Raw genomic sequence first — 72,089 nt, forward strand, 5'->3', positions numbered from 1 at the left:
TGTTTAAAAGATTGTCGACCGAGTTCGAGCACCTATGCCAAAGAAATATAAATATACTATAAATGGTCAAATAGATAAGAGTCCTGGCTATCGAATGAGACGATGATAGTTTGAGTATCTTACGTACCCATAAGGGTCAAGGCAGGCCATTTAAGGTCACCGGGTAGTGTTTAAATTTAGAAAATATTTCATTTTTGACCATGTCTAAAAGGCTTTAAACCCGGTTCGAACCACCATGACCATGAGATATACATGTATCATACCTGGTCGTACAGGTATGTAGGGTCGAATAAGGACACAGTTTAGTCTTCTTACTTCGTATTTTGAACACGACTCAGAGATTTTCGACCGGATTCCAGCCTTTATGCCAAAGAAATATACATATATCATACATGGTTGTATAATGGTAAGTCCTGGCTATTGATTGAGACCATGTTTTAGTATCTTAGAGGTTTTATCCCTAGAGGCCAAGACCTATCATATATGGCTACAAGGTATGCCTACAACATAGAAAATACGGCTTTGCACCATGTCTGGAAGGCTTTGGACCCAGTTGAATCCCGTTTGGCCATAACGCGTACCAGTTTTATGCATCTTCGACTAGATATAGGTCCTGTCTACAAAGTAATACGATGTTCGAGTACAGGAGTTGGCTATGGTTTTCAGGAGGTTATGAAGATATGGCTCTTCCGACAAGGTCAATCCCTCAATTAAATATATGAAGTATGCATATTTTCACGAAAAATTGTACATTTTGAGACTGATCCCCGTCGAAACCGTCCGTGGTAAACATATACAAATTGCGTATCTTTCTAGACAATGTTTAGATATAAATTATTAATTTATAAATGTTATTTAATTAAAATATCTTGTGTTTGGAACATTCTGCAATAATTTGGAGGTAATGAAAAACACGGAATTTTTCCGTACGGAAATGTACGGAAATACAGCTTTTATTCTAAATTACGTACAGACGGACGAACATCTTTTTTACAACCTATCAGATATTATATTTTTTTTAAAATAAGTTTTTATTTGCAGTTATTGACGCATAATAAATAGCGCACGTTTTCCTTATTTTGCGGCGAATATTTTACAAGTCAAAAATGCCAAGGCTCATCAAATGTTCCCGACGGCGTTTCTGTCGCGGAAAAATTGATTTTCATGTTCGTTTAAATGATATATACCAAAAGTGTGTTACCTTAGTTGTTGTGTTTCTTTTTACGTTTGGACTAGTCGACCATTAAGATCGGGTTTAAACCTTGAGCTATCACTTAATGAAATAGTTATTGGAAAGTTCTACAAATTCATGTAACTTTTATTAAGATATCCGTAGTACTTTTGTCGTAAATTGATTGAAAATGACCATTTTTAAGAACTAATTTCAGGCCTGGGGCCCGGACCCCTCTAGTGACCGGTCTGATCCAACCAGCGGGTTCTGAATGTCTTTTATTGGGATGTATTAAATAATACGCAATATCTATATAAAAATGTCAAACCCTACGAGAAAAATACAGTTTTCGACACTTTAATTTCGATTTCAAATATTCGATATCAGGGACATATCCGACATCCGGACCCTAGAGGTGAGAAGAAAATGTTCGAATCTGACCTGAATCTTTTGCATATCGACTGCGTAACCCCTGCGGGATCTTGCCTCTGTGTGCTCATTTTTAAGCCCATTAGCAAAAAATACATGATTTTATTTGGTAGTCTAAGAGCTGAAAAAATGAGATGGTGAAAGTGAAAATCTAAAAAAGTGCATTATTCTGGGAACTTGGAATTTTCGATTTCCTCATTTTTTGCGGTTGATTTTTTTAAGGTCAGGGTTAGGGGTCGGGTCAAGTCCAACCGTTTGGTAGATCTACTTGAATACCAACCAAAGGCCATCGGAAAATCCCGACCGGGTTCACTTTCTAAGTCGTAAAAAAGACTTAGCTTTGACCCCTTTGAGCTTTGACTGTTTCTTTTGTTACTACAATGTATTATGAAACCGTGGTCATCATTTAAATGTTCAGAATTGCATAAGTTTTTTTTTTAATGGAACGGCTGCGGGCGGACTTATTTTCTTATTATTAAATATTTCCACACCGGCACGGGGAACGTTTATTATTTTTTACTGTTTTACCAGTTATTCCCCGTTACTTAAAAGGGCCCATTTTAGCGCAAAGAAATATAAAATTGAAATGACTAAAATCACATTCATATGACCAAAATAAAATAAAATTGAACATATGAATAAGAAGTTTATCAATGCCATTTCAAGCATACTTCAAATGACAAAGTTAGCAAAATAAATTCTTAATAATAATTAAAATAATTGCATATAAGGTTCTTTATGTAAGTTTTGACTCAACGGTTTTCATATTGTTGGCATAGTTAGTAAATTGAATACTTAATTATCATTAAGATATCTGCATATGAATTCTTATGACTGACTTTAATTTTCATTGGTTACAACATTAAAAATAGTGTTATAATTAACATATCACAAGTTTACATATAAATAGGGATAATGCACTTCTAAAAAGCAACATGGGAAATGAATAAGCCTATCGAAATTTTAACTATAATAATGTGTGAAGTGGCGGGTATCCCCTTCCATATGTTTACATATATTTTCTTGGGAAGTGGGATTGGCGAAAAATGCAAATCTTTACAGATAAGTAAACCACTAGGCCTTAAAATAATAATACTCAACCTCTTGTGGAATGTTTTGCCTTATCCACATGTCTGACGGCATGAAGGTGTCTAAATGCTCATTGGTTTTCAATAATCTTAGGGCAAATATCACCTTTGACCAACAATTATTTATCCTTCCGAATTGAATGTCAATGTATTTCAGATGTTCGTCTACCTCTCTTAGACACTCGTTACCGATATCGTAGTCATCTGTATAATAATGAAACATTGCGTCATAACTGCAGTTGTATATAAATGAACCTGTGTCAGATAAAACTATGTGTTTTATGATTAGAAAGCAGGCGTAATAAATAAGTACTTAAATATAGTAAAAAGCAAATGTGTTAAGAATCGCTTGTTAGTACTTAAAAATGCAGGAAAAACAGCTTAAATAAAGTTTTAAATTATGACTTTTGAATTTTACTTTTAACACACACGTACGGAACAAAGAATATTGTATTTTCATTTATTAATAAGGTGATTTTTTTCACATTACCACCACTAGAACCTTACATAAATTTTCACAGATGTATTACTGGTATGCACAGTGTATACTATTCAAAGACATATCACCGAGGCTTGTTGCGTTTAGTCTGCTTACTGAATTTATTCAGATATTGAGTGAGTTATAATTTAAGATAATACATCTTGTCTAAAACAAGCGTGTATAGATCTTATATAAAGGTTTCCCTAGGTCAAGGAGTTGTGGATTAAAACCCAACCCAGAGTAGAGTTACATGTACCTACAGAATACAAAAATAATGAAATGATGCTAAATCATAGATTAAAACTGTATATTTTCCGAAAATATTCAGTGGAAATGCTAAATGTTTTTTGCCTTACCAATCAGTACTTGTAATAATGTATTTGTTTTTACTAAATATACTTTATTCATTTTTTTGTAATATCTTGTATTAAATCACATGACATGCAGGGTTGCTGGACAAACCAGTGAATATGTCATAGGGTCGACTTAATTTAGAAAGGTGTTTAAAACAGATCAAACGTCAAATAGCAATAGGTCTAAATCAAACTAATTAAGGCAGACTTTTAGATAATTCATTGTTCCGAACTCCTTATTGTGCAATATAATGGAAAAAAAGGATATAATATTCCTGTAACAAACTGGAAACTGCAATGGTTATTTGCAGCAATTAATTCATTCGTCATTTTGTTGACTGTTTGTGTCAAATTGATTGAATATTCAACGACGTATATAATCTAGATATAATGTCTTGGGCTAGTAAAAAGCTAAAAAATGTCTATCGTAGTGGTAAATATTTTCTTTTTATGTTCAAAGGTTTATTGATAAATTAGCTCGATCACTGCAACTGTATTAATTAATTTTAACTTTAAGTTCTCATTTCATTTGTAGAGATACATATTCTACAGTTCCCTTTCATTCTCTGTGTATATATATCAACAACCTCTCAGCGAAATGAAAAAGAAATGTTCTGAAAATAACCAACATTTATTTTTCATGTAGAAAATCATGAACTTGAAAGCATTTGTTACATTGGCAAAATGACAAGATATATACTCTTAAAATTTGTTTTATACATGTGCCATACATATAAAATGAAAAGATCTCTGTCCAAGTGTTACACAAATGGTAGATAACCAGTAAAGAAATTTCTTTGATATGATTTCGTAATATCTCAATATTGAAAAATAAATCTCTCTCTCTCTCTCTCCTCTCTGTAAAATAACTATTTACCGGTTACCCACAGAATTAGAGAGTACATGTATGGGAACACATACTATTTTGACAGGGTTTTTCTGCAACATATAAAATTACCTGTGGTGAAATGCGGCAATCCAAAAGCAAGAAATGTATGTTTTCTCTGCAACTTTAAACTTAAAAAGTCCCAAATGATTGTTACTCTTAAGGTTTTTTGCTGTTTTACAACAATCTGGTAGGTTTTTTGATGAGTATTTAGGGAAGTACAAAACAATTACCACTGAACAACAGCCACATTTTTGTATGTTTTTGTTAGTATTCAATTCTTCCAAATTAAAACATTGCATGGTAATAATTTCCCAAGTTGATAGGTGTGGTGGCATTCACAAAATAATGGAAAAACGCATGTTTGATATTCATTTCAAGTTTCAAAAAATATATATTTACGAACTTAATGAATACTATCGCAAGTTCTTTATTCATACTCTTATTATCATATATCGAAATGATTTTAAATACAATTATTACAATTTATTGTTATATACTGCCAAACCCAATGCAAGAAATATGTATGCTCTATCACAAACATGTATAGACCATTATGTAATCTTGTTTATCTGCAAGTTGGTTTCTCACCGCCACAAAATGATGTATAGGTAGTTAATTTTGGTTATTAATGATGAATTGTTATAGGTTTACATAGTTCAAAAAGAGAGATGTTTCGGTCATCGACGAACCAGTGTATAAAATCACCTAAACTATGATCTTAAATTGACACTGACCTTTAAACTATGATTATTAATCTTGGAAATGTCTTGAGTGAATGTTTATGCAAAGTTATTTTACTATCAAAATATTTTTCAATAAGTCACCTAAAATTTTAGTTAGGAATCGGGGTCTTGCGTGAAACAACCTATTTGTATATCATGAATATTTGTGCATGCATAGATACGGAAATGACAAGAAAAGAAAAGATAAAAAAACATTTGACATCTTAGTATGACCTAGGCATTAGAACTAGATGTCAAGTTTAAGCAGACCGGACAAAATAAAATCACATTTATTTAGCGCTAGTCTTATAAACTCTACGCTCCGTGAAAATGAATAACCAACTCCTGACATTAAGTTGTAAATCTTTGACTCATTAGCGAGAGTTTAATTGTTTGTTTTGGTTTTAACGCCGTTTCTCAACAGAATTTCAGTTATGTAACGGCGAGCAGTTAACCTAACCAGTATACCTGGATTTTTTACCAGTACAAACTTGTTCTCGGCAAGAAACTGCCAACTTCTCCACATGAAACAACGGTGGAGGACGAGCGATTTGAGACACAATGTCTTTTATCAAATCGTGACGGAGAACATACGCCTCGCCCAGGGTTCGAACTCGTGTTCTCCCTATTGAGCTAAGCGGGTAGGCTCATTAACGGGGAAAGAAATACGAGTGTTTATGTTCCATCCGTTTTAATTATTTTACCAAATCCGAAGTATAGTTGCCCTAGTTTTTTTTTCTGAAATAATTACATTTTCTTTACGTCAAGTCTAACACCTTCCGATCTACCGTCTAATGACCACTACAGGCAGGTGATCACTTTACCCGGGTTTTCGATGTAGGGCATTCAATCTGTCTTAATCAGTATCATGCTGATAATGTACACGATGCCTATTACTTCAAATGATGTACAAATATTTTATTATGTTACTTTTAACTGATAAAAAGTTAAAAACTATTCAGTTATGTATACACGTTTTCAGAATAGGCTGGTGCAATTTCCGTTTCTAAATTATATGATGGCTTCTTCTACTTCTTCGGGAATGGGTAACTGTCACAAACTGACATACGGGCCTCATTGTATCTGTAGTGTAAATGCAGGTATTGCATCATCTTTTTGTAAATTTTTGAGTTATTGAGATAAATGTCGGATTTTACGCATAAAATACCTCTCATGTTTTCTGTATTTCATAACTACAATCCATGTAAATTTAATTAAATTCGGTTCAGTAATAGGAAAGTTGATATTTTATAAACTTCAGTAATTTATGTTTTTATCCCCCAAACCACTATAACGGGTCTTAAATTGTCAATTTCAATCCGCGTCAAAGTAGTCAGATTTCACGGCTATATCGTGAATCCCGTAAAAATAAAAATAGTCAGAGTACACGCATAAGCCGTGAGTCCCATGAAATTTAGTATTTGGCGGGACATTACCCTACAAATAGACTGGACTAGATATGCCTAGCGCACACCACTATCGACATTAGACGAATCTACGTCAAATTTATTTTTCTTGGTAGAAACTTATGCTCGATCGAGGTAAGAAGTTTATTTGTTAGATTTTTGTATAATTTTTAATTACGATTTTTATTTAGTAAATTCTTGGTCATTCTACAGAATTTTGTAACAGATTTACTTTTCGGCATGTGATTTTGGCTAGTTTCGGTATGTCAGGATAATTTAGTAAATATTTCAGACTTTTGTAAATTATTTCGAAAGAGGAGTCTAAAATGTTTCGTTTATATAAGCTGTAAGATTTGTACAAAAACATATGTCAAATATTTCGTTGTTACTGCATTGCATTGTAATGTCAAATCTATGTGGCAAGTCTAGTACCATGTATGTAATATGTTATTGTAATTTGAAATAATTGTGCGCTAGTCTATATACATAGAATGTCCGTTTTGTTGTACGGCATTTGATATTATATTGATACCAGCTATTATATAACGTTTATTTCGCATTGCATTGTGTTAATTTGTAGTTGTAAATAATAGCTGCAGTTTATCATTTCCTTATCTATAATTTTTCATCATAAACTTTTCATAATTTTTCATACTTTAACTTTAGACTTTTAAGTAATTTTAGAAATAATGGAAGTAATAAGTGACGTATTTTAATCACATGACGTATGAACTTAGTAGCACACATATTTTGTATAAGTAGCACGTATTATTTATAGGAGGTATGGTGTACCCAAAGGAGGTGTTTTATGCCCTGACTTATTTGTTTTGCTATGGTGCTTACCATATGTTATATATTTTAGCTTCTTCCACCAGACGACTTTGACCTGGTGATTATGTCACGACCCGGAAGTACAATACCCGCGGTTCAGTTGTCTTCACTCGCCTGGATGTAATTTTCCCAGCGCAAAGCTTTCGGCCCATGGTTGTGCCGTAAACCGCAAAGACGATGACTTTTGTGTTCCACTGAAGTCAGCACAGGGATCCAATCACCTACCATCATAGGGTGCCGAAACGGAGTCAACGTATTCACGGTTTAAAGGGACTTTACTTGAAGATATGTTGTAATTTTGTGCTACTTAAAGTTCAAAGTTAACGGAAACATCTGTGTCAACGAACAGTCAGTGCTAGAACTTTATACTTGATTAAAGAGTTACTGAGCTCAGATATTTTTTTCTTTCTGATAATAATTTTTTTTCACTTTTCATTTATTCATTGTAAATAATCATTTTATGTAAATAAATTTGTAAATATTGTGTTTGTTCTGATAGCTATTGTCCCCGGTACGTCCATCCTGTCACAGTAACTAACTTTAAATCCTCACAAAATGGTTTTATAATCATATTTTGCTTTAAATATGCATCCTGTAGATAAATAAAATCGATTTATTTGACCATTTTTTTTTGTCAAATTAAGCCTGTCGCTAGCAAAATATTTACTCAAACAAAAATTAAATCATTATTTCACAGATACTTTGTTGTGTTAGAATAATGTAGCATCTGAATGTTCGTTCTTTTTGTTACAATAAGAGGTAAAATGCTGTGATTTTATCAGTTTTTAGTGCTCGTTATGCTAGGTTATTCTGATGAATTTTCAACTAACCAATTTATATAGTGTCATGCTGTATAAAGGTTTGTTTTATAGAGAATTCCAAAGGTTAAACGTAAAGATGACTGTTTTTAGATAGATACTGTATATACAGGTGACTGCTAAATTAAATACAGATTAGACTGTGTAAGTAAACCTTTTTACCTCCTTTTATGATTGTCTCCAGCCTTTCCAGTGCGTCTTTACGTTGTACGTGCATTCTATGAAGAAAAAGCTCTCGCTCAATAGCCGCCCCCGTGTCTTCTTGAGACTGAGGATAAGCCTTTTCTAATATCTCTAACTTTAAAAGAATGTAAATATAATAAATATGTAAACTATGATCAAACATGAAAAACCAGATGATGAAAACATTTCTCTATTTCCTTGTATTAGTGGCGTAGAAAATTCTCTTTGTGACATGTCTGATTTTACAATCTATAATAAAACATTCGGAGTTATCAAGCTAAGCTAACAGACGTTAAAAGTAAATACTTGCTTTTGTATTAGAGAGTTTGAGATTTCAACCTTCGTCTTCCCCTTCAACGTCTCTTGCGAAGTTAACGTATGAAGTTGAAGTTCGATTAAAATTTCTTGAGATTTCAAACTTTAGAATGAACCTTACTTCTTTTAATCCGCTCATTCAATTTATCTGTAATTATGATCGTTTTTCTCGTGCATTTTGATATCAATTGTCCGAAATTGCAGGACTTTTACAAGAGGTTTAAAAAATGAAAATTAAATAAAAACATTCATACCCAGAAATCTAAGCCAATTTGCTGGCTTATTGGCGAAATTGTCTCCCATAATAACAGCTTTTCGAGTGTATCGATTAGCCGTTATCGGTCAATTTACGCCTATTGAAATATAGAAGAGAAAAAACTTTAACACATCAAATGACATCAAAAGCATTATCTGACAATATTTATTAAGTTATTGAAGTAATCTGCTATATTTACATTTTCTTTCAAGATTACTTTTAATAAAATAAAATATGATCTTCTTGCTTCCCTAAGCGTTTGAAATAAGTAACTAATTTTGATCCCGAGTCCTATTGATTTCTGTAGGAAATGACAGATTTTAAGCTTTACGTGGTCTTTTTAAATGATATATTTTCATATTTATACTCATCTCACAACATTTATTAAGTTATTGAAGTAAACTAGAAAATTTGATATTTCTTTCAATGAGTTTATTTATAAATTATTTTTATGTCTTCTTGCTTCCCTAAACGTTTAAATATTACTGATTTTACTAATCTGGTAATTTTTACCCGTCTTATTATGTACTGTTGACAGTGGATACTCTGGTACACGTCTCGGAATTAGATCAACAGGTGTGTCGATGTAATTTCGTGTTTAATTCCATTACTTTGTCAGATAAAATAAAAAAAAACGTTATTTTAGATTACATGTTTAAATAAAGTTACTCCATTTTTTAATTCATTTGATATAATTTTCACTACTAGAAGTATTTAGAGTAAAACTTGAATATTGTACATGTAAATAAAATACATAGACAATGAAAGTAATATTCAATTGAAAACATACATCTTCACTTTATTCTTTTTCACATACTTCACTTAAAAATAATGGGCAAATATGAAAACATATTATTCGGCTGCAATCGTTTGTATAATTATTGCATATCTGTACATGATAAACCCCAATGAAGCATCACTATCATATTGTCAAATAACGCGTTTAACAATAAGTTAACTGACTGCTGACAGATTTCTGTATATTATGGTAACTAATTGGATTAGTGTCTGTTTGTGACATACCCCGCGGCTTGGGACAATTATAACAGCTCTTGTCTAAACACTTTTAAGTAAAAATCTAAATTATGGATATGAAGTAATACATTTTGAAAATTCTTTTTACCGTTCAAAATCCAAATTCACATTATTGTAAAATAAAATGCATTTATAGGCCACCGATCCATAATATTTAAATACTTTTTAAATTGAAAAGACACTTTTTTCAAGGAGAACCGAGATATATATATGTGTTTTACCCTAGAAAAAATATTGAAAACATTAAAGCGACTGGTCTCTAGATCGTCCGACAACAAGCTTTTATTTCAGATATCTTGAAATAAATGCTATATTTCTTAAGAAGGCCTTAAGACTTAATTACTGACAAACTATATGAAAATATGTATTTTAGGGCACTGACCTCAAGATTAGGCTAAAAATAATCTTTCTCCCAAATTGAAGTTTGTTCATATTATGAACATCAGAATATGAGTTTTTGTTTCTAAAATATTATAAAAAAATCAAATAAAGAAAAAGAAAAGATGACCGCGTCAGAAACCGAACCAATGACCACATCGGCAATTAAGACAATTTTCCCGTTGTCGTAACCAAAAGCGCTATAGCGGGATAAGATTATTATGACTTCAAAATATATATATTTATAATCCAGTCAGTTAACCTTGAGTAAAGCGTTACAAACGCTTTTCAATTTTCGATTTTTATTTAAAAATACGCTGAGTAACAGGAATAACATGCTTCCCGACAATTTTTAAACAAATACCAGATTATCATCAAAATCACCAATTTGAAGAAATTACAATGTTATGTATATCAGATAATAAACATGTACGTCCATTTAATTGCGTCTTTGTCAAATTAAATAAAAAGTGTTATTTTAAATTACATGTCTGGATAAAAATATTTAAATTTTAAAAATGATATTTTTAGTTCATTGACTTTAAAGTTATTATTCATATATATATTTTTTCCTTAAAATACATAATCAAAAGATTAATTTCATATCTAAAATTTACACTGAGTAATCGAAATAACCTTCCCGGCTCTCAATTTTGAAACAAAAACCCGATTATCATTCAAAATCACCAATTTGATGAAATTACAATGTTATGCGTACTGCAAATAGCCTCGGGCAAGTTATAAACTCCACTTGTTTAAAAGGTTTCATTCCATGTCTTTACGATACCCCTAATGAACAAAACCAGCAGTGTAATGTCAGGATTATCAAGATAAGAGAGATTAATAAAAATCGATACTCGTGTGAAAATGGTATAAAGAGAAACAATCAAATTTAAACAATTTGGCTTAATAATCAAGGGACAATACTCTTCAAAACACGGTCTCATTTCTGGACATGTCAATTAACATAATCATCGCATGGATATTAGTGCGATTACAAAAAAAAAATAATTTTATATAAAATGATGTCAGTATACAATGCACGATTGTACATTATACATGAGAGGAAATAAAAATGATAATCATATCAACGTATTCTATTGTTGATGGTGTTCTTGAAATATATTACAGTTAATAGTTTTTAAACAAAAACATGAGGCAACAACTACTATAAATGCATTTCTCGATATACTTTGAAGTTAAGTTAAATATATGAGATAAAGCAAACACAAAAGGCTGTTGACTAGTATTTCATAGTTTTTCTTAAAGTTTTTTTTTTACTTCGAATTGGTACTTTGTACATCGAATTCCTTAAAAGACGCGTTTTACTTGTAGACTGTACTTGTTGAAAACCTAACCTTTTAAAGGTATGTTGATAACATGAGCCAATATACGCAATTTATGAATACATTTAACAGGCGATTTGAAACAAATGTAAGATACTCTCTTGATATCATACGTTTTGGCATCATGACACTCAGTTTGATTCTGTACAATGCCAAACTCTCAGACAACACAATATAATCGTGCCAAGTCACCATGTGTCTAGCGAAACAGTCAAGAACTGCTAGGTGGAGACGAAAATTGCAGCACAAAATAACATGTGGGCATATACACGTATTTGTTTGAATATACTATTTCATAAGTAAAGCATGTGCAGATAGGAATTTTGATTAGAGGGACACCAAATTTAAAGAGGGGTCACCCATTCATGGGGTGGGGGATGGGGTAGTCACACCGAGTTTCTTTGTAAAATGTAAGAATCAAAGGGGGATTGACCCACAGTGCTCCTCTGCAAGGGTCTGGGTCCGTGCATGTAAAGAAAGGAGTTATCCAATACGGGTAACAGGAAACTTCTCGCATCATGATATCATAGATCTGAAATTGTCTGATACTTCAGAAATGTTTTTTTCCGTATTACTAGTACCATTTTATGTTTATAATTAAAACGTAATTGTCTTATTAAGTGTCCGACAGAAACGGATTGATTTTATTTGGAAGTTAAAATAAAATGTTCCACCAAATGATAACCGCGCGTTATCATTCATTTTTCAAGTAAAATGACTGTCATGCCATGTGCCTCCATCCAGATTTCAGTCTTTGAAGCCGAGTATGTGGACAGAATAGATGTACAAAGACTGAAGTTTTGACTTTCGTGAAATCACATCTTCGGACGTTCAAAACTTCACTTCTTACGACAAAAAGGCCCATCTTGTATAATCAATACCGCCTGAGGACACAAATATGCCGTAGAAGTTAAAGTTTAAACAAAATCTCAAAGTTTTTCAAAATCAGTTGATAACTTCATACTTCCAGGTACAATTCAATGTATTTAGTTAAAATCATTAGCCAAACAAAACTTCATTATTCTTTTACTTATTGAAAGTGTTTCGCATCAAATTTAGTCCAATTATACATATGGATAATCGAATAACTTAATAAGCAGAAATCCTGAAACTAAGCTTTTTATTTCACATAGTAATAAAGCGAAGTCTTAGGCTTACTTGATATTACATGGAAAACTTTAGTAGCAACGTCTGATATAAATAAAATACACGCATATCGGTGACGTTTTATCACAAATATATATGAGAGACGTTGAAGGGGAAGGCGAAGGTTGAAATCTCAAACTCTCTATTATGTAGAAAGAAACACTCGTCATACTAATCAATACGCAAACTAAACGTGAATCCCCACTTTGTAATTTAAAGACGCAGAATGTATTTTGATAACCCAATAAGTACGATATTGGAAATAAAATATTGTTACAGCTTCAGGTAAAATAGGAAATAGACCAAGTTAATAGCCATCCGAGACCTTGACGTTTTCACTGGAGGCATGGTTCTTGCCCGTGACAAAACGTACTATTATAATGATCATTTGTACCAAGTTCTTTGGACATGCTACAAATAACATTTTCAGCTTAACACGATCTAATAAACAAGTAACATAATGAAATATTTGTGTAGCATTAGAAGTAATAAGCCTCGTGTACATTATATGCATTTTTTCAAATCTTAACTGAGATCTTTAGCTTCGAGTTTGAAATGCATGTTCTTTACGGAATATACTATAATATAACAACCGTTTGTGCTATTTAATATCAAAAAATGATTTGGACAGGACAAAAACTAAATAAAGCATTTGACCTCCGATTATGGCCATAACCAAAGAGATACGGATTTTGAGTTTGTACGTGATTCCTAGTCTTAATGTTTTGAACCTTTTGCCAAGTAATTTGAATATTTATCCATGCATAAATACGTTAAAGACAGAAAAAGGAATAATGCTGTAAAATTCGAACTTTATGCATTTACGCTTTACTCTTCTTATTATGAATATGTGTGTCTTTACTAAATAGAATTCTTTAAAAGTCTGAATGTACAGTAATCGAAACTAGACATATTTGTAAATGGAAATATGCTGATGTGGACAGTTGTTATGGTACAAAATCATGCAACGTCTTTCTTTAACAGGGTTTCTTAAGAAAGCTCGATATTCTTATGAAATTTAATACTACATTAACAAATTTAAATTTATATTATCTTGCCTCTTTTCCATAACGGACAGACAAAACTATTTCGTCAGGTTCGATAATTGCTCTCGAGCTTATCCCGCCAGTCAATGCTGGTCCTGGTCGAAGCATTGTCAATAAAGTTTTGATTTTGCGCCACCTTTTGCCTGTAAAATGTATGAAATAAACAAAACGTTAAAGAGGGTCATCGAACTTATATGTATGCAATCTAGAATAAACAAAAGTAAAATTGTTAATTTTCATAAAAGTTAGTGGACCCGTAATAGCAATGTTTAAAAGATTGCATTAACTTTATACGTTCTTAAAGTTAACATTGTTTTGCACTGTATTTTTAAACAAGTTTTATCTTTTCTTTCTTTTTTCTTTTTCTTTGTATAATTTATGATATTTTCTCCAGCTCAGATCGAGACAGATTTGACCCCTGTAAAAATAGTTTGCATATAATTCTTTTTACCAATAATTTTGATAACATAAATCTCAAAGTATTGTTAAACAAAATATAAAACACAAAATAAAACTCGCAAGAACATTTTTTCAAGGGAGTCTCAAGTAAAAGAATTTAATCGGACAGATTCTTAGCTCCAACACATAGACATAGTACTAGAAATCAGTCAATGACACAAATATTAATCCTATTCTGCATTTACCTGTACACCTGCATTAGACGAGTTAACGGGAATAACGAAGTTGATGTATAGTTAAAATCGTACTGATAAGTCATTGCATTTTAATGTCAATTTTCATGGTTTATACTGAAGAGTGTTTCTTGTTTTTTTGATGTATGATGTGTGATATAGTATAAAAAAGATTACATATATATCTAAATTTCAGCTTAAATAGTGGATCCGAACTTATTTTTTAGACTTAAATCATTTTCTGACGTCACACAATAATCATGTATTTGACGACTTTTTTGCATTGAGATAAGTTCTTCCCGCAATTATCCAGGTATAACTGGGAATGAAATATTTATCAATGACTTGATATAGGTAGGACTATCTGCAAGAGCATCTATATGGAAAATTTAAAAATGTGCTTAAAATTAATCAAATCAAGACTTAAGTTTTATATTCAATCTTAAATGTTACGTATCAGTAACCAATTGTTTTTCATCATCTAAAATTTTGGGTACTATCTCTTCAACACAAAATTATGGACGAGTCCTGTGAGACTGTTTTAAATTTTGCTCTATACATTCAAAAATAACCACGGGGCAGAAGTAAAACCTACTTACGTTTCTTCCACAATATATAAACTAAAGAGTAAAGGCACTATGTAGTAATTTTACCGTATGTAACTCAGTATTTTTAAAGATGTCTAACCCTTCACCATTCTGTATTGGAGGTGAAATTCACTTTAAACATCAAGAAATGGCTTATCAAATGAAAATATTTCACTTTTGTACAATATCAATCATAAGTCTTGAAAAACAGTTTAACTTTAAAATTTTAGAACCAAAAGATTCATGATGACTCTGGATCGCTCACCAACATAATATGAACTATATAAACATGTGTAAGAGGTACGGTGAGAAAGTCAAATATAAGTAAGCATTGAATATCTTCGCAGTTTTGTGAACATACTTTAATGGCAAACTGATGCTAAAATACACTGAAATCCCGAAAATAAGCCGCGGCTTATTTTGATTTTTGTAAGGATTTGGTGGCTTATAATCGAGACAGGCTTATTTTTGAGTCCGGCGAACTTTTGAATACATATATTCAGTAACGGTTTAAACACCGGCGTATTTTTAGTACTGAAATACTGGAGATATAGATGTCATATATTTTGGATTGTAGCAAAAACATCGACGTCGGTAAACACTTATACTTCTGACATAACAGTTTTGTTACAATTTGTTACAATTTCTTAATGAAAAAATCCGATGCTAACAGATAATTACCAGTTAAAAAGTTTTGTCTGGCCGAACAAACAAATATATCTATGATTTAATCGGCCAACGGGTAAGAAATAACTTACACAATACGTGATAAACACTGCATTGTGTTACAAACACCGGTCACGTTAATTAGTAGAACTGACGTGACGAGAAATGTTTGAGGCAGGAATTTTTAATTTTGCCGGGGTTTTGAAAATCAGCACAATACGCATTGTTTTAAGCGTTTTTATTCCAAAGTATGTTTTATTGCTATTACATTTGGAAATAAATCTGCTATGTACACGTTGGTAACTTTTGCTGTCTTAAAAGGGTGTCGTAACAAATTAATTGTTACTATTACTGAAAAAAAAATGGACGGCTTATTAATGAGTGCGGCTTGTTTATGAGCCGTTTTTGCCTGTATTTAAATGGTGGCTTATTTTCGAGACCGGCTTATTTTCAAAACCGGCTTATTTTCGGAATTCAGGGTATTAAGACAGTAGGTCAGTAGGTCAAATTCATCATCACTGAAAGTCATTTTTTTTTTGAGATCGGTGTGCAAAATTGTATATTATGTCAACCAAATTTCAAGGTTGTATCTTAAAAGAAAACAAGAAAGTAGGTCAGTAGGTCACTGTCAAGTGATTCCTAATTACATGGGCTCGTCAAATTTTTATGATTTAACAGTCTAGGAAAAATGGTCAGATATAAGTATTTTTTCTATGTAACTCGTATAACTAGTGAACCTCGAGGCGGGGCCTCTCTACACCCCAGGTTCATAACTGGAACAATTTTGGCAGAGGACCACTAAGCAATGAAAAATACCAAATATAAAAAGCCCAGGCCTTGCAGTTTCAGGGAAGAATATTTTTAGGTTTTTTCCTATATAAATCTATGTTTAACTTGGGACGTCCTGGGTGGGGCATCTTTTCACCTCAGTGGTTCAATTTGAACAATCTTTAGAACCACTAGATCATGTCATAAATCAAATACCAAAAGCCTAGGCCTTGAAATTTCAGACAAGAAGATTTTTTAAAGTTTCTGATATATTAGTCTATGTAAACATAAGGAACCCCTTAGGCGGGACCTCTTTTCAACCAAGGAGCATAATTTGAAAAGTCATGGTAAAGGACCACTAGAAAATGCTGCTTACAGAATATCAACACCCTAGGCCCTGTTACTTTTGCAAAGACGATTTTCAAAATTTTTCCCTATATAAGTCTGTATAAACTTGTATAAACCATTTGTCCCCCCAGGGCTGGACCATATTTGACCCTAGGGGGATAATTAGAATAATCTTGGTAGAGGACTACTAGATTCTGCTACATACCAAATATCAAAGCCGTAGGCCCAGTGCTTTTGGACAAGAAATTTTCCTTATGTAAGTCTATATACACCAAGGGCCATATTTGACCCTACAGGGATTATTTGAATAATCTTGGTAGAGGACCACTAGATGATGCTACATATCATATATCAAAGCCCTAAACCTGTGGTTTTGGACAAGAAGATATTTTTTTAAATCCTTTGGGTTTGGCATGGCAACCAAATGTCTGCGTGCATTTCAATTCTTTGAGCAAATTTGAAAGGGGGCACTCATTGATAATTTCTGTGAAGTTTGGTGTAAATCTACCCAGTAGTTTTGAAAGAAAAAGTTTTTTTTAATTGTTGACAAACAGCGCATGACGGACGACCGTTGACGGACATCGAGTGGTCACAAAAGCTGCCTCAAGTGAGCAAGAAAGAAATATAATAAAGAAAAAAAACAATTTTGGTCCTGCTATGACTTGAATCCACGCCCTTCTTAAAAATTAGTCAAAATATGTGTATGAGTAGGTTTATGGTAGGAACTGAATACTCTTCAAAAGGAGGCAACAACTTACAGGTCCATTACCTTAAAGTGTGTCTTTGAAAAGTACTTAATATGTAAAACAGTTGTTAATTTGATTGTTGAATTAGAATAGAAGTAAGTTAATTACAGAATTTTGAGGGTTTTCAAACCGGGAGAGACAACGTCTTTAGGTTTACCTTTAGCCCATTTGCTAGGCCAGTCCTCCTGCTTAAATATTTCCATTTCCGGTTTTCCTTTGTAATGTTTGCTGGAATACTTGGCTATTTCAGTGTGTTTATCTAGCACAAATGTATCTGCTTTTACGTCTTCTTTAGGAACGAACTTGTAGCTTCCGGAATAAATACTACTTGCATCCTTGTCAATCATCATCCTTCTTATGCCAGAAAGAGAATCGTCGTATATCATCTGTTTCTTTTTTTCTTCCTTTGTGAGATATTTTAAACGAAGACTGGTCTCAAGGTTAACCTTTGATTGAAGGTCATAAGATTCACGCATACTTTCTGTAGCTCGTTCTTCCTCTGAACGAATAGATTTTTTATCGCGTGCTTTTGCTTCCTTGTGTTTACGCAAACTTGTGGAATTTTCGCAACGTATTATGAGATTCCGGATAAGGTCTTGAAGTTCAATATGACTGAAAACATATTTTTACAGAAAAGGTTAACAAATAAAAGCTACCATTATAACAATGGTATTGATATATTTTAGTACGAAATTCGACAGAGCCTTTAAGTTCTTTAAAGTAAAATATCGCTTATCATGAAAAACAGACAGTATAATAATATTGACGATGTTTGTTCAGACTTTCTTTCTCAAATTCTATATATAATAAGTAAAATCAATATGAAATAAAATTAAATTTTAAGCTACATCTTTGCAGACCCTTAAACACAACATAAACCTTAAATACGATAAAGTCTTAATTGTATTTAAGGTAGTTCTGCACGTTTGATAAACCGGAAGTGATGGCGTAACGTCATTTATCCGGAAAATTTGGAATAAAGCCTAGAATCGGCGTACGGAAATGAAAATCATTTAATGAATAAATGTCAGCATGTGAGTAAATTTATTACGTTGGCACTGTTAATATCTTTATAAAGTTAAAATATGATATAAACAAATCTGACAAGCTAATTCATTTCAAAATAATGTCTTGAAATTAGCGTAAATGGTGCGGGTCACTTTAATCATGAGCAAATACTTCAAAAATAAGCAAATGGACCTGTAGAGATACATTTTATTTCACCAATTTATAGGCCATATGTTTATTTACAATTTGAGAAGTTTCATTAAAATCTACATTGTAGACAAATTTCTGTTCGCGAAAATGTTATGAAAGTAATGGTTTTCTCATACACTCCCATTATAAAAAAAAATTGTGTGAGGTCCACTTTTTTCAAATCAGTCTAGTACAAAATTAAGCACTAAACCCTATCTTTTTTATTTGCTGAATTTTCTACGTATGTTTTGTAGTGTTGAAAAATTAGAGTACAGTCAAATTCTACATTGTAGAAGAATTGTCGATTCGAACGTGCAGATCTACCTTAAGGTAGTTTCACGATCCTTTTTTGATAATAACAACATGTGCATTTGTGGAAATAATGTGTTTTTAAAGATTACTATTCAAAACCTGTTACTGAAGGAGCTCTTATCCTGTTGTAAGGGCCCGTTTTAGCTTATGTCTTGTTAGTATATTAATATGCTTGTTTTATTTTATAAAATTTATCCCTAAACGAGATTTAATCTCCTTTTGGGTCCTTTCAGTTTTGCACATGGAAGAAGAAGGTCGTTTGCAAATAGATGCGAGGGTTGATTTTGCTTCATATCGAAGGAATCCTCAATTGTTTCTACTTGCTGATGTTTAATATATGGACTTAATTATTCTATACGCATTTAGATATTGTGAGAGAATACTTAAATAGTATTTTGAGATTTTTGTTGAGTGATTTGGAAATCACACTCTGCTGATCGACACTGGTACATGTACATGTACCATAAACCAATTCTAAAGCTTTTATAGGTAATATGTAAATATATCTCTCTAGTTAAGACTTTTCATTTGTAAGTATTGTATATTAGAGTAGCAGGTACAATTATCAATATCAAAATATATTTATATATTTATTTTGTAGAAATAGCTGTATTACACAAAATGTGCAGTTGACCAAATATGTTTACCTATTCTGTAATTCTTCCGTATATGTTTTCAGTCTACATGCAATCTCAATGGCCCTATCTACTTCGCTAATATCCTGAAAAATAAATATAAAAAGATTACACAAAAAAGTCATATATACCAGTAAATTACTTTAGTATTTTTCCTGTACACTTTTTAGAGGTTAATAAATTTTGGAACACTTACAAAAGATACAAAAAAACATGAATACTTACTAAAACATTGAACTACACCTCCAACATGTTCAACCACTGTTTCCTCATACATGCATAAAAGAAACTTGAAATTGCCAGGCTTTTATTCAATTTAATCCATTCAGTTTAAGAACTGTATTTGTAGGCTTGAAAACCATTACTGTCAGGTTTTAAAAAAAAAGATGTAGCCCTGACGTAAGTAAGGTTCTGTCTTGACATTACATGTAGCCGTGTTCCTATCGGACGATCGCGTGAAATACTTAAAAACGGCAGGAGGTATTGCTTGCATTTTGACAGTAGAGTAATGTAAAAGCATGAACAATATTTTCAATCAAATGATGTGCTTTAGACTGCAAGAATAAAAAATTGATATCCATCCTATTTGACTTGTTTTCTACACTTTCGGCAATTTTCTTTACTAAAATACAGTTTTCATCGACATTGATTGATATCCAAAGCATCGGTACAAGACAGTGCTGTCTTATGATGTTTAATTACATACGGTTCGCACCTACCGGAAACAAGGCGAGTTGTAGCGGATTTACATCAATTTGTGACCATCAAAATTTTCTAAAGGTGAGCATGTAATTAGCGGTATTAACTACAGCGTACACTGGTGTACAATTTTGGTACACTAAAATACAAACTGACATGTCTGACAACCATAAAAGCCATTTTACGCGTATTTATAATGAAAGCGGATTTTTGGCAAATGAGATACCCGAGCATTTCAGTACTTTAGTTTGGTTTTTACTCATTTTTCATGATGGTATATTGTTCCGGATATTCAAGTAGTGAAACAGTATTTGAATATTCAAATACTTGCTTCCATTCCTACATAAAACTTAATTTAATAACCTTAATGTTAGTCCTCTGCTGTGATGTCAAACACTGCCTCAACCGGATAAGGAGACGTAATGTCTAAAAATACAGTCATAGTTGTCCCATTTTATCAGAAATTAAATACCCACTTTCAAAATTTCAGTGTGAATGAAGCGGCAAGTCTTCCCAAATGTAAGTCAAGTTCACCGTCGAGAGCCGAATGTAAAAAACCAAAATCAAATTTTTATCAGGGAAATCAATATCTCAAGGGAAGGGAACACAGAGCATAGAATCGGATAAGAGCAATGTTTTGTTTCATTTTCAGAAATTCGTTTTAAACAAAATCAAAATTCAAGGGATACATTAAAGGCCAGTTTTTCAGGAAATCAAAAATCTCAACTCTCATAAATGCCGAGTGTTTTTAGTAACATGCGACTTTCATGGTCGTATCGGCGAGATGTGATAAATGTCAGAAGGGCATTTGATAGCATATGACGTGTAATACTACATAATTAAGTAATGATTAAAATTAAAACACAAAAGTAAACATATGTGCAAATATAAGAACTGCTTTTCTGTCAGAATAACTTCATTTATTTATAAATGAAAAGTCGCTTTACAATATATCTTGCAAACATAGCGCTCTTGAAGCTGTTGAATGTCACTTTTGTATATATTTCATTACAAATATATTAATTACGTTTTTATGACAGTGATTGAGTATCTATAGCTGCAGTAACTTTTTAATTTAAAAAAAATATATACAAAGATGAGAAATATAATTATCTTGGTTAAAAAATACATTACGTGATAAAAATGTAAATTTCCGATAAACTAACTGTTATATTTTTACTTTAATGGTAAGATCCTTCAGTTCCCAGTTTAATTCATTGACTAAGCCATACCATTCACTGTCAGCTCTGTTTCGATGTTTTTCCTTAACAGACTGCGATGATGTTAATACCTAGAATGAAAATTTACATTATTTAGATAACAATTACATGGACAAGACGGTATTAGAAACAATATCATATAACATTATATTGGTAGATAGCAATATTTTAAATAAAACATAATAAGTCGTAAAAGGCTAATCAAAAAAGGTTGTCAAATTTCTATGAATTTGTTGAGTACATTTAAGAAACATGTTTTTTTTTTCAATAGAATGTACTTTTCTTTCTTCCTGATTTTCGTGTTACCATTTTTTTTCTAGCCATCCAGTTCGATGATCATGCGTGTTTTCTACTAAATACGGGTAAGTGACTTAAATAAAATTATTCAAATTTTAATAAGCGATATTGACATTAAAAGCATTACTTAAGTATTTTCTTATTTTTTTTCTGCCACGGGAACATTTGTTCTCCAACAATTCTTAATTTCTGAAAGGCATGACATGTTTTAGAGAAACTGTTTTGTGTAATTAGCTGTACATGAATATTTTCAATCTTTTACAGCACGGTATTGCTCTTGAGAATACATTTGAGCACAACAAAAACGTTACATGTACAAAAGGGTCAAATTTTTCATATTGTGTGTACACACCACAATTTATACTCGTTTAAGGTACTTTTTTCAACCTCTGCCCCATATATCGTCTACATAGGACTAAAATATATCACCTAAGCATAAAAAGCGGAACATTATTATAAAATTTAATATTTTTAAGTTATATCGGTGTATCAACAACATGTTTCGGAGCACGGTGCAAATAACATATTAGATCTACAGTTCAGGTGACATTTTATAAGCAGACATTGCTGCTTAAAATCCAAATATTTAAGTTATGAACGATATGTTTGATAGACCATTTCAAGCAGACGTTCTATCATGTGAGAACATTTACTTCTGGCACTGGTACGTGTACAGGAGTATGGTAATTCCGTGCCCGTGCAATTCTGTACATATATCTGAAGTCTGATTTACAAAATCACATTGCAAACTGGAATGAAATAGTGTTTTAGAAAATGTTAGAAATAAATGTTATTACCTCATTTTCGATGTCTGGGTAGTCATAGAATGAAAGATATGCCAATTCAAGGTAGTGGGCTATAGCTCTTTGTGACTTGTATATCTCCAGCAGGGCAATTGTCTGTAGTGTGTCCCTACTGCCAGAATCAACCTATTTTAAATGCAATTGACTTGTTGATATAAAATGTGTTATATAATAACAAAACAAAAAAGTACAATTTAATTTGAGCGAATAATCTAAACTAACTGCAAATACATCATGCACGCCGAAGTAAAATCAGCATGTTTCATACAAGACATTATTTCGCTATATTTTGTATTTTTGCGTACAGTGCAGTAATGATCAAGGTTTCTCTCTCTTTAACCTGGTAGATGCGAAAACTCTAAAATAAATTTAAGACACCGTTTCTAGAAATATCCTTAGAGTACTACAAGCATTACGTATAAACATTTCAATGCAATTTTACATGAGTCGGACATGCAGTTCTGGTATGAAAATAATGTTATCAACCTAAATGTAAGTGGGCATGATGTCCTATATGTCTGGACACAATCAGACTCTTCATAAATTTTACCTAAGGCATCAAATTAATAACTTGACAACTTTTATCAGCTTTATCAGACAATAAGAATAATAAGGAATACTCACTTGGGCTTTACTGGATGTTTCATACGATATGTATTCTACACCGGCTGACTTTGACGTACTTTCGCTCGGTAAATAACTCTTTGCCTGGGCAGCAGGAAGATCCGGTACATCACATTCCGTTCCAGATTCTGTTTCTAATGATGACAAAAAACTGTCTTCTTCATATGACAAACAACTGTCTTCTTCACTTTCACAATCTTTCTCTGCACTTTTATCGATCTTAGTCTCTTTCAACGTTGTCAAGTGCCCGTCAGTTCTTGACTCATGGTCTGCTTAAAGACAATATGGAAACTATAGAGGACTTAAAGACATTCTGTAAAATTTGCACTGGTGCTTTATCACTAATTATAGAACTGAATTATGTTATCTATTGTCTGCTAAACCATACACAATATACACCGTTTGGGAAGAAACCAATCACTAATGCACTGCTACAGCTTTATTTGATAGCTTACCATGATAATAATCACATTTTGGAAATTTGAACTTAATTGAATGTATTTCCCATTCTTGCTTAGAAGCCTCTCTTTGATTATAATATGAATATATCGTTGAACACAGTGCGTTGATCAATCCAGAAATGACTAGCAACGGACTGAAGCTCTGATAACTAGTTGTGTTCAGAATGGATAGTTCTAAGAGAAAGGACGGGATATCATAAGGACCAAAAATGGCCCCCACTAAATATGCATTTAAAACAACACCATTCCATTTGTAATTAACTATATTTTTCAAAATCCACTAAGATATAATGACCAGACGTCGGTAATGAACCAAAAATAATTGATTATTACACCTATCTAAGACTTGCGCTGAAGAGATATTTGATTATTTTTGCAGTATATTTTATTTTATATTGCTGAACCCTATAAGTTGTATGTCGTCACAGTACCCAGTGATCCAACTTCTTGAAACGAATTTCTATTTTGTATTCTAAGACAGAATGATCGTGCAAAAACAAGGAAAACAAGAGAGATAGCTCTTTCATGTAAGGACGACCGAAAGCTCTTTCAAGAAATAAGATTTCTTTTTATTTTATACATCTACATAGGCGTATTCTCTACTTATTATGTCTGTTTCGTTTTATTTCGTATCAAGAAAATTTCTAAAACTAAAATCCAAAACATTCATTTCATATGCGTTACCATAGCAACATAGAAACAGTTTTGCATTTTTTTGGATTTATAGTAATTAAGCGAGTTATTTCACATACTTGATGAAATATTAACTTTTAAAAAGCATTTGTACTTCTATATCTCCTAACATATTGAGTGTTGTTTTTGTTTTTTTTTTTTTTTTTTTTTTTTTTTTTTTGTTGTTGTTTTTTGTTCTTTTTTCGTATACGGAATGTTCCTCTTGTGTGACATTCGTATAAAACAAAACCTTCGTCGAATAAATCAGGAGGCAGGACTTTGTCTTTGTCCATTTTTCATAATTTCGGTGATTTTTTTATTTAAATATGTAATGAAGTATTTTCATCAAGTAAGTTGAAAAAACGACAGTGTTCATGTTACTTGAATAAATAATATACGAGTTGAATATTATTAAATCCTTACCACATAATTAAAACACGTACCCGCAGAAACGTCGCCGGAAACGAGTTAGACCGGTATTACAACTATGGAAGCATATCTATGTAGTTTATTCAAATTAATTTCTTGGATTAAATCAAAAACGTTTCCTTTGACACGAAACTATAATATCGATATGAGAAGCACGAAATATACATTAGTGTATGTAAGATCATTACGAAGAAGTGACATGAAAGGCACGTGCAGTTTACCGCAAAAATGTCCTTATATATGTAACGTAAAATGCTTCCTATTTCCTACAAAAGATTTTGGATTATAGATGAAAGAATATTATTTTATTTTAGTCCATTATGTTATATACCAATTACAATTGTTGCATTTATATTATATATTGCGTTATATTAAAATCAGTTTACAAGACGACCTGGGATATGCCGAAGTAGTAACATTTGTATGCGCACATGAAGACATTTGATTTTATTCTAATGGTATTGAACACTGAATTCATTAGAGCGGTAGGTATAAATTGTTTAAAAAATAACAATAGGTCATGGTTGCACAGTGAGAAGCAGATGACCCGACTTTCCTCTGGATTACCGCATTTCCTTTCCTTGAATAGAAAGACAGACAGATTCGAGACGAAACGGCTGCTGCGATAAAGAACGGCATAGTTGCTCAGTACGCACGTGTTAGTCTAAGAAACATCTGCGCACGTGCCCACGTGTAAGCTAATAAGTGATGTCTATAGTAAGCTTTCCATCATGCCGAGAGATATGTGCGCAGAGGTATTTTTTATACTAATACGTGCGCAGATGTTTAATACAATTACGTGCGCACGTAACACGTAACGTAATTCTTATTACGTGCGTAAGTAATAGATATTACGTGAGCACGAATGAACTAATACGTGCGCACGTGTTAGCATGACAAAAACATCCATGCCCCCCTCTGTGATACCTTAACTACATGTATATACATTACTCGGTTTTTTAAAAAATCATAACTGTTATTCTAGAAAAGAAAGAGAAAAAACACAACACCTGTATATGTGTCTTCATTTCAAAAGCGTATTCATTAATAGTGCAGAGAGCCTAGCTAGTCCGGGCCCGCTTCGATGAATGGATTCATCAGGAATAAAATGTCGAAACTGATTTATATAAGTTGAAGAACTTGCTTCGCAAGCTCAATAAGGACACCGCAGATTTGCGGATCGCAGGATCGCGAGTGCGATCACCGGGCGAGGCTTTTCTTCTCCGTGACGATTTGATAGGGGGTATTGTGACTATAATCATTCGTCCTATATCTCATAATCATGTAGGGAAGTTGACAACTACTTGCGGAGAACAGGTTTTTACTGGTACAGAATCCAGGAACTCTGGTTAAGTTAATTGTCCGTTACTGATGAAAAACGGCGTTTAAACGCAAAACAAATCACAATCGCGTATTTCGATATTTTAGATATTTTTAAACACAAATATAGCTTAGCCATTGTGTTTTAAAAATGGTTATAAACATGTATAGGGATTTTATCTTTTATTCATAAAATAAAATATTTCACACCGGAAATGACATGTCAGTGACATTAATTGACTCAACATACATTTATTTATGAAACTTCGTACGGCGATGAAACGGAGTATTTTAAAACTGATGAAACAATTCTGAGTTGTTGACTTACTATTTTTCATACGTCATAAAAAACGAAGTATAAAAACACATGTTTATAACTTTATCACAGACATACATTAAAAGAATAATTGACTAATTATAGAAATAACGCGATTAAATAGTTTAAAATATTTTAACTCGCGGCTAAAAATATAAAATCTAAATATGGTTTGCAACTCACCATCAAAGAATAGTACTTTCTGCCGTTTTTGACAGAAAAAAAAGTTTTACAGGATTTGTTGGGAATCGATCTCGTATACCATTGACACTAGGCAAAAAAATTGATTTCAACCATCGTGCGTACCAATTGCATCACTGATACTTGTATACAAACTACGTCATAATTTTTACATAAAAGAACTATCTACATTGTGTCTACTAGTTGCGGTGTGCATGAGTTATCTTTCTTGTCTCTATAACATTTATGTAAACAATAACTTTCATCTTTTTAAACAACTTTAATTACACTTTATTCTTTCTTTTAAAATGCCGCTTAAACAAAATCAACTTGAATATAATCCTGAAGTACAGTTCAAGTAGATCTAAAACATGTAACTGATCATTAAAATGTCAAGATCTACTTTCATTTTCACTTTTGCCTTAGACTCGTCTCTAAACATTTCATGTTCTTAGAAAAACAACTCTTGGTTATCAGTTTCATGATTAGAACAAAACTCCCGCGTATCTGTTTGATGCTCGGTTGCTTAGAGATGAGCACGTTATCCTGTTTCTTTCAAAGCAAAGTGAGGCAGACCGCGTGTCAAGCTGATTTTTTTCTGAAAATGTATATTTTAGTAACCTTATTTTCTCAGCAAAACTTCAGCTTGACACCAGCTCCGGCTCACAATGAAATTCGAGCATGTAGTGTGTAAATCGCGTGTAAAAACGGTAAAAGGCACGGACCTCGAGTATTTTAAAGGTCTGAGTCGTATAAATAACTTGGTTTTGAAGTTTTTAAAAGTCATAGTTTAACGATTATGATCTTTTTTTTTTGTTTTAGACAGTTAAAATTTCAATTATGGAGTTTTCATATTCTAATTATTTAGGAGGCCATTTCGCATATCTTATCATATCCCGTCCTTTATTCTATAATTTGATATCGTTATGAAGAGTACCACCAGGGGGAGAATGATTCTCCAGAATTTCAAGATATGTTATAAAAGCAAAAGAGAGTGCTCATAACCAAACGGAAGCGTTACCATAGTTTGCATATTAACATGCGTAACACCTAGTCACACCATATGTTTCTATAATTAAAGTAACGAAAATGTGTGACTTATATTTGGATGCTTCAAATATTGATATATAAGTATAACATGTATGAGATAATTGATACCTTAGGTTGTTAGCTACATGGTCATTTTTAGAAATTATTGAATATCAGAATTTAGCTAGGCAATATCTGAAAGTTGCATTGTCAAAAACAATTAATGCATATTGCGAAATCCTAAAAATCAATACAGTAACTGTTTGTATGAAGCTTGATATTGAGTCAACGGAAGAAGTCATTCGAAAACTATTACTATTTTAAGTAACGTGTAGTCTTAATTGGAGTAAAAATTTTATATAAATATTTGTTAAGTTAGTTCATTCCATTTATCAACAAGTAAATGGGGTATTGCCATCCAATACAAAATATCCGACTGGAAGATGCATATTTATCACAACTGCAGTATAACCTAATTATCTGATATATTTCAATGATGTTTCATTCAGTAAGTATTTATATTCATTTATGGCCCATCCGGCTTGTCATGTACGGTGTGGTGTTTACGTAGAATATAGACTGCGTCAATGATGAATAACATTATTGTACTGTATAAACATTATGTTGCAACACACAACTTTGGATTAAGTTATGTAAATATCTACAGTTGGTTATTGCTAATAACATCTGCTTATGAAAAATGTTTTTAATATCAATTTGAAAATATAATAATTCATGTTCAAATTGATGTGAAAATAGGAGAAAAAATGTAAGAAATCATAATATTAAAGGGAAGAAATTCTGACGAATATGCACCGATTAATGTTTCTTTACAGACTCAACAGGAAAAATAAATGCTGACATCTTCAGGTGTTACACTTACCTTTTGGTACTGCGCATGACAAGTCATCTTATTATTGGGAACATTTTTGCGAAGTTATATAAAAAATCCCGTAATTGATGACAGAGTAATGGACTAAACATGAAAAATAATATATCCTGTTGACCTTTGACCTTCACATGTAACCTTGATCATTTTGGGAATTATCGTTGCCAAAAACATGAAAATTCCTTGATGAATAACAGCATTATGACTTTGGCCTTTGTGCTATGAATATGAGTTTTGTGCAAGCTATATTTACTTATTGTGGTAAACATTTGTACCAAGTGATATTAAAATCTTTATATGGTTGACTGGGAATAGACCGGACAGGAAAAAACCTATATCAATTACATTTCAGTAATTTTACAGCAGGCAGTTTACGCATGTTTCTAAATCCTGTACCAGTGATAGCATATTCTCCCCAAGTAATTGCCGTCTTCTCCACATGAATCAAAGGTGTAGAACATATGATTTAAGACACGTCTCCTATTAAATCGTCACTGGGAACATACGTCTCGCCTGGGGATCGACCTCACGATACATAAATCTGCGTGCACTCACTGGAGCTATTGAGCTAAGCGGTATGACTTTAAAAACATTATGGCTGACATTCGATGTCACCATCAGCAACGGAATGTTTAACATGTAAACTTACATTTTATCTTGAAGAAAAAACGGAAAAAGTTAAGTCTATATTACTAATGAGACCAAGAAAATGAGTGAGAAAGAAGTAACAATAAATGGCCTTTCGGATCGTTGATGTACGTAACGTCTCATGGCCATTTATGCATATTTCTGACTTAGTGAAAGATCATAGGTCTGGTCCTATACATAGTCTGAAGCAAGAGATTTGATATTATCTGTAAGCTTACTAATTACATACACGAATTAAATGTACGTATGCGCATACATACACATGTCTTTATTTTGAACTCAAAGTGTTATAAAGCGAAAAATATTCCACTTCAAGAAAAACGCTAAAGTTTGTAATGATTTGTTGTATGATCTATAATACCTTTTACAATTTTGGTGTTATTTTTTTCTGTGTTTATGATATGAAATCCGCAGTACAGTTACATTGAAAATTGATTATTTGTTCTAATTTTAAGTTGTCTTAATCAGGCCTTTACCATCAGTGTGTTTCAGCCTTGGCATTACAACGGGAAACTAATTTATTGATACTCTGAATTTAAAAAAAAACCCGGAAAAATCATAATATTTAAAAGAGATTGTATTAAAAGCGTTTACCAAACCTAACATGATCACTGCTATATTTTAAGGAGGTTGTCGCATTGTCCTGCACTGAAATGTCCAGTTTTAAAGAAAATCTTTTTATAACACTTTCCGCAGATAGTGGCTTGTTTCGGGACTATGTCGAACCTCTGGTGAATGAGAATGTAAAATATTAAGACTTGAAAGAAAGATATGTAGAAAATACAATAGATTACAACAGATAACATAGTTCAGTTCCATAAATTTGGATGAAGAGGTAAGGTAATGTAGTAATACGAGAAAATTATTGGATGACTATGACGTCATATTATCGTAAATTAATACTTGAACAAAATTATTGTATTGAATCACGAAACATCTTTCATCTGTAAAACAATTTACATAAATAATATAAAGGGAGATGATACAAAAATAATGAAGATATATATTTTTCATGCCTCGTATTTTTTTTACAATAGCTCACTAATAGTTTTGGAGTTATGCTCAGGAAAAAGAGTAATGTAATAAAAAGCTAAAAAGATAGGAGAGTAAAGGTTCTAGTACATTGCACTTCTCCTCTATGTCCTTTCTTTTGTGCATTTTGATTTAGAAAATTATGCTCTGACAGTTTTAAAAAATGTGATATAAGAGAGAGTATTCAAGAAGTAATAAACGTAAAAATATTGTTCTTTTACATTACAATTTTCTGAATAGCCTGTGTAATTTGCAAAGTTTCAAAAGAAAATTTATCAAATATTATTACCTAACGGACCAGCTTGCTCACCTAACAACTGTGCAGAGCCTTTCTCAAGTTCTGGAGTTTGCTCTTTAACCTCAACACTGCTTTCAAATGATAAACTAGGTTCTTCTAAATGAGGTACTAATATCTGCTCTGCTGTCTTTAGACTGCACTGGATCCTATCAAGTGTTTGCTTGCTTTTCAGTCGTTCCAAGTGCATCGTGTCTCTTGGTTTGATGGATAAACATAGTGAATGTGTGTTCGTTGACTTAACTGCAATTTCCTCTTTCAGTATATTGTCTTCTATAGATGAAACTAAAAGAACATAACATAACAACAAACATTAAATTATACTTACAAAGGTGGACAGTATTTGTCTTATTTCTGTTATTGATATTGCAAAAATTTTAAAATGAAAGAGACTAAGTATCCTTTACGGTGGCATTTGAGGCACTATGAAATTTTGTTTGCTAAAATCCCCCAAAAAAAATGTTTTAGATTGAGGTGGTAACTATGTGAACCTATACATTCTAGAAAAGGTCGCGACAGTCTTCTAACTGATAGAAAAATACAGATCATACACAATATGACTGCAAAATGATATATAAAATTTTTACTCATCATCATTGTTTGGGACAAGGCTTGCTTACCCATACTCAAACTGCGTTTTAGACAGTACTTCCTGCTTGAAGAAACAGTTTCACGAAATGTTGATATCAATCAGTGTATGCTTTTGATAATTCAGTGACAGAGAATTATTTCCTGTCAACCATACAAAAAATGTAAAAATTGAATAACATCATTCGTGCATGATTCCTTCAAAGAGGAACTAGGGTATAAAAAGCACTACAACGTTTTGTTAAAGGAGTATGCCTCTTGTTGTAAGTTTTATTCAAACACTTGTGATGGACATCTTAGTGACCTAAGACCATTCAAAAATGAATTAGGTTATATATATTCTACATGTGATAAAATAATAAAAAAAAATTCAATTAAAGGACTATGTATGATAAGGCACAGTTTTAGCCCCCAAATTTTGAAGAAAATGAAAGTAAAAATACATCTCAACGTTATGAATTATTTGAAAGATAAAGGATTAATCTTGCAATTTTTGAAGAAAAAATGTAACAGTTTTGCGTTAAAAGTCATGATCCATGGTCTAGTTTCATGTCATCAACACAGATTTTGTACATTTTTAGACAATTTCATACACTTTATCACAAATAAATACGATACGAGCGCAGGGGAGAACAATTTCAGTTTTTGGATATGTTTTGAGGATTACAAAAACACGGAGAATGATACATGAGAGAACATTGTTCTAATGTGCGCTCATAGTAAATTTTGAACAAATACGGTATTTTTATCGGAAAATTTTACTCTAAAAATAGCCATTTGAAGGGACGAAACTCTTGATATACTGTGAAGAGCTTGGCGTAAAGGTTAGAAAAAAACAGGTTTGACCTCATGCGGAAAAATTAGCGTTTGTTGTCAAGATGGATTTCTTCTGATATTATGGGTAAATTAGACAATTTAGCAGTATTTCAAATGTTGTTATTACTGTTATAAATAATGCCCTCGATGATATTTAAAACAGAGTAAATTGGTTTTCGAAAATATTCACCAGTCGGCTCTAATTTTGGTGGATAAGCGAGTGATGGGCAGTAGGTCAATCAGCTGATCAGAATAGAATAGAATAGAATAGAAAAACATAGAATTAGAATTAGAATAGAATAGAATAGAATATTTTATTAAGCCAATCAAGGGTCATATATAATGACATGTATAATCACAAACATATACATTGTGATATACTGTTTGATCCAGCAATTACGTAATACGATTTGCGTTAATTTTGACTTAATTTTGGAAGACCCAGAAAAGAGCTATATACACTGGATATCATTTCCTAATTACTCCATCAGCAAATAAAACCAAACTCAAAATTTCAAAACTTTGCGTGTCCTAAATTGATTAAATTTACAATGGAAAATATGCTATTATAATTTGTTTGCAGCAAGTTATGACTTATTTCAACTAAAAGGTTCATGTTACAGACCTTAAGGTTATGAAATTATTGCTGTATGTTGTGAAAGGTATTGTCTTATATTCAAAGAGAAATCATGCAAAAGTTTTCTTACGGAAAAGGTTGATCAAACTGCAAAAGCAACAAAGTACAAATTAAATTAAGTTACAGTGGGCACAAAATAATCTTAACATTCATCGTCCCCTTACGGTCTATGTTTTGCAATTCGGAGGGCAAAATATCATTTCTCTGTACATCTGCATTACCCAAAAACTGTTTAACTAGTTGAAATAAAAGAGAAGACGATTTCAAAAGATATCGTTGGGTAAAGTTATGTTAAGTTTTGACAATCCATCATATGATCATCACAAATAAACATTAGTGACATGCAAACAAGACATTAAACTTAACTGTATGACATTAAATGTAGAAAGGAATGTGTTGCTTTGTTTTAAATTGAAGTTAAAATTGCTGAAGTTTGCTGAAGGTAAAAGAAAATATTTACCTAAGTTTTGTTTGAAAATCAGATAACAAGAAAAGGATTTTATCATTATTTTTCATCAGAAACAGTCGCCTCTTAAACATATTTTTTCACGCAATTTCGCATCTCTCAGCCAATTACATTTGTAGATGTTCTTTTGTCATCAGTTTGCAAATCTTAACAAACAGGAAAATAATAAAAGGGCTACATTCTTTCATAACGAACGTCACGACATTCTCAACTCCTCGAAAACCATCCATTTTATGTCTTTCCTCGTAAAATGGTTTGCTGTCACTCTTAATTAGGGGTTTTGGGGCGCACATTGTATACTAGAATGTAAGTATGTATTTACAAATTCCCGATTAAACTCCTTTCCATGTGTATGGATAATAAACTTCCGCTTAAAGGGAACTCGTATTTGAAACCAATCAGCATGTAATGCACAGCGTCTATGTAAAAGGCAAAAGCATGTTTGCATGTATAAACAGTATTGCGTGTTAGTATAAAAAGATGAAAATTAATGTATAACTATTCGTTCTACTGCTTTAAAACTGGAGGAAGTTAAAAAAAAATAGGGCTGTTATTACAGTTAGATTTGTTATATTTAGCCAACTTGAATAGATGATGATGATATTTACTAAGTACAAGAAACGACGACAACGACATTATTAATACGTTTTACTTCACCGCATTATACGACGTTTTGTTTCGTTTTGAACTCTTAGATAGGTGTTTTGTTATAAGTTAGTTTATTTGATCTTTTTTTTTCAAATACGAGAGCGTTTTCGACGTCCGCGTTGGCGTCAGTGTTACAAAATGTTTTCGTGTAAACAGGTGTTTTAAACCTACTTACTCAAATGCTCTCAAACGTGTCAAACATGTCTTTGGCAGCATATCTTCATCTGGCATGACAAGAAATGCTGTAATCATAATGCGAAAATTATGCTCGTTTTTAATGCAGAAATTTCTGTTAAAAGTTTGCATGTAGTCAGGTTTCTAAAAAAAAAATCTTTCAAATCCTACACATATCTTCGGCATTATAAGGTGACCTCATAGGGATAGTCACATAACTATAGGTTTTATTTTGTCAAAATTACGTTTCTTCTAATCTTAGAAGTTTGTAAGCAGTTTTGTCCAAAACTACACTTGGCCATATGCTTGTAAGAATCGTGTATGTCTTTAGCATGGAGACGTGATCTACGTAACTTTTATTATAATTATGTCCCTTTTCGTAAACGCTCCTTTCTAAGTAGGTTTCTCTGAACCTACTGAGACAGGTGCTGTCAGCCTGCACGCAGGGCAAGTAACATAACTCTAGCAATTAATTTGTTAAGATATGCATTTTTGACATATGGCAGTTTAAATAACATTTGCTGACATTTTGGAAAAAGTACGCCCCTTTCATGCTTAGCATTGTTTGTGATACATTTGCTTCTAAGCAGATTCCTCGGGAACTATTTACTGAATGTCTCCGACATACAGTTTGCAAAACTGTGCTTCTTTTGAAAATGAGAAAATTTTGCTGAATCTTTTGTTGATGTAAGATAATATCGAGTGAATGGGCTTCAAAAAGTCGAGTACGCTGTCATTAGAGCTCTTATTTGTACTGTGGCCACAGATCACATCAAAACAAAATATTTTAAATTTTCCAAATTAGGAATAAAAAATTCGCCTAACTCTTCTCCCAAATTCTTTATCGTTTTCATATTATTAGAATGTATATTGGCGTCGGTACCCTGATACTCTACTGTATCTTTCAACTACATATTTTATTGTAGGTGGTCTCTGACTGCGTTTGTTATTCTCAGTGCTTCCAACGATTATACTTCTACTTCTTAATTTTGAGTATATCGGATATGACATAGAGAAATCAGTTTACTTATATTATGTATAGTAGGTTTGAATCAGGTTTTATGTATTATTTGCCATATCGTTTGATTGTTTCACTAGAAAACGAGAAGTTAATTGTCAGGTTGTCAGGAGTCTGTTATAAAGACTAAATATTTTGTAAGAGGGAAGAGGCAGTAATCATTGAGTGAAGTATAGTTTTATCCCAAACTATATCAAATTAAGAACTTTTTACCAACTTATAAATGATAGTAACAATTAGAAGATCACACAGATTATATTCATAGTGTATTTTCATTAGAAGTAACGATATATGCGAAACCCCTCACCGAGCTGAATTGTATGGTAGTAAAATCAATTAGACTCCACGAAAGAAAGGGACTAGGAAACATAGCAATAATGAGTCAGTGGATACCTTTTACAGCCGCTACACTAGTAAAACCTTTGGAGACATATGACGCCAGCAAGCATAATAATTACAGGTTATTAGATTTTTATCGAGAAATATGCACGAGTTCTGCAGCGGAAATATTGCGCGACTTTAGAAGCGCAGTATCATTCCGCGAAAGAACGAGTGCATATTTCTCGATGCAAATCTAATATTCTTTTTATCTCATGCACATTTATACTTAGAAATACCATATAAATGATATTAATTTGTTCTTAAGCATGTGTAAATCTGAAATATCGTCGATTAAGAACTTTTAAACGCAACGACATACATGTCACAAATGACGTCACTCACCCGATATGAAATTTGAAAGTCAATATGGAAAAATATTGACGTTTTAGGTTAGACTGTTTATAAAACATTATGTAATAATGGCCGTTTTTGCATACCAGAAATTTACTATGGTTCCCTAGTTGAACCTCTGGTATATTTCGCTGATATTTTTAGTTTTGGTACATTACAGGTAAAAGGTTATTTATTTATTCATATTTAGCAATACTTTACTTAGATACTGTTTGATCATAAATTCGGCGTGATTAGCTGAAACCACTCCCGGTAGTAATTGCGCATGCTCACCAAGTAAATGAAAGAAAGAAATCTGAGGTTCGATTTGGGACTGTGACGAACCTCTGATTTATTTCAATGAAAAATAGCAGACTTGGTTCAGTTGAATCTGTTCATGAGAGGTAATGAAGTGTGAAATATCTCACGCAAAAACCACCACCACCACCCCACACTAGAACCGGCTAGTTGAAACTGGCATATTTCGCCGATATTTTTAGTTTTGTTACACTACAGGTAAAAAGTTTCAGCCAATCAGCGACGTTTCAGTCAAAATCGACCATGTAAAGCTTGACCGCGTCCTTTTTGATATCGGCGCCATATAATAAGGAATATTATAATTTCCTGATACATCCGATTACATGAATAAATCTATATTAATCAAAGTCATACAATATCGTCTTTATTCATTTTTAGCAAGTACTTTACTTAGATACTGTTTAAGCATAAAATCGGCGTGATTGGTTGAAACCACTTCCGGTAGTAATTGCGCATGCTCAGCAAATAAATGAAATAAATAAATCTGAGGTTCGATTTGAAACTGTGACATATTTCCAAACTCTCCAGTGCACCATGGAAAATATAAATATAATTTTAAAGTGTTTGTAAAATCTGTATTTCGTAGCTGACAATTGCACTTTCAAAATCATTATAGGATCCCTCTTCATCACTTTTGTCTTACATTTTGACTTGTTGTTACCAATGAAACATCAAAGGAAAACAAAAACAAAAGAATATATATATATATATATTAGGTTACATCATAAATACACTTTATTTTTGGAATTATTGTATGATCGCAACTGACAGATTGACAGACGGATTGAATGGTAGACAGACAGACAGACAGACAGACATAGGGCAAACCAGAAGTCACCTCAGATGAAACACTGATAGAGAACACTACATGTACAGGTAATAAAGAATTATACGATGAAAAGGGCAAAGAAATTGAGCTCAGATTCGTCATTTATGTAAAATTATATTCATGAACATTCGTTACTATGGTAACGAGTCGTTTAATTTATTATAGTTTGGATTATTCAAGTGGTAATTGAAAATAGAAGAAATATCAAATGGATCAAACCACTCTACATGTCTTAATTTCGAAAATAAAAAAATCAAAGAAAACCAAGTTTTCCATTACAAACGGCTGATTTGAGTAAGGAAGACTTATCTCCCTTAATTCCTGCACTATTTCAAATATTTTACGGCAGTTTTCTAATTTTATAAAGAATTGTACACTACGGTAATAATTATTTATCGTAAAATTTTTTAATTTAGGTAAATAAAATCTCCACCTTTTTATTTTCTCTAGGTATACCCCCTAATCAAGCAAATATTTACAAACACACAGACACGTATAGGTAAATTATTATTTTATGAATTTAATGGAGTATTTGAGATATTTGGCAACTGAAATGAGAAAATACATACATTTGCCAAGTTATTGATACATGTTTAAACAAAATTGGAATGGGGGCCCAAAACACCCCTTATCATACATGGTCCTTTGAAACAGCTTTATATTTCATCTCTTTTTTTATATGAAATGATATATTGAATGATGACTTACATGTTTCTTCCATTACGTCGAAAAAGGTATCCCTGTATATGACAGGTTCGAGTTCAACGAAACTATAACCATCGAGCATTGAACATCTTTTTTCGAGATTTTCTAGAACAGGCAGTAGTCTTCCTTCAGCACAGTCTCTAAATAGAGCCACTACAGCCGATATTGTACGGCATTGAATTTTCAATAAAACACATTCGTGTTTTATTTCGCTTATTTCCCATCCCCTTGACAGAAAGCTCTTAAAGGTTTCATTTACTGTTTCTCGTAGCTGCTGGAAACACTCGGGTGGCATAGCTGTGAGTAACGTAGAGAGTTCTTCATTCCCTTTTAGTCTAGCTTCGAACAACCCAACCAAAAGTTCTGACAATCTAGCCTCTTTCTCTGTACCAATATTCTTTATATCGATGTAAAAGTACACAGCTATGTAAAAATACAATTGTCATATATATATATACATATATATTTTTTTTTTTTTTTTTCTTTTTTTTTTTTTTTTTTTTTTAAATCAATGTCGCAGAAACTGAATATAACTTATCGTCTTAAAAAACTAAAATCGTCTGTAAGGGCGAACTTAAGGCTACAATACTATTGAAAATAAACAATGTAAATGATGATGTAGCTAGCTCGCTTTTGTTATGATTTAGAACAAGTACTGATACTGAAAAAATAGAATAGCCTTCGATATTTGTTTAGGGATATTTTAGTTGCTGTTATCCATCGTCAAAATTTTCGCAAACAGTAGGACTGTTCTTGTCGTTTCTAGTTATCTAAAAGTCCTTTGTATTACAATTCTTCGTTCACCACTATTCCGGTGATAGACGGTAGCTGACTATATAGGCCGACTTATATACTTATGTTTTATGTCTGTCTTGTCAGCTATCATTGTATTTTTTAAATATCAAATTACAATTATTTTTTTTTCAAAAACTGAGCAATTTTTAATTTCTAGAAAAATAATGCGAGTAAAAGCAACAAAAATGTAACGCCATACACCAGTACGAAGTACACTATAATGGTATAAGGCCAATACAGGGGTCATGTACTCTGTAACTTAAAGGAACCAAGTCTGTTGCCCGATTAGAAGATACATTTTTATGCCTTTTCGTTGTTTTTGTCGGGATTTAGAATCATATTTGCACAATTCAGGTTATTTTTTATCGTTTTTCTTTTAGTTTTTCTATGGTAGCGTAAGTTCCAGATTCCTCCAGACATTGTCTTAGGCACAAACGGATACTGGGACATAAGTCAGCTGGATGGTAATGAAGCTTCAAGACCAATTCGGTAAGTGGCAAGTGATTCATTGTCAGCGAGCTTTAACCACTGGGTCATAAGGGTCCCTTTCTTATGCACAATAATATCAAAACCAAGACCAGTATTATATTACATGTATAAAGGTAAAACATATTTTAGATCTTTAGATTCTTCTCAAAACACATATTTATACCAAAACAGCAGTCGAATGACGGAAAGCAATTGTAAAACGAAAACAGTACTAGCATTGACATTATCCCGCTACAATTTGTCCGGTAAATCATTATTATGTACTTGCAACGTAAAGATGACCTTATATATCCATAACCAAAATCAAGTACTTGATCAATTCGAATTTGATTTACTTAATCTTTTACATCTGTGTGTGACTGTCATTGAATTATAATTGCAAATTTTAAGGGGATGATACTTTTGAAAACGCTTTTCTTCAACTGCTTTAAAGATACTGTTTTATATGACAATGCTTTAAAAGACAAACAAAATGTTCAATGATGCCCTTCACTACTCGTTTGTTGTGGCCATGATAATGTCAATGAAAGAGAAAACAAAACTGTGAAAATAAGATGTAACTTGCGATGTATATTTTGTAAACGGGTAGGAAATGCATTGACTATATTTAAGGTTCATGATATATGTGTTTGCGTACCTCCCTAAGGACAACTTTCTGTTACACTAAGTTTTACAATTATTGATCATTCTTTTCTAAACAGATGCAGAAACTACATCTAAAATATTTTATCGAAATATTTACCAACATTTTGATAAACTATTAATACCAATGTATACTACATTTTGAACACTGACACTTACATATTAAAATTTCAGTTACCTGGTAGCTTCACTGAAGAGTGATCTGCTCGCATAGCAATGGAAGAATCCAATTTTTGTTCAATCCTCTTAGCTGCTTGAAGCAACCGACTATCGGCTATTGATAAAAGCAGCATTTAAATACCAATTAAGTTGGAAAAAAATATGTTTAGATAACGAAAATTAACATCAATGTTGACAATTTAGGCTATATCAAATGAAAATCTCTTATGATAGCAACCTAGCTTCACACACATAAATAGAGTTTATCGGTAAATGGTATTTGTTTTTCATGTCAACAGGGTGATTATCATAAGGATTTTATCCATGAATGAATATTTCTAAGGGAATAAAATAATTACCCAGCTTAACATTATGGATATTGTAATGATTTAAGCTGACAACAATAACAACGCGTTCATAATTTTGGCCATGGTAAGAAAGTACTGAAAGTTAGCCAGTTTGACTAAGAAAATTGTAAACTGTGGCACAATGGCAATTTCTGTTGTTGTTTTTTTCGCTTTTGTTTTTAATTGGACATTTTAATAAGAAAGATTGTACAGAGTTTCTATGGCAATTACTTTCCATAAAATTTAATTTTTGTATTCAGTTTAAAGATCTGTCCATTATCTAATGTATTATGTAATTAATCAAGTCTTTTATTTATGAAACAAAAAGTGTTTTAGGTTTGATTATGACATACACAAAGATACTCATGTAAGTTATTAAAACATGTTGTTGTATATGCTAACGTTTGCATGTGACACCAATTTTAAATGCAGTCAGACTGCATTTGTTCGAAATGTTATGGCATCAAATTCACAACAGTATATACCCTATTAATAGTTTTAGACAATAAATAAAATAAATACATTTTTAAAATGTTTCATTATTTATAACCACCCACAGTCTGTTTAATTCTCCCTGCACTAATACATTTAAAATTGTAGATTCATTACATTCGATGTATGAATTGAGCCACGGAAAAAAAGTAAATAAGTTATGGATATCTGCAATTTTTAAAGAAAATAGTTGTCTCTTTTCGCAGACCTGTTTTTCATTTAGAGAAATACTTTTTTGTGAACAGAAATACAAGTCCAAGAACATTACGTCTAGCGCATATCACATGAACACAAAATTACTGCTATAATTTGTTTTCGTCACCGTTTTATTGCTCAAAGTCGAATTTCTACCTTTCATATGATAAATAAGGAAAATATGCCTAAATAGGTCTATTTGTAATCATCCGAAATTAAAGTAATCTTTCGAAGAAACTGCCTACTTACCGTCACTAATCGTATCTAATTTCTCTCTAATGTCTCTCTTCATAGAGTAGAACTTATGCATTGTTCTCACAGTTTCAACGAGTGACAAAGGTCCTTCTTTCATCTCATTTATAACGTCTTTTACTTCATCGGTGATTACTGGGTTATCTACTTTTTCTAAAATTCTGGTTGTGATAACTTCGATTGTTTCAACATCATTCTTAAACTTAACCTCGTCAATATTGGGTTCATGAACATGGCAAAGCTCATTTCGAACATTGCGAAAACGTTCAACGTCCAGACGCTCTAAGGTGTTAAGCTTGCAATATTGTACGAGAACGTGACAGAGGAGAGACAAATCCCATTTCTCTATGTCCGTTGCGCCATTTGCAGGGAATAACACTCTGTACTCTTCTTTAGAAAGTTTTGACTTTTTTATATCTTTCTGTTTAGTCTTCAGAAAGTCGTCAAGTGACCACGGAGAAGTTGGATCAGGACTTAGGTCTTGGACTCGTTTTTCAAGAAAAGCACAATTTGTTTTTGTTCCAGCTTTTATCACCATGCAGGAAAGTCTACAATGTTTTTCTGTGCCAGTCGTCGACATTGCTTCACTGAAAAATATATGAACTCGAATATTTGCTTTTCAATTTGTATTCTTGTGTATCATCACTTTACAAACAACTTATATTTCAATGTTACTGTTTATTATCATCAAAGGCTTGATTCCTCCTAGTTGTTGTTGTGCTTCATTAAATAGCCTGTTTTCCTGTTTTAATCTATAGTTTGGTATTGATGTTTTAGATGAACTTATATTTTTTCCGAATCAGAAACGTAGATTTGACTGCCTATCAAAGTTTTGATAAATCAAGAGGGTCATGATGACCCTGTATCGCTCACCTGAGTAAAAGGAGCTACATGTTTCATGTCTAACCGACGCTAAAATATTAAGAAAGTAGGTCAGTAGGTCACATTCATGGTCACTGAAAGTCAAGGTTAAGATCGATGTGCAAAACTGTATATATCATCCACATTTCAAGGCTGTATCTTAAAAAACAAGAATGTAGGTAAGCAGGTCAAGGTTGCTGTCAGGTGGTCCCTAATTACTTGGGTTCATCGGGTTATTATGATTAAACAGTCTATGAAATATGTTCAGATGATTTTTAAGTATTATTTCCTATATAACTCATATATAAGTAACCCCGGGTTGCGGCCTCTTTTCACCTTAGGGGCATAATTTGAACAATCTTGTTAGAGAACCATTAGGCAATGCTACGTACCAAATATAAAAGGCATAGGCCTTGAACTTTCAGACAAGAAGATTTTTAAAACTTTTCCTATATAAGTCTATGTGAGACTTTGGGCCTCCAGGATAGGGCCTCTTTTCATCCCAGGGACATATTAAATTTAAACAATTTTGGTAGAGGCACTCTGGGAGAACTACGTTCCAACGTAAGTCATGTCTCAACGATATCGTGTGACAAATCTCGACGATGTCTGGTTACGGTATCGCTCAATATCACGCGGCTTATATAATTCTCATTTATAATAATTACTTTGATTAAAATTTTCTTGCGTCTTAGCATGAACATGTATTCAGGCTTTAAAAGTAATCGCATAAATTGATTAAAACATTTAGATTTTAAAAACAGTCGTCTGTTACTTGAGAAAATAGAAGAGTTTTGCTATTTTTCCAGAATACAAAAATATACTACATGTTTTCAAAAACAATACTTACAGACAGTCAATCATCGATTGAAGGCAATGTCAGTTTTAATGTTAGAAATATATTTTTGCAACTGCTTTATCATAAACAGGCAATATTTATTTAATATCATGTTCCTCATTCTAACCGATGATGTTACTAACTCTAAACGCGACATATGCAAGCGTTACTGACTCTCATCGAAACGCATTACTTATATGCGAGTAAAATATACCAGCAAGTCTCAATATGACTAAAATCAGATTTTGTTCAAAGTTTGTAGTATTTTCTGTCCGGTTTTCCATTTGATGGTTTCCCCCAAGATATATTAGTCCAAATAATAGCAAAATGTACGCGGTGGCACAGGGTTGAGTATACTACTGAATGCGCACACCTTAATTATAGTTAAGTCTGCAAACAGATCTTTTAGAAGCACGAAGCAACCTAAAGTGAGGATGTAATTGTAGGGTACACTTGTATTAGATGTGTATCGAGAAATATGCATGCTTCTACAGCAGAAATACTGCGCGACTTTAGGAAGAATTAATGCATATTTCTTGATGCATTTTTAATACACTACACGTGTATTATTCACTATATCAATGATATAGATTTTGTTCTATAACCCGAGTTGAACTGAAAATGTTGTGATTAAAGAACTTAAAAACATGACGACATTTATGAATCTATGAAAGTGACGTCATAATTGACGACACGCACCCGATCTGAAACTTGAACGGCAATATGGAAAAATATTGTTTGCACTCCGGACTGGCGTTTCCGTTGACCTTACCAATGCCGACACCCCGTGCCAGATTGCTCTCGTTATGTTAATGACAACTAGCGTTTTATGTATTGATTATATATGGTATTGTTTATGTGAACTACGAAATATCAGGTACCTTGAGAGATTCTCTCCGTCCCTTTTACATGAAGTATATATCTCGGTCCAATAAACATTATTTTACGGAAAGAACATACCATTACGCTAGAAACGATAAAAAACTAAAAGGGAACTTTGTTATTGTGCTTCACTGAAACGTCATCACGTCACAGCTTATGGACGAAAATTTCCCGCGCTATGTGTACATACCCTACTATAAGAAAGAGTGCTGCAAATAAAGAAAGTCTTTATATTTGCGTTTTTCCTCAATCATTTGTAAAATACGGTATGCAAAAAATAATCTGTCAGAATAAAACGCTTATTTGTTTATGATATGCAAAATGAAATTCAGTCATGTGTTTACGAATCGGATAGAAATATTCGTCCTAAGGACACCTGCGCCTTGTTTCGAGTTATGAAGTCTCGGGTTCCTGATACATTCGCACGTAATAATAATTATTATGTGCGGACAAAATTAGTGACACGCCTGCACATGATGACGAAAACATTTGTTACGAAATAGCTAATTTTTGTGCAAAGCTCTGGAAGTAATGCTGTACTATCCTAAAAATCTATACAGTATTGATTAACGGCGTACACATGTATCAGTTATTACGTGTTCTTACGTGAACACGGACTATTTAATAAGTGTGAACGTATAAGCTATTTTGAGCCGGTTGAGTAACATTAATGAAGCGTTTTCGTCACTCTGGTAAAAGATATTAAGGTTCGTGGTGATGGAAGGCCCTAGGTGCCCCACTGAACACTCTTTTATATACGGACGGATATCTTGGTAGAGCAAACGACCTACTGCAAGCGTACTGGATGGCTTGCTTACATGAAAATCCCACACTCGAAGCTTAATTTCAAGCGCAAAGTTGAGAGGGCAAGTGAGCGACCATTGGCCTCGGAGGTCTTACACGTTATAACTTACTATGGGCGCATAGAATATACAATGCCAATTTTAATGGTTTTTGTAAAATTCATACAATATCCTATATAGATCTTGCGGTTCATACATTAACTCTAAAAGAAGATCTTTTTTTAAAGGAATCTAATGTAACAAAACAAAATCTTTTCACAAGAAAAAGGGGAAAAATGTAAAACTATACGGGATTTCAGTAAAATAAAAATATCTCATTAAATTAATTGTGAATTTTAAAAAAGCAAAGGGATTAAACAGACCTAGTGAAAATGATCAGGTATATCTCGAGTCACTGCGAACATAGATTGGAGGGAACAAATAAATAATGATTTAATGAGATTGTTTTATTTATTTTATTTTTTTTTTTGAGAAAGGGACGCAGTAAAATGCAAATTTGTCTGAGATTAAAATAAATGCTTATATTTGCAAAAAACTGCATAAGTATGGCGTTTCGTAGTAAAACACAACTTTCGTGAATTTGATAGGGAAATTGGGAGATCAAAAGTGCGAAATAATGAAATGTTCAGGAAATGCGCGTGTTTTAAAAGGACGAGGACGAAAGAAATGCAGTAATGTATAAAATTGTATTATTCTTCCAGATATTAAAACCTTACATGTTCCCGACTCACTTTTAACGTAAAATGTAAACATTGAAATGAATAACATGTATACACTTTTTTAAAACTGAGTGTATGAGTAATGGTTCAGCTGAACACCACTATTGTGTAGAAGTCACCAACAATACTTACAATATTCCACATTAAATTAAATGAAAGTATTTCTATAGCGAACACCTAAAAAATTTTGTTTCTATTGTAGAGCATAATCCTAACGTTTTAATTTTCATGCTGAAATTGTTCAAATACTTTTACACCAGCCTGCGTAAGACTATAATGTGTAAGATGATAACGACAACTGAGCCGCACCATGAGAAAACCAATATAGTGGGTTTGCGACCAGCATGGATCCAGACCAGCCTGCGCATCCGCGCAGTCTGGGTCAGGATCCATGTTGTTCGCTAACAGTTTCTCTAATTGCAATAGGTTTTGACAGCGAACGGCATCTATCCTGACCAGACTGGGCTGATGCGCAGGCTGGTCTGAATACATGCTGGTCGCAGACGTACTATGTTGATTTTCCCATGACGCTGCTCAAATACATTTGTCATACTGATTGAATTGTTGCACCTTGCTCAAACGCAATCCAGACATTTATGAAAGTGTCTAATAAATGTTCCCAACGTAAAGATAAAATGTAAATATAAATTTTCTACAAGTTCAAATGATAATTATGATGCTGAGACTTTGCAACACTGTACGTGAGACGTTGTCACATATTGTCCGTTATCGTTGCGGCCTTGCAACATTAATGTAGCTTACATAAGTTTATTTGTAGCTAGTTTGTTTTATCTTTCAAAATTCTGCAAATAGCTAATATTGCTTCCACAAATAAAACTCATCCTTTCAGTTATGATGTCATAATAAATGAATCAAAAAGGTCATACGGAGCGACACCGTAACATTGTCGTTGAGATATGTCACATGAAATCGATGAGACTTGACTTACGTTGGAACGTAGTTCTCCTGGAGTGAGAGGACCACTAAGCAATGCAACATAACAAACATCAAAACTCTAAGCCTTGCAGTTTCAGGCAAGAAGATTTTTAAGTCTTTTTCTTATATAAGTCGATGTTAAACTTGGGACCCCCGGGCCGGGGTCTCTTTTCCCCCCAGGGACATAATTTGATAAATCTTGGTAGAGAACTATTATGCAATGCTACATACCAAATATAAAAGGCTTAGGCCTTGTGGTTTCAGACAAGAAGATTTTTTTCCTATATAAGTCTATGTAAAACTTGGGACCCCCGGGGCGGGGCCACTTTTTACCCAAGGGGCATAATTTGAACAATCTTTTTAGAGGACCATAAGATAATGTAACATGCCAAATATCAAGGTTCTAAGCCTTAAAGTTTTGGACAAGAAGATTTTTAAAGGTTTTCTTTTTGGTTGCCATGGCATCCAGAATTCTGTTTGGAATTCAATTCTTGAACAACTTTTGAAGGGAACCACCCAAGGAACATCCTGGCCTAGTTTCATCAACTTCCACCTGATGGTATCAGAGGAGATAATGTTTAAAGGAAATTTTGGACGGACGGACGACGACGGACGGACGCCGGACGACGAGCGATCACAATAGCTCACCCCGAGGTGAGCTAAATAGTAGAAATAATAAACACAATGATAAAAGAAGAATGTATTTCCTTTGGTTTTTATATAAATGCTTGTTTTATATTTCCCTTTGATAGATGGTTGGATATTATAACACCCTCATAAAATTAATACTTTTTAAAAGATATCTTTCAAATAATAACTTTTTAATTCGTACATTAATTTTGAATTAATAAAAGCCGCAATTCTAAAATGTGTGTCAAAATCAAGAAAGAAACAATGTTTTTTATGGTGTGTGTGTGTGTGTGTGTGTGATTTTGAAACATTTACAAGTGTTTCAGGTGTTTCTTTAGAATAGTATATTTCAGTTAGCATTTTGCTCCTAAATGCCAATCTACAAGAGGGTATGTGTGTGTTTGAAGAAACATTTAAAAATGGCTTGGATAAGCCAATATAAAATAACTATTTTTTTGTATTTGACATGCTTTTTATTGAGGGAAACACATTTTTAAAGTCATTTTTGCAAATTTGGGATGTTTGACAGGCTCATGTGAAATCAACAGAAGTGTTAGACCATACGTATGCCAGGTATGCCAAATCATGATCATGAAAATTCCGTAATCACGACGTTAATGTTAGAATAACATTTTTAAACTTGGTATGTCAGTAAATTGTCAGCTACATCGTATCTATAAAAACTAAAGGATATTAATATATATTTGATTGTATCCCTTTAAACGACAGTGCAATGCGTTACTTTTATCAAATGAAATGTTAAATAAACATTTTTAAGTGAAGTCGGACATAATTATTTGCTTCTCATGTTATATACTTAAGTAGGATTTTACATACTGTACAAATAGGATCGCCATTTCATACATGCTCATTCGAGCTTATTGTTCGTCTTTCCTCTGTAGTGAACAAGTGTTTTAAACTAAACTTTGAAGAAATGTATCCAGATGAATTGTACTTTTCGTTTTATATCAAATCTAACAATAACCAGGCCCGTAGCTACACTGAGGCACAGGGAGGCCGGTGCCTCCCTGTTTTAACGCTTATTTAAATATCTGCTTACATATATTTGTAAAAACAATAAAGATCTGATTACGCCATGTCCTTCTACACTTACTAATGTTTGCAATATGTACCTGTACGGTTTTATTCGAACATATATTAAAAAGTAACACAGTTAATAAAGTTTCGTCATTAAAGAATAAATATAAGCCGACATTGATAATATCAAAGTCTGAGATTTCATTTAAAACAATAGCAGGTATATTTGAAAAAGAAATGGCTAGATCAAAAAATAGATTTAAAAGAAACTTACACGTATATATTTTCAATCAAGTTAGGAAAATGGATAAATTATTTCTTCGCTTCAAATAGATGAAAGCATCTGAAATCAAAAGTTTTCTTTTTAAATATTTAAATGTTCCCATTCTTTAGAATAGCATATTTCTTGGCATAGATTTATGATAATTAATTGTAGAGAAGCGTATACATACCTAAACAATATATATTATATGCACAGAACAATATTCCTAGTGATGTGTTCCCAAGTTAGGTTACATCCTAATTTGATTTTTTTACGTATATTGTAAATTTAAAACCGTAGTTTTGCTGTTTAAGGCAGTAATAATAATTATTTGTTTATTTGTCATTGTTATATGTTATAAGAGGAGACGATTGAAATTTTAGTATTCAGAAAAAAAAATGCTATTTTGATTTCAGTCTAGGACCCAAAGTATACGAATTATAAATCTTTGGACTTTCTGTACAAAAGTGTACTTCAATCTAGACAAAGATTAACATAAACAACATCAACAACATGACAGTAATCGCCTATCGTATCAAAGATCGTATATAAGATTTTTGTAAATCATATTGAATATTTAAGTTCGCAAAGTAGGGGCCTAGTCGTGCGGGAAACTGTGCTTTCATGTGATGTTGCGCAGGTAAAATGGGTACAAGCTTGATGAAACATGAAATGAAAAGGAATATGTGTTTTGTTTTACATGTTAGATTAAAATATATTCCATTCATAATCATCAAATCTTTCGACACTAGTGCAGTTATTGCACATGGTTATTTCTCGATGCAATATATTTCGATCTTAACTCAGAAACATGATTATTATTTAATAAATACAATTGTTACTAAGTAATATTTGCTGCAAAGCTATGATACTTGTCGTAGTTATACAAGTATAAAGTGGGAAATATTTTGCTTCTTCTCTGTCAATACAGAGCTATTCAATCTTTCCAAAGTAATACAATTTATGTTTGGTGCAGCTGAGTCGATAAATGCCAGGAATCGCTCTAGTTAGAAAAAAAGATGTCATCTTGTTTTTTTTTTTGTTTTTTTTTTTTTTTGTTGTTTTTTTAATTTTGTCAACAACGTTATTAACTTTCTGATATAATTCGATTACGAATACAGATGATAAATAATTTATACCCTGCAATAACTTGCAATTATCTAAAGATGTTAATATAAACAGAAGTGTACATTGCGTTAGTGGAATAATTTCATTGGAATAATTGGACTTACAAAGGACTGTCGGTCACATTGTCCTGACTAGCGGATTTCGTAAATGGGCATTCTGTGACTCTGTTCAGACATTACGTTTAGCTGAACAACAGTGTCCGACTGCAATTTAAAATTGCTTCTTTATGCCTCAAAAAGCAATTTGAAAATAAAAAGGTAAAGTTCGTAAATAAATATTACGAACCTAATTCTTAAAATACCCGGTAATCATTAATTAAGCGAGTCAATCATCTATTAATGACATTATATTTCATCTCGGCTGCCTGTAGTTTTGACGAATAAGATTTCTTCCAATTTCCAATCCTCCTAACTACTAGAAGTAAATTAAAGTAACCTCTACGACAGATGGACATATACACATTCTGGCCGAATGAGAGATTGACTAGCAAACATAACCATGAAGTTGTCAGAACCAAACAACTTTTTAAATCGTTTTCAATGTTATGAAACACTTCAAAATTCCCCCGTTGCTGACAGCAAACAACCACATGCCATATATTGCCCTCCACATATTTTCCTATTCAACTGGTTTATCTAAATTATCAATTCTAATTGTTCTATGTTATATATCTATTGTCAGATACCGTATTTACTCGAGATGCTTCTTTTCAAAACTTGCGATAAAATAGTTTTGATCCCTTTTAAAAACGAAACAACGCAAACACATTACCTTCCATAAAAATCGGGTTGAAGTCTAAATAACTGCTCAGTATGGTACCGGTCTTCATGAAACAAGAAAATACAAAATAATACTTCAGAGGACCTAACCTACAGTCTACATAATGATAAATTGCACAAAGAAATTAGTATCAGTAGTAAAGTCGGACGGCTTAAATTGCGTACAGTAATTTCATAAAAATAATTAACCTTTATGCAAATAATTATTTATGGTCCAATTCTATATACGGCAACATCGCTTCTATTGCATTCTGAAACACAGATAACAAAAGATAAAAGGAACTCATCTGCCTGATATCTTTACTTTAGTTAAGGTGAAAATGTAAGTAAATTATTTAAAAAAGTATCTAGATCTGATACGTAAACTGATGCAGTACGTAAAAACTATATCTAGGTAAAGTATTCTTGCATTCGAAGTTTGTCATATAAGTCGCATTGCAAACCCGCCTTAATGGCACTGCGCTGAGGTTTAAAGCCTTAAATTTGAAAGTAATGGGATTTAACCCAGGGCATAGCGTTTGATTAAGTCTTATTATAGTGCATTTTAAATGATCTGGCGAGGCGGGGTTTCGCGGCGGTCCATTGCATTATTGTGCAGGATATGTTGTATATTCGGCAACCTGATTTCTTATCCACTTGCCATCTAACTTATACTGGAACCACTGTGGCTCTACCTATTTAGCTCGCTTTTTAAGATTACCATTATTTGCATAAGCCAGAGATTAACTCCATCCCGCCAGGTCAATATCTTCTTCTTCTTCTTCGTTCACGACAATACTGTCTGACCAATACCCTCATGGAACTTGTGATTTTTCGCAGATCCTGAATGCCTCCATACCGATTCTGGCGGATTGAGGTTACCGTATCTATCGGCCAAGTTGCAGCTCGCTCCTGGTCATGCTTTTTACATATCTGAAGTATATACTCCATAGACTAATCTTCCTCTACGTATGGACAAGTTGGTGATGGTGCCAGTCTGTATTTCTTGTACATGTGAGCATTGAGCTTGTTGTGCATTGAGCGATGCCAGACCAACATCACTTGTTCAGACCGATCAAGGAGATGAAAAGCATCTTCCTCAATCCTTGGTCTCGTTAGTGCATTGATGATGGTGACTTTCTCTTTGTTGCTTACAGGTGCTCTTGGTTGTTTTGACTGTGCTCCTAGGCTAGCCAGTTGGTCTGCCTCTTCATTGCCTGCAAGTCCACAATGAGATGGAATCCCTTAAAGTGCTACTTTGCAGGTTATAGTCAGGCTCTCTATTTTCCTGGCTAACTGCGGAGCTTTCTTGTTGATCAGAGCTTCCATGACAGACAGTGAATCTGTGAGGAAGACGGCTGAAGAGTTTTCTTCTGCCGAGTCTTCAACCATTTAGACAGCCTTCATGAGTGCTTTACTCTCGTCCTGGCAATTGCTGCAGTGTTTTCCTGTGGCTGCATGTAGTTTCTCTCTTGCCAGATGGGTTGAAATAAAACTACTGCTCGTCCATCTTTGATGGCGCATGTGACTAATCCATCTATGTAGACATGAGTCCATGTTTTATCGGAGGATAGTCTTCATTGATCATAGTAAGTGTGAGGCTCTTCCGAATACCTTCATCCTCTTGCGTCCTGCAGTCAAGACAAGGAACAGCAAGTCTCACAGTCACTGAGGACAGATCATTCGTTAGTTGGTTTATAATGTCTTCACTACCTAGGAGAGTCGTTGGTATGTGCAGCTCAGTTTAAAACTCTCGACTGAGTTTCTTTGCCTCGTGAACGAAGCTGCTACGTTTAAGCCGATTTTTGGTGTAGCCCTCAAAACTGGCTTCATTTGATGGCCTTGAAAAGACCTGAACTTCTCTGCTTGAAGCAGGACCTTTGCATGTCTCTTGTCCTGTAACGGATGTACCTGTTAGCTTCTCCATAAAAGAGATTGGTATAAACATTGTTGCACCTGTCATGATCCGCAATGCTTGGTTTTGAACCTTGTCTAGAACCTGTTGGTTAGTTTTAGAAGTAGTAGACCAGGCAGTTGAGCTATACTCTAAATGAGGTCTCACCGTTCCCTGATATACTGTCTTCAGTATTTGCTCATTTGCTCCCCACGTTGTTCCATCAAGTTTATTCATCATGGCCAGCTTCCTACGTGCCTTCCTTCTGATTGACTAATGTGGGGTTTCCAGGTTAGCCGTTTGTCAAAGGTCACTCGGAACCCACTCCAAGGTATTTTGCCTCGTCTGCTTCAGTCAGCGAAGTATTTTGCATCTTGATTTTTCCCGCCCTCTTCTTTGACGACAGGGAGAATAGTGTGGTGGACGATTTCTCTGTATTGATCAAAACACACCAATCTTCAGCCAAGCTGAAAGCTTATTGATGGCTTCTTGCATCTTGTATGTGGCTGTTATGTCATGTTCTTCCTTACACCATAATATCAGGTCATCAGCGTAGAGTGCAGCCTAAACTCCTTTCGGTAGTCCAGATCTTTGATGAAAAGCAGGAAGAGTGAAGGGATAAGACTCCGCCCTGCGGAACACCAAAACGCAAAAGGAACTTCCTACTACTGGCATTATGTATTAAGTACATTTATAATTACATATCTGTATTGTATTTGTATATGCATAAACTTTGTTGCTTCTTTCAAATTTTCGTTTGATGTCAATCATGCTAAAAAGTTTATAAGTGAACATACATTTACTAGACAGAAGATGTAAGAACCAAGCAAACATGACCATATGCCTTTAAAAGAGCATTTTAAGGTGACAATAATCGCAAATATTTTGGCTATTTCAAAATTCTTATTTTTCTTCAAAAATGTATGCGACTCTTAAATGTTATTTATTTTTTCCAAAACTGATATCTTAAAAGTAACAAAAACATTTTTGAAATGCAGGAAAACGCACTGAATGGCACCCTCGAAACAAGACGGTCATGATGGCCCTATATCGCTCACCTGAGTTAAGTTGCTTGCTTGAACAAATTTCTTTGCTAAAGCTTCAAAAACAAGAAAGTAGGTCAGTCGGTCACATTCACGGTCACTGTAAGTCAGTTTAGCCCACGTGGAAAGATACTGCGATAAAGTATACGAAAACTCTGGTAAACACTTATTTTGGTCGATTAAAAGTTCTGGCGAAATCCTGGATAAATTTAAGATTAATAATTACAAGGTACCGGTATCTACAGTCAGTACATACGATTTTTCTACTTTGTATACTACTTTACCACATAACTTAATAAATGACAAACGCACTGCCCTAATTCAAAAGACTTTTGCCAGAGAGAATGCTACATTTCTCGCTTGTAATTTTGATAAAGCTTTTTTTACTAGCAATATTATTAAACATTATACAATGTGGACCTGTGACGGAGTTTGTAAAGCCCTTTCTTTTTTATTGAACAACATTTACATCAGGTTTGGGAATGCATATTTTAGACAAGTAGTTGATATTCCCATGGGAACAAATTGTGCACCCCTTGTCGCTGATTTGTTTTTATATTGTTATGAAAGAGACTTTATGTTGAGCCTTTCTCCAGATACGCAGTCAGATATTATAACTGCATTTAATAATACATCACGCTATCTGGATGATATTCTTAATATGGATAATCCGTTTTTTGGTCAATTGGTGGGTACTATTTATCCTAGGGAGCTTCAGTTAATTAAAACTAACTATTCGGATACTGATGCTTCATTTTTAGATTTACATCTCTCTATTTATGACAATATTAAACATACCAAAATTTATGACAAGAGGGATGATTTTAATTTTAGTATTGTAAATTTTCCCCATTTGGATGGGGATGTACCTCAGGCTACATCTAATGGTGTATATAGTTCTCAATTAATTCTGTTTGCAAGAGCGTGTAGTCATGTCAAGCATTTCAATGAACGTAATCAATATAAACTTCTTCAGCAAGGCTACCGTTATTACAAATTGAGTAAATATTTTGCTAAATTTTACTACGTAATTCTGATTAGTTTTAAAATTCAATAGTAATTAAAGACACTTCTGCGAGAAGGTATTTCTATACCCGTTTTTTATGGAGATGTGGTTTACAAACTTCATAAGATCTTGGGTCATGGTAATTTTCCAAATGTATTTGGTAAAATTATAAAACGTTTTGTTAAAAGAGGTTACGACCCAACTGTTTTGAGACACACCGCATGTTTAGTGTTCAACCCGTTTACAATTGGACACTACGCTTCCCTCTTTGATTGTGTCTGACGGAAGAGGGGGAGGGCTCTATGATAAGCAGTTTTTAAATCCTACCAGGACTGAACCGTTTTGATATCTGTCTTCTGGTCTGTTTCGTCAGGCCCTTAAGGGTGTTTCTCTTGTTACTCTGTCGTCTGAAAAGGCATTGAGTACATACGTTTTTGGTTATAAAGGTTTGCTTTTTATATATTTATACACGAGCATTTTTGTGTTTTACATGCCATGACTTTTTGTTTCAATTACGTGTGTTAGAGATTCACCTGGAGAGGATTACTTTTATTTACACTGTACCGTGTCTTTGGAACATGGTGGGGGTAAGAGTGAGGTTGGGTGCGCACCATAAACCGGTTTAAGCTCCCCAGTGGTGTTTTTGCCACTGCATGACCGTTCCAAGGCGGTGCCCACTGTGTTCCTTTGTTTGTTCGTTCGTTTTGTCCTTATGTGTTGGCTTTGTGTGTGCGCGTGTATGTGTATGTGTGTGTGTGTTTGTGGTGTGCGCGTCTGCGTGTTGTGGGTTTCGTCTTGGGGAGGCTGCGTGTTTGGTACGTGGCATTCATTGATTGATATTTGTCTTTGTTTTTAAGATTGGTGTGCAAAACTGTACATGTCATCCTAATTTCAAGGCTGTATCTTAAAAAACAAGAAAATAGGTCAGTAAGTCACATTCATGGTCATTGAAAGTCAGTTTTAAGACTGATATGCAAAACTGTACATGTCATCCAAATGTCAAGGCTGTATCTTAAAAAACAAGAAAGTAGGTCAGTAGGTCAGAGTCACAGTCGGGTGACCCCTTATCACTTGGGATCATCGGGTAAATATAATTAAACAGTCTAGGAAATACGATCTGATAATATTTGAAGTATTTTTTCCTATATAACTGATATATCAAGTAACCCCTGGGGCGGGGACTCTTTTCATCCCAAGGGCATAATTCGAACAATCTTGTGAGAGATCAACTAGGCAAGGATTCCAACAAAATATCAAAGGCATAGGCCTTGAACTCTCAGACAAGAAGAATTTTAGAGTTGTTTTCCCCATATAAGTCTATGTAAAACTTGGGACCCCAGAACAGGGCCTCTTTTCACCCCAGGGAAATAATTTGAACAATCATGGTAGAGGACCACAAGGCAATGCTACAGACCAAATATCAAAAGCCTAGGTCTTGTGGTTTTAGACAAGAAGATTTTTAAAGTTTTTTCCCTATACAAGGCTATATAAACCAAGTGTCCCCCTTGGACGGAGCCATATTTCATCATAGGGGGATCATTTGAATAACCTAGGTAGAGGCACACTATATGATGCTACATACCAAATATCAAAGCCCTAGGCCCTTTTGTTTTTGACAAGATTTTCAAAGTTTCTCCCTATATAAGTCTATAGAAACAATAAGCAGCCCCAGGGCGGAGCCGTATTATATCCTAGGGTGAATAATTTGAATACATTTTGTAGAGGCCAACTAGATGATGCTACGTACTAAATACCAAAGGACTTATAGTTTTAGACAAGAAGAGTTTCAAAGTTTTTCCCTATATAAGTCTATATAAACAATGTGGCCCCCGGGTGGGGCCATATTCGACCCTAGGGAGATAAACTAGATGATGCTACATACCAAATAGACCTTGTGGTTTTGGACAAGAATATTTTTAAACTTTTTTTCCTTTTGGTTGCCATGTACGGAATTCAATTCTTTGAATATTTTTTAAAGAAGACCATCCAAGGATCATCTCTGTAAAGTTTTATCAAAACTGGCTTGGTGGTTTAGGAGGATATGTTGTTTAAAGGAAAGTGTGGACGGACGGACGGACGGAAGCCGAAAGGTGAGCGATCACAAAAACTCACTCTGAGCCTTTGGCTCACTTTCCAGCGGGAGCATGCCCCCCCACCCCCCCCCCCCCCCCCCCCCCGTAGAAAGTGCCTCCCTATATTCTTACCTCTGCCTACGGGCCTGATAACACATAATACTTACTTACTGTAACAATTCTACTACGTACCCCTTTAAACGCCAATGCAATGCGATACCTTTCACTAAGTAGAATTTATAAAAGGCTTTTATCTGCTATTAACGTTACAGGTAGTTTACATTATCGGCATTTATACACACAATGAATACAGTATTGTTCGTAAGTATTGACCTGGCACTCATTAATCTTCGCCAAAGTTCTCGTTCATTTACGCAATATTTGTATTCTTGAAAACATCTATATTATTAAAGTTACCTAAATAGTTAATCGATGACATGGTGGCGTAGTCGGTAAGGTCCTTGACTTCCATGCACGTTACCACGGGTTCTAAATCACCTTTGATCATATTTTAATGTAATTTGATCGATACTGCATTTACATAATTTATTCATATGTTATTTAATGTATCTTATTTCATGAATTTAAATAGTTTTCTATTGTATTCACGCTGATGACAAGTAATTTGTGTTTCTATCTAAGATACTTTTAAAACAATTTTATTCCAATTTTCTGCAATTGAATTGGATAACTTTTAATAAATGAACCATGATAATAAACACGATCGGTTTTATAAAAGAAGTAGTAAGTTTGCATATAAAATTTATCGAAAAAAATTATGGTCAGACGTAGGACTCGAACCCACAATTGAGATTGGCAGTTAAACGCTTTGTCCGCACAGCTACCTGCACATGTGACAATACATCAGTTAAGAAATACATATACAATAGTTAGTATATCGCTATTAAGTTCGGACACCGAAAATTAATTAACGGAAATATACGGAATATTCATCAGTGCCAGGTCAATACTTACGGACAATACTTGTTACGAAGTTGTAAGTGTGACGCCATTTTCGTAAACTTAAGTTCAACGTTTTACATGTGGGAAGAAAATGCATTCTATGAATCTTAGTTAAATCAGTTATGAATATTTATTATTATTTATCGACCTAATAGATCACATAATAAGTGAAATGTGACTTAATGTCGAAGAAATAAATCTAGGAGAATTGTAATTTTCGTCTGATACATATTACCAAATGATACTTCAAAAGCTCCACATATGAACATTTTTTTTACTTATTCTATACCTTTATATTTTGGATTGTTGAATAAAGCTTTGGGGTGTTGGTAGCCGTAAGATTGTACATACACTGTAAACGGAGTTCCGCTTAAGTTGGTGCTAGGTGTAATACGGGATGTAGCGCGTTTAAATAACTTTTACTATAACCTGAGTCACCAAAATGCATGCCATTATTTTACATTTTATTTGTTCTATGCTTCAAGGAGTGTTTCATAAGAGATTATATAGTGTAAATTTTCATTTGTAAGTCATTTGTTACCCGCCCGCTTAGCACAGTAGGGAGAGCGTTGGTCTACGGATCGCGGGGTCGCGAGTTCGGTCCTCGGGCGGGGCGTATGTTCTCCGTGACGATATGATAAAAGACATTGTGTCTGAAATCATTCGTCCTCTACCTCTGAATATACATGTGGGGAAGTTTGCAGTTACTTGCGGAGATCAGGATTGTACTGGTACAGAATCCAGGAACACTGGTTAGGTTAACTGCCAGCCGTTACATGACAGAAATACTGATGAAAAACGGCGTTAAACCCAAAACAAACAAACAAAAAGTCATTTGTTTGCTGTTACAAGAGAGACTTGAAGTGTTTTTATTTTATCTGCAAATGATTAAATATCATATTTTAATTACAAAACAAAACTATGTGATAGGTAAGTTGCAACCCTTGAAGTGGAGGTTTTGAATCACCACACAATATAAGTAAAGACCTTCTTATGGACCTGTTTGACCTGTTTTTATGTATCACTTAGTTCAGATCTGCCCACAAATATTATCAGTTAATATATATTTGCATATCCAAGTACATATCTAATCCTCAAAATAAGATGAATAATTAAAAAAATGTTTCAAAATTTCACATCTTAAACCAAACGTTACATTGCATAAATGTCACATCTAAAACATATTTTAGAACCATTTATATAATCTGTACTGGCAAGTGATAAAATCATACAGGCAAACTCAAATGTATAAAGAAAGTCTTAGAATCAATATTTTAATTTTGCCATTCAAACAAAATGCGAGGATCTGAAACCTAAAAGTACTCGCTAACAATTTGGTATATCAATTACATTGGAAGCTTATGCTTTTCCATAGACTACCTAAGTTTGCAGGGGTAAATTTAAACATGAATGCCTTTTAAACATATTTAATGAGACTACCTCTTTTCATTCAAAAACCGTACCCTGTCCTCAGTGCGAAACTTGCCACTGCAACGTAACAATGCCATACATTATGAAACCGAAACTAAAGCAAAATATGCACTTAAATATTATTTATTAACATTATAGATAGGCTGTATACAATGTAGCTGTGAAGAGTAAAGAAATATTTGCTTTAAAAATATGAACTATTTTTTTCTTTCGGATATAACTTTTGTCACATAAACTTGTTTTATTGTCCTACTCCGAAATCCATATATATTACATGTAAAGCTTACCTGCTGCTGATAATGTCACTGACATATATACACAATGTTATTATTTCTCAACATTTGGTTATTTTTGCTCTGTCTTAACTCGTCCACATTCGCATACGGGTACTTTAATCATTTGCTTTTACCAACGGCGTAGATACACACATTTTAAGACACCGTGTACACCTATCGTTTACGGTCGGCTAAACCATTGAAGATCACTGTATAGTGCAGCAACACAACACCGCTAAAACAATATACAATCAAAGTACTGAGAGGACTGATGGGGGCAATGATTTGCAGTTTCAAGACTTGATGTAACCTATTCATGTCAGGGAAGTACATGCAGGCATTATGTAATGCACTTGTGTGTAGCAAGAAATGGAGTGGTCACAACTTCAAGAGTGCACAATAATAAAATTTATTAACTTTGTGTTCAATACACTTCTATATTTTGTTCAAAAGGTAAAGATAAAAAATCTAGTCTTGTTCAATAGCAGCTGTTCATCGACAAACAAAAACCTTTTATTGCCAGGTTTGATAAAATGAAAAAGATAAAGCTATACAATGTATTTCAATTTCTTCAATACTTCTTTTTGCACTCTATGTCCTGACATCATGTGTTCTTGACAGTCTATTAGAAACAGGCAAACTTTGTAACACTTTATGAAAGTTTGGAAAGAAGGTCAAAATATGCCAATATGTGAAAGTTTAAAGGAACAGGATTTCCTTGAACTGACATTGAAAAAATCTAGGCTATGTTTTCTAATGTGTACAATACCAATAAGCATCATTTTAATAAGGAGTCGTCATTAGTTAAAACACAAACACCTGTAAAAAAAAAATTTGTATACATCTACCCTTTTTCCATTCCAACTATTGCTAAAATTCAGTAACTGTTTTCTTAAAAACATAGATGATATATGATGCTATTATTATTCATATTGTTTGTTATGTTTGTTGATCAAAATAACATTGTCTTTTACAATTTTATGTTATTAAATGTACACCTGTATTTCAAACTATCAATATCATGATATAAGAAATACATTAAACACTATGAAAACCGTGATTTGTCATATCAATGAACCTACCGAACTGGCGTATACAGTTAGGTTCGAGTAAATTAGGATACGAAACGCCCGTGGAAAAAGAACAAGATTTCTGATGGTTCTGCCTTCGAATATCACCATCAGAAACCATTTGCAACCTCAGATAGATGAAATACATTAAACTGGTAACATAAATGTATAGCTGCAGGGATAATTACCAAGAAAATGAGGCCAAAATACAACGGGCACCTATGGCAAGTTATCATCGCAGAGTGGTGGATTACCTCCCATAGCAAAAATTACTCGGTCTGAAAAATGATGAAATACGTATATGTACACGCAATTATAACGTTAAACGATAATTTTCCTGCAGATAAATACCAGTTTGATCAGCGTATATGGCGTTTTTATAAATAAAAATCTGGGAATGAATGTTTTCTTCGGTCCTTTATCAAGGATTTCCCGAACATTATAATTATATTAAACACGTCATATACACAATGTTCTGATCTTTAGACTAAAGAATCGGGCACATGTTCAGTCTGGGAAATGCTGTACTTTTCCAGAATAAGCGCGTTTCTATTGGCCCTATTGTGAGGTCGGATTTCAGGAAAAAGTAAAAAAAAAATTCTTTCCTGATTTGCGGTGGCGTGGTAGTTCCAATTGAAATTACTGAATGCCCGCAAAATTCTGATGCCATAACTTTTGACAACATCTCCATGGATTCAAGCCTTCCCTAAATGGCATGTGTATTCAGGATGCTCTCTCCAATTCACAGTACATATCCATATCGACGCACACTTTGCGAAATCTGCTATATCGGCGGTTTCTTTGCGTCGGCACCGGCTATTTTTTTGCTATAAACAGCGCCCAGGTTGGTATGGGAGGCGAAAAATCGAGCTGCCATCCATGATCATAGGTATGCTGCTCAAAATAAGAAGAGCACGGAACATAAGATTGTCTTTTCTATATTTTATAGTGTTTACTTTTTAATTATCAGCGATTTTGCTCGCAACTCGATGAAATTTGTTGATGGTGTACTGACATGGAACACTAGCCCGACTTTTTCCACAGTCTTTAACCAGTTTTTGCTTTGATATCATACCAAGCGCACTATTTGTATTCATTTATCGATATTCTTCCAAATAATAAAGATAAATAGGCCGAAATGTAAATGGAATTTTTCAAAACCACTTACTTTCGGTTTTATCGTGGCACCGGCGGTCTCTCTGCATACCAGTTTTTTTTTCATTTCTTTCTTTTATTTTATTTATTTTTTTTTTTTTGATGCACAGGCAGGCTCTCTGCATTACGTACAAAGAGGTTCTAGGCTAATGACTAACTGGATACATTATAGCTTAATTAATTTGGTGTGTTTATCTGACTTTTTATAACTGCCAACCTGTTTATAGCAAGGAATCGCCGGTGCCGACACAAGAAACCGCCGATAAAGCATATTTCCCAAAGAGCCCGCCAATATGGATATGCACCGTGCAGTTGTGTATTAAATTTTAGTAACTATTTGAAATTCAATTCATTTTTATGCAACTTCTGTGGACAAGACATTTTGATTAACGATTTACAGCTGATTTCGAGATCAAAATATATAATTATACATAATAAACAATCATGAATAAGGACGGTTCGACCAAGTACATAAATATGCCTTTAAGCTTGAAAATGTTTTAATAGTTGGTGTAAAACAGAAGTAATCTGTTCATAGTTGATTTTACGAATTCGAACAATGAGAGAAAAAATCTACTCACGATTATTAGATTAGATAATAATTATAAAAAGTCAAACTGTCAAATTATTCCCCCCACTCCCCCTCCCCCGAACCAAATAAGTCATAAATTCAAACTAACGAATAAGTAATGAATTTTTTCTACCTATTCTATTTCAATTAAACCACTGTTTTTTATTTTATTTTTATTATTATTATCTTTTATATAGTATTAATTTTTATAAATAACATATCTCTTGAAAATATTTTCTTAGACATGAGAAAAGTATTTCATTTCAGCACTCTATTTTCTGAAATAATATATTAGAGATAACACCTGCACAGAAAAGATATTTTAACAGATTGCAAAGATAATGTTCTGTGTTCACTTCATACAGTTTCACAAAAGTAAAGCAATATATCTATCGCGAAAACAGTATTTGTATCTCAGTGTGTAATCTTATTGTCAATATTGACACAATTGCGGATTCATCGAGAGCCTCGTTTTGGATTTCTTTTCAAATCAAGGGCGATCAAGGCGTATCGACTGTAAAGCTGTTTATTGGAAGGACGTATAGGATGTTGCCGCATATTTATAGATTCGCGTACTGATAAACGGTACTGATCGCCGCAAACTGATAAAGTTGCCCTAAAAAATAATGACAATGGTGCTGAAAATTGAAACACAGTCTATGTACAGACTTCAAATTTAGCTGATCTCTTCACTACTTCCGCGTTTTTCCGTAGCCGAGAAATAAAAAAGTTGAACGCTGCAGAGTAGTCTCCCCTTAATTTTCAATTTCAATTGCTATATATGATAAATATTTGCACCCATCCAACATCTTTATCAGCCTTGGAAAGAGATAAATGTTACAATGACTTTGATCTAATGAATTAGCGGTATGATTGATTTGAATCACTTCTTCAAACTTTTCAGTGACTGATTTTCCTGACGGTGTAGGGATTTGTACAAAAAGTACAACTTGCGTTAAAGAAGATAAAATACAAAACCTTTTTTGACACTTTTAGTTCTATTTGAAATAGCTAGTCCACGGTTAGCATTTTGCAGCCACTGTCTCATACAAGTATTTACAGATCTCTAATTTGTTAGAAGCTGTGACATTGCAAATTTAGTATAATCGTCTCAATTTGAGAACGTTTTCAGCGTTTCTCGAGCCAGTTTGACCCTATTGGCCCTTCGCTCCTCGCTTAATATGTGAGGAATCCAATGGGCGCAAACCCTTGTTTGATGAGATTGTCACGAGTTCTCCCCGTTAACATCCCAAGTAAAGACGCTGTCTTGGACACCGTGTACCTGGCGTCTTAATCAATCGGACGTCTAACTGCAGCAGTGTTCTTTGTTGTCAATGCTGTTTGGGCCTGTTAGGACGAGCCCTGTCTGTAACGACTGTCTGACCATTTATTTTAAACTCTAAACAGTTTTCTCTGATCCTGCAGACTTTCCATAATTATGTACATGCAGTATGCAGTTCACTGGGTATCTGTCATGCATATTTTTCTAAAGAACAACTTTCTTTAATATATTGCCTAATTATAGATTGATGTCTCGTTTACTAATAGTCTATAAGACTTCACCTAAAACAACACTAAATATCTCTGAAACAGTACAATAGTTTCCAATAAAACTTAGCGGGATTAAAAAGGAGTCAGTCATGTATCATCCATGTAGAACACTAGTTTCTTGTGTGTCAAACTTCTACGGACACTTGCAATGGCTCTCGTAATAATATCAAGCGTATTGCGTCTTACATTGTGCTCACCTGAACTTCGTTTAGGGCGAGATATTAGTATGGGTTAACGGTACGGCTTCCATCGTTGGTTGCCAATCATCAGTCATCCTTCGTCCTGGCTTAAACGACTTAGTCCGAATCACCCCATCACAGCAACACAAAAATTATTATATATTTTCTAAATTAATAACGAAACCTCTTACATAGTTATAATGTTCTGTACTTTGCTTTCTAAATTTCATAAAAAAATGCACCAAAACACAAAATATGATAAACATCTGAGTAATGAATGACCAAAACATCTCACAAAATGCATAATATTGGATACTCTCTTGTTAACATTAGAATGTATAAAATGCATAATAGAGTTATGGTATAAATCTCTACAAAAGACATAATAAACAAGTTTTCATAGATTCGAAGATTCAACGCTATATTCTAACAGATTTGAAGAAAAATGGTAAAAAATACGTATCACAAAAAAAAAAGATACCAGGTTAACAAGGATGGTTATTCTGGCAAAAGCAGATGGCATTAGAAATGGGTCTCAGTTGTAATGACGTAATTTATCTGTCTCCATTTGAAAAACAGAGACTTTTCCACTTGATATGTTTTAATTTATTTGCTTTTAACACATTATATTGCCAGTGCCCTGCATATATTCCGGATTTTTGTCACAAGCCTTTTTATTAATTGAATTTAACAGTAGTTTCGAAATTCACGCAATTTCACATTACTGATGATACTAGTATATAATGGCGTTAGCTTTCATTATCAAAGTAACCACCTCGGTAGCATAGTGATAGAGCGCCCGCTTCGAGTGCAGGAGGTCGTGGGTTCGATCCCCGGCCGCGTCATACCAAAGACGTAAAAAATGGTACTAGCAGCTTCCTCGCTTGGCGCTCAGCATTAAGGGGATAGTGCTAGGACTGGTCAGCCCGGTGTCAGTATAATGTGACTGGGTTGGGTATCATGCCACGTGTCTACGGCGTGATATTCCAGTGAGGCAGCACTATAAAGTTGGGCATTGTGCTCACTGCTACAAGTAGACACCGTCGTTTATATGACTGAAAAATTGTTGAAAAAGACGTTAAACCCGAACACACACACATTATCAAAGTATAACGCTCTACAAGAAGGAGATATTCTACAAGTCTTCACACATTAGGGCATTTACTTTGAATCACTAACGTTTGATTAGTAGCAAAGTTGTTCCGTGCATTTCATTAAAAATTAAGGATAAATATCAAACAGGGAATGCCTCGTTCCAAAACCGAAAACTCCTCAAAACTAAACCATACAACACGCAGAAGTGCATACATCTAACAAACTCACTCACATATACAAAGCAAACACACGAGGACAAAACAAACAAATAAAGAAACACAGTGGGGCACCGCCTTGGAACGGTCATTGTCAAAAACACCACTAGAGAGCTTAAACCGGTTTATGGTGCGCACCTAATCTCACTCTAATCTCTAATATACACAATGGAAACAAAATATCAATAAGCATACGCCTTGTTGCAGGCAAGAGATAGAGTAATATAGCTATATTTTTTAATATCTTGAAAGGATAAATCTATTTACTTTAATAGCATGGCACGTAAAAACAAGAAAATAATCAAAATGCGTGTTGCAGTTCATAACAACAATGGCAAAATATAGGTTTCCTTGTCCTAATCCCTTTCTTTGGGAAGACTGTTCCTTATTTCGTCTTCAATATTTGTGAAAAGTCGCTGTTTGCGCGCTAGGCGCTCTTCGTTGGACATTTTATTGACTGGGTACTTCAGAAAATCATACAACTGTTTCATCTGTAAATCGCTTTCATTTCTGTAATTCGTGCATAAGCTTTCAAACCAACACCATTCCTGAAAGTATGAAAGAATGCATTTATATGAGGTATATCTAGTTTGTAGACCAACACAAGCATTAGATCTTTAATAAGAGCTGCTCCTATTTTATTTTAACAATGAACTTGCGCATGCTTTAGTTGATGATGTAAGGTTTGCCCCTTTACTAAAACTGATTCTGAATAAGTTTTGTTTTATTTTCTGGTCCTTCGGAATCATGCAGTCTATCAGATCTTAATGTGTCATAGAGTTCCACTTATTGATAAGCCGATGCTTACGGCGGGTGAGTGGTATCCATTGCCTTTCATGAACATTATTAAACTGAGTCTGCTAATATGTTTTGTAGCATTCTGTCTTAATACAGATTACTTTATGTTTTGTAGCATTTTGTCTTATTACAGATTATATTATGTTTTGTAGCATTCTGACTTATTACAGATTACTTTATGTTTTGTAGCATTCTGTCGTATTACAGATTATATTATGTTTTGTAGCATTCTGACTTATTACAAATTTCATTAGTGTAAAAACCCCGATATGTAGTAATAATTTATAGCCCTTTAAGTGACACATTGTTATCAAATATAATCCAGTAAAAAGAAGAACAATGTTTTTGCAGAAATATAGTTATAATGAACACCTGTAGGTACTGTACTGGAGGTTTTGCAGATACGTTAATTAGGACAAAGTTTGGCATTGGAAGAAAAGTTTTCCATGAAATCAAATGTAGATTAGATTCATGTAAATTTCTGGAAAGTCGCCAAAGTCTACTTTATTTAATCAAAGAGTTAACGTTTATTATCTTTAACAATTTGTTCAAACGATTTTACAGGTTATATAACTATGCTGCAAATGGTGGTATCTATAAGGCAATCCGACTACAATCACTCTAAAACCATTCCCTAAGTTATAATTGGGTATACTATATAACGCGGTATTTATTATGTGAAAATCTATCAGTTAAAGACTACGGTGAGGTGCTTTTCTCTACTAACGATTTGCTTATTAAAGATGAACTTTATTAAAACTAACAAATACTTAGATATATTTATTATTTAGAATATTGACATAATTATAATATGTAAAACTAGTGTTTAAGTATTGGAAGAGAATACACATTTATTAAAACAAGATTATTTGATATGACTTGAAGTAAGCCGCCTGATCATCCTTTCAGATTTCTACCAATACCACGGGTAAAAGGGTCAACTAAATGCATGTGCAACTGATATTCTAGTATGGAACCTTTTCATTTAAACACGGAAATATTGACGTCACCTCGACATATTTTTGACGCCATGCAAACGCACAGATATATTACCAAATTTGATCTTCAATTTTATATGAAAGGCATTTTGGAATCGAAATGATAAATTACTAGGAAATAACTGCGTGGCATGGTGGGTTCACCACCTTAAAAGTGGTTTTATCAAAATAGCAAAACAATTCAGTACTCGAAAATTTCTTCAGTTTTGACAAATAGGCCATATGGTCTTACCAAGCCTAGACTGTAGTTTAGTTCTATGAAGCTGAAAAGAGAAACATTCAGCTTTGAATGATCTGTAGATAGTGTTTCCAAGGTGACTTCCATTGCCGTTTTCGTATCGGACAAACAATTGATGAGCCTCCCAAGTTGTGTATCAATGTATCGCAGTTGTGCATATACTTCTCGCAGACTTTCTACATCTTCGAGACCGTCTGAGCATAAAAGATGAACGTGTATCAGTATTAATTATCATTCATTTTTTACTATCATAAATTATGATAAATTATAAACACAAAAACAGTCTGCTATCATTTTGCTTGGTTGCGGTCTTTGCTTTTAAAGGGTCTTATTACAATTTTAATTAACTCTCACAACAGCAGGTTTTAGTGCCATGTGTCGGCTGTAAAAGCTCTCCCTGTGTTTGAATTCAATATCGCTATAATTTCTGGCCCTCAGCTTTTCTATAACAGTATTCTGCACATTATAACAGCCTATGGGAGGAAGGGAGGGCGTGAGGGGTGTTGCAAATTTCATTGCCTCTCACGAACAGACTCAATCAAAGCGAGTTTTCTTTTATTATAAATCATAATTAAATCACCCGTTGGGTAAATGTATTCAAAACAAAATTGACCATTGCGTTCCAATTACTTCGTCAAAATCCTTTAAAAAAATAATGCGTTGAAAGTTGACCGCTGCTAAATTCATTAATAACATTTCAAAACAATGACAAACTTAAGTTAATGCAAGTTATTCTAAATGTGTTGGATAGTATTGTGACATACATTTGCATTTAATATCTTCTTAAACCTATTCTAAGCATTCTCTTAAATATTATTCAATGCAATGATAAGAACAGTTGAGGATATACGTGATATTTATTTAAGATATCCGTTTTTGAAAACTATTTATATCAATTTTTTTTCAAGCAAACTTTATCCCGATAATAAATACTTTTTCTGCAAAGCAGTGGCCGGAATTTTCCTTATTAATAATCTGAAGGAAGATACACAATAGCGTAGGGTAGTTATTTCAATTATCTGTTGAAGTACATATGGTCTGATTTTTTTAACTGTTACATATACATTGTATAATGAAATAAGTTACAATAAAAAATAAATGTTTTCAACATAACATTTTATTTTATGTAGAAAGTATTGTTCAAAACAAGAAGAACATATATGTTAGAATTCACAATTTTATAGTTTTTGACCCGTCTGTCCGTCTGTCGGTCTGTCCGCAATTTTCGTGTCCGGTCCATATCTTTGTCATCCATGGATGGATTTTCAAATAACTTGGCACGAATGTGTACCACAGTAAGACGACGTGTCGCGCGCAAGACCCAGGTCTGTAGCTCAAAGGTCAAGGTCACACTTAGAAGTTAAAGGTCATATTTCATGATAGTGCATTGATGGGCGTGTCCGGTCCATATCTTTGTCATTCATGCATGGATTTTAAAATTATTGGGCATGAATGTGTACCACAGTAAGACGACGTGTCGCGCGCAAGACCTAGGTCCGTAGCTCATAGGTCAAGGTCACACTATTTCATGATAGTGCAATGATGGGCATGTCCGGTCCATATCTTTGTCGTTCATGCATGTATTTTAAAATAACTACGCATGAATGTGTGGCACAGTAAGACGACGTGTCGCGTGCAAGACCCAGGTCCGTAGGTCAAAGGTCCTAAACTTTAACATCGGCCATAACTATTCATTCAAAGTGCCATCGGGGGCATGTGTCATCCTATGGAGACAGCTCTTGTTTCTAAATTCATCTCTTACTGTAGATGCACGATAAAACCAACTGTTTCTTTGCCATATTGTAACATATTTGTGTGTCTAAACAATAAAATGTTTTTTTAAATCTTAACTGTAGAACTGTTTGTAGATTAAACATGTTTTCCCATTCATAAAATTATTGAACTGAAAGAGATTTGTAAGTGACATTTATGTTTCTGTAATACTTATATAACCGTGTATTTATACTGACAGAAGACTTGAAAATCCAATATAAGTAAAATGTTGTTTGTTTGTTTTTCTGTGTTAGTCCCATATATCTCAGACATTTATGTTCTTTAAACATGCACAGTATAAAATATTTTTAGTATTAGAAAAATTCTGATCATATACCCTTAAATGCGTTATCTTTTTAGTAAGACTTCGAAACCGTACCTGTTTGCGCCACCGTCTTTAGCCTAACAAGGGCCCCTGTGTTACGTCTGTACATTCGGTCTATAACACGGGTTGCACGAAATGACACATTGGGATTATCAGAATCATAAAACAACTTCTTTAAACACTCCATCTGTAACATTAACAGTAAAGACTCAACAGATCCATACCTCTAGCAATAAATATAATAATAATGATAATAATAATAAGAAGAAGAAGAATAATCATAAGAATAATAATAAGAATAATTCTTCGAGGCACAGCAATAGGTATAACCCTTTTGAGAAAGTATTGAACTGACTCACAGACTTTATGCCTAAATCATTTTCTTACACTGATATATATTGAAAAATTTCTTTATTTATTTGTTACTTTATGATATATCAAATAAATATGATGCTCACTGATTCGTATCGGAACGTATCAAATACGTTAGGATGACTTCGCTTTCCGAATGCCGTTTCTCGTATTCCACCTGTCATCGCGGTCCTTGGTTGTAGCGTCGACACCAGTATGCTTTCATTGATAACTTTATTCCAATTTGTTTAGAAATAGAAAATGCAAATTATTTTATTACTTTTTATATCTATAGAAATATAATTAGATTGACTTATAAAAGTCAGATACAACCTGTTTTTTACCGTTTTCAATATACAAGGACATACGTACATTATTGCCGAAAATGTACTTTTGAATCCGGTTTTACACATTCTTGAACGATGAAGTGCTTCATATAAAAAGGCAGTCTGAAAGACAGCTACATCCCCCGCCGCTATTATGGATAGTGGCTCAAAACTTTGACCCTGATTGTGACCTTGCCCTTGAGGCACCATGGCTGACTCATGGATTTTGCAAATTGTCTTGATGAGGTGATCATTTGATCCAAGTTTCATAATTATCCTTCAAAGGGTTTGGGAGATACAGATCGGACACGAAACGGAAGGTTCAAACCTTTGACTTTAAGTTGTGACCTTGACTTTGAGATGACATGGCTGACTTATAGATTCTGCTCATAGTCTTAATAAGGTGATCATTTGACCCAAGTTTCATGATTATCTTTTAAGAGGTTTAGGAGATACAGAGCGGACACAAAATGGAAGGCTCAAACATTTTACCTCGTGTTGTGACCTTGACCTTGAGCCAACATGGCTGACTTGTGGGTTCTGCACATTGTCTTGATGAGGTGATCATTTATTCTAAGTTTCATGATTATCCTTCAATGGGTTTAGGAGAATCAGAGCGGACACGAATAGGAATGCTCAAAACTTTTACCTTGAGTTGTGACCTTGACCTTGAGCTGACATAACTGACTCTGAAAATAAGGTTTTGAAATACCTAAACAATCTTTGTCCAAATAAGGCGACAGGTTTAGACGGGATTCCCTCACGTTTTGTTAAAGACTCGGCCTCTATTATTGCTGGTCCACTTTCACATGTTATAAACTTGTCAATTATACAAGGTACTGTCCCTGATGAACTTAAGTCTGCTCGTGTAGTGCCTTTGTACAAAAAGAATGATAAGACGGATGTTGGGAATTATCGTCCAGTTTCTATCCTTAGTATTGTATCTAAGATCTTTGAGCGAGTCATTTATGATCAGTTAGAACAGTACCTTGTGCAAAATAGTCTTTTGTATGAATATCAATCAGGTTTTAGACATGGGTTTTCAACTGATACATGCCTTATTCACCTCACAGATTATATTCGTTTTCAGATGGGTATGGTTGTGGGTATGGTTCCTTTAGATCTACAAAAGGCGTTTGATACCGTCAACCACTCAATTCTTTTAATGAAACTAAGAGCATTGGGTCTCACAGAGTCCTCTATCAGATGGTTTTCTTCGTATTTGTCTGATAGACGCCAATTGGTCGAAATATCATGTACTTTGTCTTCTTCTGCCAATATAACATGTGGTGTGCCCCAGGGATCTATATTAGGGCCTCTGCTTTTTCTTATTTATGTGAATGACATGTCAGCTGTTGTAAAAAACAAGCTGCTTCTCTATGCTGATGACTCAGCAATTCTTGTGTCTGCCAAAAACAAGTGTGATATTGAAAATCTCTTAAGTCAGGATCTGAATATTGTCAGTCAATGGCTTGTATGTAATAAAATATCTCTTCACCTTGGTAAGACAGAATCTATTTTATTTGGGTCAGTACAAAGGTTAAAAAAACATGGTAATCTTGATATAAATTGCAATGGTCAAACTATTGAATCCAAATCTTCAGTTAAATATCTTGGTGCAACCATTGATCAAAGTTTGTCATTTGAGTCAGTGGCTAGGTCTGTTATTAAGAAATCCAATGCTCGGTTAAAATTCCTCTACCGTAAAAGTGAATTTCTCACTTTGCACACAAAAAAGCTCTTAGTTACATCACTTGTACAATGTCATTTCGACTATGCCTCTTCTACTTGGTTTAATAGTTTAACACAGGAATTAAAACACAAGTTACAGGTCACACAAAATAAACTTATACGTTTTGTGTTGAATTTAAATCCCATGTCACACATTGGAATTGAGCATTTTTCACGTCTTAACTGGTTACCAGTTTCAAGTAGAGTTAATCAAATAACTCTCTGTCATGTTTATAAAATAAATTCTAATATTGCTCCTTCATATTTAAGTGAACACTTTACCCCTATCAATACTGTTCATGATTATCCCACAAGGTTCAGAGCAAAGGCAAATGCCTCCCTTGATGGTACAGGTTTTTCAATGTCAGATAGTAAGAGATATGCTCTCCCAGTGGTCAAAGGTTTTGGGAAAAAAACATTTGCTTATAATGGTTGTTGTTTATGGAACAGTCTGCCACAAAATGTTAGGGATGCCACAACCATGTATTCATTTAAACGTAAGGTTAAGGAACATTTTTTAAGCTTAATATGACTTTTAGTTAGATTGCATTATAGATAGATTTTTGCATTGTGTTTTCTTACTAGTCAATCATTTTTTATACTAGTCAATCATTTTTAAGCTTAGGATTTTTATACAAACTTATCTTCGGGCATTTTTCTGTGATTATTTTTTTACTGTGATAAATTATTCTTCCTATGTCATACAATACTATATCTTAAGGACCACAATGGAAATAAGAGTTTATTTTAACTATTTTTTGTGTAATCCTTAACATATAATGTTGATTGACATGGCTATATTAATTCATACATGTTTGTTTATTGTTTGATTGTATGTTTTAATTATAAGTCGCCATGTAAATTGTACATTTTATGTTGAAATAAATCTATCTATAAATCTATCTATCTATCTATCTATAAGTTTTGCACATTAGCCTGATGAGGTGATCATTTGGCCCTAGTTTCATGATTATTCTGCAATGGGTTTGAGCGGACACGAAATGGAAGGCTCAAATCTTTGACCTTGAGTTGTGATCTTGACCTTGAGCCGACCTGGCTGGCTTATAAGTTCTGCACACCGTCTTGATGAGATGATCATTTAACGCAAGTTTCATTAAAATCCTTCAAGGGGTTTAGGAGATAAAGAGCGTACAGTGTACTTGGTATACCCCACCCCTAGGTACACTTTTAGAAC

General features: G+C 33.5%; 3 protein-coding genes and 1 long non-coding RNA gene across 4 annotated transcripts in view; all 4 read right to left on the minus strand.

Moving 5' to 3' along the window:
• Positions 1 to 17,744: 17,744 nt before the first annotated feature.
• On the minus strand, positions 17,745 to 19,938 carry LOC128552046 (uncharacterized). The gene is made up of 2 exons (XM_053533044.1): positions 19,797 to 19,938; positions 17,745 to 18,252 (listed from the first exon to the last, which is right to left on the minus strand). The coding sequence occupies exons 1-2, from the start codon at positions 19,907 to 19,909 to the stop codon at positions 17,745 to 17,747; spliced, it is 621 nt and encodes a 206-aa protein (XP_053389019.1). The 5' UTR covers positions 19,910 to 19,938.
• Positions 19,939 to 21,690: 1,752 nt separating this feature from the next.
• On the minus strand, positions 21,691 to 23,693 carry LOC128552045 (uncharacterized). Its single transcript, XR_008368961.1, has 3 exons — positions 23,428 to 23,693; positions 22,798 to 22,929; positions 21,691 to 21,774 (listed from the first exon to the last, which is right to left on the minus strand). It is a non-coding gene; the product is annotated as an uncharacterized LOC128552045 (long non-coding RNA).
• A 6,985-nt stretch (positions 23,694 to 30,678) lies between these two features.
• Positions 30,679 to 58,596, minus strand: LOC128552044 (uncharacterized). The gene is made up of 5 exons (XM_053533043.1): positions 58,531 to 58,596; positions 40,977 to 41,566; positions 39,713 to 39,808; positions 37,612 to 38,031; positions 30,679 to 30,983 (listed from the first exon to the last, which is right to left on the minus strand). Exons 2-5 carry the CDS (start codon positions 41,557 to 41,559, stop codon positions 30,679 to 30,681), a joined length of 1,404 nt encoding a protein of 467 aa, XP_053389018.1. The 5' UTR covers positions 41,560 to 41,566; positions 58,531 to 58,596.
• Positions 58,597 to 64,596: 6,000 nt separating this feature from the next.
• Positions 64,597 to 72,089, minus strand: part of LOC128552043 (uncharacterized) — a 10,127-nt gene continuing 2,634 nt past the window's right edge. Inside the window, exons 5-8 of the mRNA XM_053533042.1 lie at positions 68,945 to 69,069; positions 68,541 to 68,673; positions 66,383 to 66,582; positions 64,597 to 64,902 (exon numbers count right to left, since the gene is read on the minus strand). Coding sequence (XP_053389017.1) covers positions 64,711 to 64,902; positions 66,383 to 66,582; positions 68,541 to 68,673; positions 68,945 to 69,069 — 650 coding nt within the window. The 3' untranslated portion in view covers positions 64,597 to 64,710. The remainder of the gene's footprint in view (positions 64,903 to 66,382; positions 66,583 to 68,540; positions 68,674 to 68,944; positions 69,070 to 72,089) is intronic.

The sequence above is a fragment of the Mercenaria mercenaria genome, unplaced genomic scaffold (genome assembly GCF_021730395.1).
Source record: "Mercenaria mercenaria strain notata unplaced genomic scaffold, MADL_Memer_1 contig_1974, whole genome shotgun sequence".
Lineage (NCBI taxonomy): Eukaryota > Metazoa > Mollusca > Bivalvia > Venerida > Veneridae > Mercenaria > Mercenaria mercenaria.

Coding starts and splice junctions, on each gene's coding strand:
- LOC128552046 (XM_053533044.1), bottom strand. CDS start 19,909: ATGACTTTTTTGTGTAATCTTTTTATATTTATTTTTCAGGATATTAGC. Junction 18,253..19,796: donor ACGGAAGAATTACAGAATAG/GTAAACATATTT, acceptor ATATGTTTTCAG/TCATATTGAACTTCAAGACC.
- LOC128552044 (XM_053533043.1), bottom strand. CDS start 41,559: ATGTCGACGACTGGCACAGAAAAACATTGTAGACTTTCCTGCATGGTG. Junction 38,032..39,712: donor CTCTTCAGTGAAGCTACCAG/GTAACTGAAATT, acceptor ATTTTTACATAG/CTGTGTACTTTTACATCGAT. Junction 30,984..37,611: donor CGACGTAATGGAAGAAACAT/GTAAGTCATCAT, acceptor ATGTTCTTTTAG/TTTCATCTATAGAAGACAAT.